Source organism: Acipenser ruthenus, chromosome 21 (genome assembly GCF_902713425.1).
Source record: "Acipenser ruthenus chromosome 21, fAciRut3.2 maternal haplotype, whole genome shotgun sequence".
Lineage (NCBI taxonomy): Eukaryota > Metazoa > Chordata > Actinopteri > Acipenseriformes > Acipenseridae > Acipenser > Acipenser ruthenus.
In genome coordinates this window covers 22469041-22541129 of record NC_081209.1, presented here as the reverse complement: position 1 = coordinate 22541129, position 72089 = coordinate 22469041, and the positions used below count along the sequence as shown (strand labels likewise).

General features: G+C 36.8%; 2 protein-coding genes across 3 annotated transcripts; both read right to left on the bottom strand.

The window, feature by feature from the left end:
* Positions 1–39556: 39556 nt before the first annotated feature.
* On the bottom strand, positions 39557–50400 carry LOC117427762 (annexin A2-A-like). Of its 2 annotated transcripts, none has more exons than XM_058995060.1 (13): positions 50348–50400; positions 46822–46882; positions 45995–46088; positions 45085–45179; positions 44291–44404; positions 43660–43750; positions 43322–43401; positions 43148–43207; positions 42845–42938; positions 42217–42312; positions 41074–41132; positions 39990–40112; positions 39557–39857 (listed from the first exon to the last, which is right to left on the bottom strand). In XM_058995060.1, the coding sequence occupies exons 2-13, from the start codon at positions 46870–46872 to the stop codon at positions 39798–39800; spliced, it is 1017 nt and encodes a 338-aa protein (XP_058851043.1). In that variant the 5' UTR covers positions 46873–46882; positions 50348–50400; the 3' UTR covers positions 39557–39797. The 2 variants fall into 2 exon arrangements, with proteins under 2 accessions (XP_058851043.1, XP_033901915.3); XM_034046024.3 differs by lacking the exon at positions 50348–50400 and adding an exon at positions 49088–49201.
* A 3322-nt stretch (positions 50401–53722) lies between these two features.
* On the bottom strand, positions 53723–69503 carry LOC117427739 (little elongation complex subunit 2-like). Its single transcript, XM_058995059.1, has 15 exons — positions 69293–69503; positions 68372–68476; positions 66993–67230; positions 66392–66511; positions 66142–66276; positions 65638–65754; positions 65263–65422; positions 64413–64597; positions 62816–63746; positions 62164–62333; positions 61211–61340; positions 58318–58402; positions 57739–57789; positions 56767–57028; positions 53723–54254 (listed from the first exon to the last, which is right to left on the bottom strand). Exons 1-15 carry the CDS (start codon positions 69304–69306, stop codon positions 54063–54065), a joined length of 2895 nt encoding a protein of 964 aa, XP_058851042.1. The 5' UTR covers positions 69307–69503; the 3' UTR covers positions 53723–54062.
* Positions 69504–72089: the final 2586 nt, after the last annotated feature.

The window sequence follows — 72089 nt, the reverse complement described above, 5'->3', positions numbered from 1 at the left end:
TAAGTATGTTTGCTTTCCATCACAAAGCTATTTAAAATAACTGCAGTTTTACATTTTGTGGTACAGGATTACACAAGTTGACTGCAAGACTAATGTTTTTTATACACATATTTTGTAAAACGCAAAAGCATTTACCATCAGTGTACATTTAACAGATAAACTTACAAAATCACATTTTATATCATTGTACATCTAGATATCTAGATACATATTTTTCTCATCAAGCTATACCCATACCAAAAAAAGTCATGAATATGTTATACAGGTATTAACTTTTGAAACATTTTAAAACAATATATTTACTGTAAATACTGTATTATAGAACATCACTTTCAAAGTTATAAATCACATACAATAAATCAATTAACCACAGTTGCCCAAACTGTCACAGACAAAATCTTTAATAACAGGCACACAACATATTAACTTTTATAATGTATTATAAATCACGAAGCCACTGTCGTCTCATGCAAGGCAGACTACAAACTGACAAAAATTCAAGACATGGATAATGGTATTAACTATGTCCTGTGTTCAAATTAAAATATATTTAGTTAATACATCATGTACAATGCACCTTGTCTATTTAATGTATTAGAGGATCCTCATGCTTCACATTTTGCATGACAGTGCTGACGTGAAGACACTATTATACATAAGAGGCAGGGACAAATGTACATTTTATCTTACACAAATGGTATTCTAATAAAGACTATGCATTTTTTAATCAAATATATTATCTGCATAATCAACACCATGTACATAATTTCCAGCAGTTGCTTGAACAAATCCTGTTCTAGTTCTTAGGAACAATGTAAAGAAGTTTGCTTTCTAATGTTTGTGCCTATTAGCCAAGAATTAATTACATTTTAAAATTAGGAAATGCATGTGCATACTACAATGGAAAGACAGCACCCACATACTAAGCTTGTATCAGCAGAACCAGATCCTTCTCTGGTACAAGAGCTGGCTACGTGACAGATTTACTTTTTAAATTCTGGCCTCCTACAACTTAAATAGGTGGAAAATTCTGATGAAACATTTGAGGAAATTAGGTAATCCCTTTACATGTAATAATTCCTAAAAGTTCAACTGTTAACATTCTTAAAAGGCCAAAGCACTCTGACCTTGACGTCTAACAAAGCATGAAAGGGCAATGATGTGTACAAGGCTAGTTCTCACCATACAAATTATGATAAAATACATCTCAGCATTGGAAAAAATAGCTGTACATCTTCTGTGACATATATAGTGCCATGGTTTCAATAAGACAGCAATTTATTTTACACTAAAATGTTTTATTGATAGCCATAAAACATATGCCATTGGAGAATGAAGGGTGGAGTAGTTTTCATATGAAGTCCTGTCTTGAAGTGCTTCATTCAACCCGTACAAGCTCACAATTCTATTACATTAGAATAATTCCACCCATTTCTTTTAAAAGAAGGAGCCATAAAATCTTGACATGAAAACTTATAAACCTTGTCTTTCATTATTATGATTTTCCTTGAGTGCAGAAGTCAAACTAAAACCATAACGTTGCAACTAGTGAAGGAGTATATTTTGTATGCAGTGTGTGGTTTATTTTCAAACAAAACTAGTATAAAAAAGATCTAAACTTCAAATTAAACCTGACTAGTCAGTGAGTAAATGAAGGCATGCTTAAATATGTAACATTTTTATTTCACAGCTGATATTTCCTACCGTACACGGCTCTGAGTCTCCTACATAAACACACTTAAATGAAATAAATCGTTTGTAAAAGCAATGCAACTGCTTAAAATCCAACCATCGCCCTGTAATAAAGATAGAGGTGGACGAACGGTAATATACACTGTGTTTAATTTCATTACCAAAGCCTTACCCCTCAATCTATTCCAATATTACTGCTAGGCAGGGGGTCCTCTGAAAATTGTGATAACTTCTCTATTCACACCAAAATAAATAACAATAAACTAACTGTAAAGGTATTCCTAAGATCTTTTTTATATGATTTTGAAGGGGTTGTTGAATGACGTTTCCATCTGACAGAGATGTTATTGTAGGTTTTGATCCACACCCTGTCTCTCAATTAGAAACATCAGTCAACATCCCCTCAAAAGTTCCTCAGTTTTTAATTATGGTCCCTATTCAATATCTCTTCAAACTATTAGAGAACCTCAGGCTTAAACTATGAGACTTTTTGAATTTACAGTTTACTATCTGTGTATTTATTTAAATATGAAATGTGTTTCATATGTGTGGTAATTAACAAAAAATAGATTTTGTTTAATCTATTCATTAAAGTTTTAAAATCAGTAGAGTTACAGTACAGTGCCTGGAGATCCCTCTCTCACCTGCAGTGGCGCCTACAAGTGGCCACTCTGGGTATTTCTTCAATGTTTCTGGGCTGTGGGAGACTAGAATCAGCACCACTCTTTGGAGATCCTTCAGTGTTGAATCTGCTGCACTTTAGGACTCCTGTAGTTATAAATGATCCAGTTATATATTAAAACATGAATACTGTTATCCAATTAAACTGAAATAAAAATAGGAAAAAAGTCAAATGCAACACAAATGTTGGTAATATTGGATATTGGGTGCAATCAGAACTCAAAAACAAAAAAAATGTCGACTAAAGCCTTCATATACAAATGAAAACGTGCATATTCTTCATTATAGTAATATAATATGTGCATTAAGAAAACTTCATTTTTAAAAAGCAAAAGGGGGGGGGGGGGGGGGGTAGGGGGTGTAGCAGTATGAGGCTCCAAATTTGGCACCAAGATGATTAATCAATCAATGAATGTTTAATTGAGGCATGCAAAATAAAAGTCAATAATTGATTCATCGATTTTGTGTTGATCTCCATTGAAAATCAACTGAAATCTGTCTGCATAGAAAAGGGTTTTCCACAGAAGAAAGTACAGTAGTTTACTCTAGTTTTCTTTTTTCTTCATTTTTAACAGTAGTACTTTATTTCTTTTGTGTTGCCACTATTTAATCTAAGAGCTAGGTTTTATCACCAAATTAAAGGCAAAACAAATATGACTGTGCAATGAAGCCCGAAGACCTCTCAATTGAAAAGAGACAGTGTTTTATTAATACCTTATTGCTACAAGCTAGATCCCTATTATCATATAGGGTCATTTAGAATCCCATAACGTATTCAGACATTGGGTGAATAATCCTGTGATAAATTCTTTGCCATGCCCTTCACAGTTGTCATAGCAGGATCATAAACAACATTTATAACAATCTAGCCTCGGGAAAGAGGCTTCCAACGGTCTGTTTAGCATGCAGAAAATATTCAGATTGGATAGGCCTGGTTAGGAGCCAGGTCCAGCCATTACACAGCCCAGTTAAATGTAGCATGGCTTTAACAAAGTTTATCTTCAATAGGGCAGCACCAAAAACTGGACACGAAAAGTTCACAAGAAAAACATTTAAAAACAATACTGCAAGACTTTTACATACTGGTTACTGGTATATTGAATACAAACCGAAAGACTAAATGGGAGACACAGCAACTGTTTATGCTTGCAAAGGCTGCTGGGATATCGGAGACACAGAAGATAATTACCAAGTGTGTGTAGGCTGCAGATCAGAAGCAGAAGAAAGACAGTCGTACCTTTTATATTTCTAAGTTTCTATGGGGCAGTCTCTACATCTGCATTTAGTAAAACTAAAAAAATCATAGTGTGTGTCAACACATAATGGCAATACAATGGACAATATATTATTTATCCCAGCTGGTGGTTAAGAAAAGTGTTGTGTAGATACTCCAATGCTTCACTTCACTAACACTTCACTATTTTAAATTAAAACATTTTATCTATTTACTTATGTTAATTTTCACCAAGACTAACAGTGAAGCAATTTAAGAAAAAACGTCATTAAGCACTTATTGTGAGGTCCCATCTATGTAAAGAAATTCACATCTATGGAGAAATCAGCTGGTTAGAATGTAGTTTTAGGACAAGAGGTTTCATAATAAGTGAAAGGGAGACAAATGCATTCAAGGGTGGTCTATCGTTGACATTCATCATTGACAAAAATAAATCCTTTTCTAACCTTAGTATTGGTTTAGATCTTACAATTGATTGCTTGAAGTGGATTATGCAAAAAAAAAAATTCTCTTAAAAGAACAAAGCAGACTAGCAATGGACAGCTGAGCTCCCAACCCAAGATTTCCAAGGCTTTTAGCTCATTAAACCATATTGAGCATCGGAATGGAAGTCCCAGTTTTAGATGAATCCCCACAGCAGATGCTGCTGTGATAATATTTAGCAAGCTCTTTTTTTTCTAGTAAACTCAGTGAAAGGAATCTTCACAGGTACTTTATTAATCATAATTAAGGCAGGTGTGACAGTAGCACAGCAACGGAGATTGTAAGAGTCCCTCTAACCTGACACTGAATCCTTTAGGAATAGCTTCCCTTCCAGATCCCAATGGATTGTGCTGTAACAGTGAAACAGAGCATTCACACTGAAACAGGGGCAAGAGCAACCAAAGAAAGAAAAAATCTCTATGTTGTAAAAGATATGGATCAATTATCTTTTACTGTCATGGGCCCCAGCCACTTGACCAGCAAAAGAGGGCTAAATGGCCACAATGTGAGACACAGCTTTTTGTTAACATTTCCATTCAGATACATTTACAGTGAATCTCACAGGGCTTAGCACCATAACATTTACAGACAATCAGGCAGATATGAAATTGAATGTATTAAAGTATATGTTCTGTTTATTAAGTTCTCCCCTGCTATGTTGCCAAACTAGAACTTAAACATAAATAATGAAAAACCAAGTGCTCTATAAATAAAACGGTATTTTGGTATATAAAGCTTTAAATATAGACACTCCTCACAGACAAGTTACAATTAAAAGAGCTGTATTATACAACAGTGTACACAACAGTGAACCTGCCAAAAGTATGAAATAATTAAGCTAAAACAACAAAACTAAATAAAAACTCCAAGATGGTGGCAAATGAATTTACAATCACCCTGTACTGCATACAATACATAAGCCAACTTTACACCTGAGAAATCGTTTATCTCCACGTTACATATAGTATATAATAGAGTAACTATCATCTTAATCAGACTTGCGATATCATTGCTTTGAAATACCAATAAATGAAAGATGGTTGCATCAAACTGATATCTCTATCAGCGGCCGCTATACTTCATGTGTGAATATCTATACAGACCATGCACCCCATGTACAGTATGCCCTTGTAATTTTATATATTGCTACATGTAACACTGTAAACACATTGCTTTCTGAGGTGTCAACGCCTTTTAATAAGCAATCTCTGCTGTTTAAAAAACAAAGGGCAAAAAAGCAATTAGGTAAGTAATAAATGCATAAGTACCATAACATGCAACATTAAATGCTTATCAGAGTTCATAAATTATGCCAAGCATATTAGATTACATTTAATTTAGATGTTTACCATACTTAACATTTAAAATGCACTGCCATCATTTGAAGACTTATCTGAGCTAATCAAAGTTTCACATTTTATCCAAAGATTTGGCTTGAGTTTTTGACAATCATGTGAAAGTACTGGCATGACCAGCTTTATGTATTTTTTTTTTTTTATCAAACTAACAGCCTGGTTAGTGAGATGAGTATCTGAGGAGAAGGTTACAGTATGCTGAGCACTGCACTCTGCCTAACAGTTTATTTTAGGTTACAGCACAGTTTAATACATAGATATCGACACCTATAATCCAGAATTTCACTGTTTCTGTTTTTTATTGATTAGAAAGGCAGTGCTGAACTTATGCATTTTTATGTCATATGTTAACTAAGGGATTTGCTTTGCACAACAATATACAGTACTCTACAACCCACCTTGATTTAGAAAAACTGTTTCACAATGTGCTTTAAACCGCAGGTGCAGGTTTATCTTCTAAACTCAACTGCTGTCATATTTACACCGTGACACTGGAAGTTGGAGCGGTACCATATTCTGAAACTAACCACATGACATACCGGTTACATATATAAAAAAAAAACCAATATGTACAGTATTAGGTTTTAAGGTATAAAATAATTGCAACAAGACAAAGAGTGTTGTATTTTGTAACTATGTAATTCAATGGAATCAGTTATATTTTCCTATTGGCTGAGTCACATAGCATTATACCTAGAGGCTAGACTTGTTGGTGGTACAAGTAACATCATCCTGTTTTGCACAGTGCTTTTGGGTTAATTCTTTCAGAGTGCTTGAAGGTCTATATTTTACACAAATATTTGTATTAAATCCTAATAGATTGGCATGAGTGTTTATATTCATGATATTTTTTTCAGAAAACTATGCAGTACCAGTATTGAGAAGACATTTTTTGTTTTACAAATAATTTTTAATCATCTGCAACATATGTGGATTATGTTTTGAAGTGAGGTGCATGTTTTATGGACTTGTGATTGTTCATTATCTCAATTTGTATGTCCTTTAAATCTAGGTCATTATATTTCATCAACTTGCTCCCTGGAGCTAAGGAAAAAGACATCATCGGAAAGGAAAAGGTAAATATAACAGATATTGCCTGTCTATGAATCCTTTTAATCTTGTTGTCAAAAACATCCCTTCTCCTTGTATATAGTATACACCCCAAGGTAAAGGTAAAACTTTAAATTTGAGAAAAAAAGAAAGGAAAATTCTAACTGCTGTTTTCATTTTCTGCCTGCCTCCAATGCCATTTCCTGTCGCTTCTGTCCCAGAGGGTTTCACAATTAGCACACAGAAAGCAGTGTGACAATAAGACAAAATGAATGGTTTAAAAACACAATCTCGCTGTTCCCCAAGGAATTGTACTGTGCAATAAGATACTAAAGCATTTTAATTGATTCTTATTAAGTGAATTATCTGTCATGAAAAGGATATTCACTAACACGATTTTTTTCGTCCTCAAAAACTCAACTTGCACACAATTAACTGCAAAAAAAAGACACTTGCAATGGACTTGCAAATAGGCAGCTCTGAGTGGTTGACAAGGTCCCTCCTTAGGGTTAAAAAACTTCTTTCCGGATTGCTTTGTCAGTCTATTTAATCACTGTCAGTAGGGTTTGATAAATCTAATAGTAGGTTAGTGAAAACATTAGGCTTTTTAACTTGTTCCATCTCAGGGTTAACTCAACAGTAAATACGTTCATGTTTCTTGTGTGCGTGTGATTTACTGTACTGCTAGCTGCATTGTATTCTTCAGTGAGTCTATACTGTACTGCTCTCAATAGTTATAGCTGCAGTGCAGCCACATTGTGCTGGGGGGTGTTGGTGAAGTGGTGTCCATTGTGGATTACCCTTAAAAATAAGTGGCTAATGAAATGAAGCTGTATTCCCTGATACTGTAAAGTGCTGTGGCAGGGTATACGTTAATCAAATCAACTCCTAGGACATATATTAAAGGCTTTTACGCATTCATAGTTATTTCTTACTTCTGTCATTTTGGAACATTTTAATGTGAAAGTTGTCATTAAAAGTGGGCCAAATTGTATAAAAATACCCCCCCCTCCCCCCCGCTGTTGTTTTGCATGCCCTCTCCATGGTGCCAGGTCTGCCCTGTTCAGTGAATTGATTGTTTGCATACAAGGAGGATGTGTGATTTCTTCATGGGTTGACTTTCCCCTAGGCTGGTTGCCATCCAAGGCTAATGAGGCCAGTCGGAACAGAAGATACGTTTTCTTGTAAAATGCATTCTTTCTGGTGACACTGGCGTTTCCCAATGGAGTGGGGAGCTGAAAGGCTTCTGCAGTCAGATGAAAAACAACTCTAATTGTATTGCTGCAATTTTTAGCCGTTCCAAGTTTTATTGTTGGCTAAGTTGTCTTCTGTCTGGAATGGGTTAGAACAACTATCATATGGGCAAGCCCATTTAACTGTCAGCTTTGTCAGATTTTGACTAAAATAATACTGGACATCTCACTGGATTATATTTACCAACAATATCAAAGCGAAACTCCACATGACCAGAAAAAGGCAGTATCCTTTCAGCAATATAATGCATTTTGAAGTCTCATGTCATGGTTTTCTATAAAATGAAGAGGGCTCTTGACATAGACACTGAAAAGGTTAATGGTCAAGTGTTGAACTGGTGTACTGAAGAAAGAGATCAGGACTGTGAGCAGCCCTTCAGTTGTGAAGAATAGTTCTTGCTTCCGCATGGAAAGTGTTAATTGAATTTTCTGTCTAAAAACTGAATAGACTCCATTGGAACTGTATGGAAGAATAAAGATGCCATCTGCATCAGGGATCGACCGGAGGCTAAGGCCCTCAGAACTTGAATTTCCCATTAGTTTTATTTTTTCTCTGCCATGTGTATAGTTTACATTAGGAATAATAATCCCACAGGTTAAATTATTTAGCCTTTTTTACTTTTTAATAGTCAGTGGCAGCCAGAAAACCCTAGTGTCCCGCCAGAGTAAATATCCAAGGAAGAGGAAATGCTGAAGCATGTCCTAATTACGAAAGTACTGCATGAAACAAAACGTATAACTTCCCAAACTGTTTCCTGACCCGTGGTGGTGATATTTAACCAGAATAAGAGAAGGTAAAACCTTGAAAAACAAGTAAAAAATGAATCATTTGTTTTAGGCTTAAATATGTTTTCTGCTTACACCACATGTTAAAGGAATAGGCTGTGCTGTTGAGTCACAATAGGGACCCTTTGTGTTTGCTGAAACTGTGAAAGTCAGCCTGGGCTCATGTGTTTGGCTTCAGAAGTATAGCAGCTTTTTCACATCATATGTGAAGTATTTTGCTGATCCAGAATGCCTCGGGGTGGATTTAGTTCCCATCTGAAAGCAAAACATCCTAAAAGTACAGATAAGCATAATGAGCTGCTATTCTTTAGAGGTAATTATAAAAGGGTGCAATAAGAAATGTATGCAAACATGGAACTATATATAGACACTGGTCCTTTAAGAGTTGTGACTGAACTTCTTTATTTTCAATACACATAAAATGTACATGATTCTGATATTACAAAGAGTCAGTCCACATACAGACTTCAAAGAAGACTCAGGAGCATTCAGAGCTATTCCGTTTTGCTGCATTTTTAGCCCCACTGGATAGCTGAAGAAATCTTCTGTGACAGGACTTGGCTTTTACATCACACAAGTGCTATTTTCTTCTCTGTCGGTAGTTACGAGAGGGATAATATGTAAATTCAAGGTTTTTTTTCCTGCTAAAATAGCATAACCTTAAGATATTTTGTACAGAGTCTTCCTCTATGTTGTGCCATGCCAATTGTATGTTAATTCAGCTTAGGCTGTCACAAGTAGTCTTTTTACCAACCAAGATCACATGAAAATGTAACTTGTGACATGCAATATAATTAAGAGGAGGCTGTGTGGTCCAGTGGTTAAAGAAAAGGGCTTGTAACCCGGTGGTCTCCGGTTCAAATCCCAACACAGGCACTGACTCATTGTGTGATCCTGAGCAAGGCACTTAAATCACGCGAGTCACAGTCCATCTTTCACTAGATTTTACCCAATGCCAAGTCCATATATACTGCCACAAACTGGGTGGGAATGGCAGATATAAAGCGACTTTTAATTGGATAACTTATTACACATGCTATTTTCTTTAAATTCATTGGTTCTCATTTCATTTTCAGTGATCTTATTGGCCAAATTAGTACACGTAATAATTAGAATTACAACACTTACTAAAGACAGATTAGAAAGTGTACTAAATATCTGAAACGTGTACTAAAGAACGCGTTTTTGACCCGGATGGCCTTCCATGTGTCAACAGTGTTGTGATGAGAGTGTTCTTCTAACTCCGTCTTGGGTATTTCTATCAAATAACTTGTTTTTAGGGCTGACTTGAAAGAATCAGGTCACCTGACTTTTGTACATCTTTCATTCACAAGTACTGTATATAAAACAAAAACCTGTACACTCGTTTAATATTATTATTATTTTGTATTTCAACATATTACACTAGAATGTAACAACAGTGTGTAGATGCAGTCTTACATGTGGTATATCTGTGTAACATATGAAAAAGTAGACACAAGTTCCCAAAACTTTTCAGGAGTGCTAATATTTTCTTTATAAGTAATAAAGAAAAATGAATCCCACAATGTTCTTGTGGTCCTAATGGGACAAAACTGCAGTGAGATTGCCATGGAAATAAGGTAAGATCGAACCGCTGCTAGCAGGTGTGACACCTACAATGCAGGATTGTTTAGCTGGTTTACAGACACCATTTTTCTTTCAGATAGCTTGGAAACTTTGTATTGTGCTTTGTTTCTTTAAATACTCCTTAGCTTTTTGAGCCAAAATCAAACCTGCTGTATTGAATCATTGTATACGATGTACAGTACAAAGTCCTGTGAATACATAACAGTGGACATATAGTTAAAACAGAACGTGTCGCTCAAATTCAATACAGCAGTACATCTAAATCCGTTCCTCAGAACCCAGCAGAACTGGGGTTCCTTGTGCTTAACTCTTAACACCTGAGCTCCACATTGTTGAAGTTTTGAGTTATATTTTCTTTCTGCTGTTCATGTCTTCCTGCTGCAATTCCCAAGTTCCTTCCTGATTAGTCTATTTTTGCAACAAAGTTTCAAGGTTAAGTCAAACTTCAGTCTCTCACAGCTGTAGTGGTGCTTGTGATGTGTGCATGCGGATGGCTTTTCTCACAAGACAAATTGCATGTTAAAAATGGCTCTTGGTGCCTCAAAATCCACACCAATTAACAGCTTATTCTTTACAGTAAACAGCAATACATCTACATCAAGAAAGCCTACCACACATCCACAGTTCGGTACTGTCCACAGTATACAGCATTTAATTGTGGTAAGGTTGCATCATTGTGTTTTTAAAAAAATGTATTCAGCATATACATGCTTATTAGAATACAAGAAAATGAATTACTCTGTGTTGAATAATTGTATGTGCCAAAAAAAGCATAGAGAGAGAGAGAGAGAGAGAGAGAGAGAGAGAGAGAGAGAGAGAATCTAGAATAGTTTATTGTGTATAATTATTATAATGTTATTTATTTATTTATTTCTAAATCACATTACTAGGTCATTTTAAAATGTACTTACCTGTTAATGATACTAAAAAGTAATACTCTTACACCTTCTGGTACTCATCACATAAAAGTGACATTTTAAATGTCCACTTTATGTAATCAGTGAAAATTAATTAACTGTTTCAAGCAAATACTGTTTATCTTATTATTCCCTGCAGAGATCAATATCTGCTCATGTCATTTCTGCTTTTCGCTCGCTCATCCAGTTGTAATGAGACTTGTTATAGGCTTAGCTCAAGCTCTTCAGGGTATCAGAATCTAGGTCACGGCATGGTTGATTTTTTAAAGACTATATCTCGTGGATATTGGACATTTATACTTTTTTCCACTTTTAGTGTGTAAATGGGTCATGGTATTATCATGGGCACCAGCACTGCTTACTTCAAATTCCTGGCATGCAATGTGTTTGTATTACAGGTACTGTAAAACTCATGTTTCAAGGAAAAAGAAATACACATTGGGTCATGTCTATTCAGTTTAGAAAGCTGTAGTACTTTGTTATTCCCCCTTCTCAACATTTTTATAACCACAGAGAGCAGTGAAACAGTATTTTGTAAATAAATATTTCTATTACTTTGTTAATAACATGATTATAATGTACTTGTTCCGCCTGCCTAATTTAATTGAGACCTGGTTAATGTATGATCTCTAAACACAGCTGTTCTATTAAATCCAAAAATTTGAATATTAGTTTGAACAATTTTAGATACTTTTTTTTTGTTTTGTTGACTTCATCTTAAGCCTGGCATATTAGCAATGGGATGGTCCCTCTAGTGGAATAAAATGTAAATGCAGAGATGTCTAAATAAATTTTACCCTTCATCAGTGATATATCTTTGTGTAGTCCTGAGTGCATGTAGGCTACCTTGAGGAAACAGCTTGAGTAAGTGCACGTCTTTTGATTTCATTTAATATATACTATGATAAAAATAATAATAATAATAATAAAAGGGTATATGTGCGCTGTGTTTTGTCTGTGTGTGGTTACTTTGTGCATGGGAGGGGTAATTCTGTCTTGAAGGAGTGCATTGCATGTACCCTTTCTATGCACTGTTTTGAATATAGTTTGATGTGCATTGTGAAGGGGTCATATTCATGTCTTCATGCTAATTTTTCTCTTTGTGGAGGGATGACAGACCTCTGAGAAATGCTGTGTTGCTAACCACTGGCCCTGATTGAAATATTATAAAACACTGTACTCTGTCCCACTCAATCCAGCAAAACACCACAGCTAAGAGCCAGCATGGTGCCAATTACCATGTTACAAGCAAACATATGCCCCTCCTGCAGTTTCTGATTAAAGGGCATATTGATGGTATAAATTACCTTAGAGTACAATACGTTTTTCAGCACATGTATGTAAATGTTTAATTAACCCAGGCCTAAATCACTGCACTGCTCTGGAACAGAGGTATTCATCTACTGCTATTACCAATAACGTGGATCTGCAACATAAAGCAATGGAACATTTGCTAGATTAATTGGAGATACTCATGCAGTTTACACTATTTCATTTGCATGGTAGTTAACCCAATATATTATGAGCTTTCACATCTTTCTAATCATTGGCGTGTTGCTTATTCTCTAGGTAGAACACGTGCCTCCTGGCTAGACAGGCACAGTTTTGAATATTTTCTACAGTACCTTAACATTCAGAATACAGTGCTCAGTTTGTGCCATTTCATTTTAGTCTATGTGACTGTGTAAAATACATTGCTGCCAAAAACCCTAAAAAAGATCAACCCATTATCTCTCGACTGGCTGTCAAAATAAATAAATAAAAACCCCACAAGCAATAAACAATACATACTGAACAAATATGACAATAAACAAATAATGGGACACATGTACTTGTTGTTTGAAAAACAAAATAATGATATATGTAAAAAAAGACAGCTCAGACTGGTTCAGATGATATTTTAATCCTGCTCTGAAATATAACAAGGTATCATAGTTTTCCCTTAAAATGGCCAAGTCTTAACTGATAACAACATGATAGAATCAGGGAGCAGTTAAGGTCAAATGCGCAAGTAAACATCTAGTATATCAATCAGGTGTGATATGCCACAGAAACAAGTAACTCTAATTAATTTGCATTGCTTTGGGAAGTATTTTAGAAAATGCAACCTTTCTTCTATACAGTGGTGGCTGTATATAATGCATCACATTAATTCTTAACATATTTAGAACTAAATATATTAAATATATGACCATCTAAATGCCATTGTAAAGATAGCCAGTATGAACTATGTTTTATTTGTGGCATCATGACCGTAGTGCTCCATACATTCATGGTTATTTGTTAAAAAGAAACCCATTGTAATGATTCAGACTGTAAGGAGATGCAGTACTGGTGGCCACCTCTATAGTGTGTTAGAATCAGTTGATTGATTGATTTGTACACTGTGAGATCCAACAACTTGTCGTGGTGTAGATCACAAAGCATAGGCCTAGTGTCTGGGAGTCCCACAAGACCGTGCTGTTTTGCCTCTAAGGTAACTGTGGGTGCATCAGATGTAAAATGAATCACTGCATATGTGTATTACAAGAGATTGCAATTATTGTACCTTAACTTGCCAGCTTTATGCAATGACACGCCGTATACAAGTGACAGGGAGAGGGCACATGGCTGAAAGCACTGCAATTAAGTTATGATGCCCTTATGAGCACATGCTTTTTTATGGAAGTCTGCAGGTTTCTGGGTGTTTTAGTTGTATTTGTGTGTGTTTAAAATCACTGTTTGTCTCTAATGTGCTCGTCCATGCTACCGTGGAATAGCTTTTTGGAAAGCTAAAAACAAATCGTGAGAATGCTTGTCAGTAATGCTGTCATTTCACTGTGTTTTTTTGTATTCACTCATATTCAGAATTGCTCTTGTGGTTGTCTAAATTCCAGGATGTTAAATTCTTCCCTGGGATATTACTCTGCAGCATAAGGCAAAACCAGACATGTTTCAGCTTCAAAACTGGGAGCCATCCAAAAGGAACTTGCTTATGTTTTGGACATTTCAATTGATGTGTTTCTAAAATACATAGAAAGCTCAATTCCATACAGTAGTCTCTTCATTACCCTACATTCATAAGCTTCCACCTGCACACTAACTGCAGTGAACTAAACCTTACTGTTTACAAACCAGACTCGATTCTCAAAGCGCTTTACTTGAATCATCATGAGCACATTTATTTATCTATTTATTTATTATTATTCATTTTTTTCAGATCGGAAGAACGGACACAATATTTATCAAAAGAACATTTTCCAAACTGAAATTTAAGAACTGAGATGTTTGGGGCTAAGAATTAGTTGTAAAAGTTTTTTTTTGTTTGGGTCAGAATTGTAATTGCCATTTTTGCTTTGTTACAAATTGTGCTAAGAAGAATTTTGAATAAAAAGCTTTGATAATCTGGCTCTTATACATGTATTGATTGTGCCAAATTCACAGTATGATAATCTAGGGACCAGCTCACACAATGAATAACAAAACCTGGACACTCCTATACAGATTGTGTTCGCATACACCCAAGCGATTTATACAGCTCTGGCCAAAAGCTTTGCACCACCCTGTAAAATTAACTAATTTTGCTTCATAAAGTCAAATGAAACCTGCTGAATAATGTTATGTTAACATATTGAATTGCATAGCGCTTTGTAGTTTTCCATATACTTAATACATGGCAAAAACTGAAAAATGTCATATGAAATCTAACATATGTTTCAATCCTAAAATTCGTGGCAATGCAAAACTTTTGGCCATAGCTATACTTTCATAAAAAAGTTAACTACAGTCCATGGTTCGAGCCCCTTTCTCAAATGTATGTCTTTATTGTATTATTTATTTCATGTATTTATTTTCTTAATAACACAGAAGACTTAGAAAGGGGAGGTGTTAAACCTTTGCCTATACTGGTAGCCTTATAGTGGACTGATCCCAGCCCTGACTTTGAGGCAATGAAGTATGGATCATTACATTGAAACCAGACATCTGTTTCGTTGCTTTAAATATTTGTACGTTCCTTGTTAATAGGCAAATATCCTGTTGACACTTCACACACAATGAAATGCACATTCATATTTAATGGCCTTTAATATAAAGACTCAAAAGGCTTGTGTATGCACAATGCCACAGCACTGCTGTGTGCTCCCTCAGGAGATACCAACATTAAAGCTAACATCTTTGCTGCTAAAAAAAGGACAACGTTTTTATTTTGATTTTTTTTGGAGCATACTCATTATAAAGAGGAGGAGAGGGACTGAGGAATGGGGAATAGCTGAACAGGACTGAGCAAATAATCACCATAGCAACAATTTTGTTTAAAAAAAAATTCAATAAAGGGAAATCTTGCAGTGTTTGTGTAATTAGTCATGGCACACTTTCTGATTTAGTGGTATGTATAAATTGTACAAATTATGCATACCTATAAACTGAATCCAGCTTTATGTTACCCCCCCCCCACACACACACACACACACATCATTTTAATTCATAATTAGACTTTTATATGTTAATAAAAGGTAAGTTTAAAAAAGTTTAATCAGTTTAATATTATACCGAATCCTAAACCATGGCATTAGTTTTCAGAGTGACAATAAAACCTGGTATATTCTCTCTAGTTTTTCTATAATGTATTTACTCTCTCCCACAGCATACATTTTAAAATACCATTTTTTTTGTAGTTTCATTTTAAAGGTGTCTAATGCATTGTTTCCATCTCATCTACCACAGGGCCTAAGTTTAAAGAGATTTAAAATCAGCCCTGTTCATTCCATCAGCAGCAAACCAATAAAAACAAGTTTTACAGGCTGTCATTTAAATAATTACAATGTTCTGCTTGGGAGTAGTTTTATAGTAGTAGTTTTTTTTATGAAACATTACATTTTTCTGAGTGCAAACTTCAGACTGGGGGAAAATCGTAACAAATTCTGCCCTAAAAGCATTATACCACTAAGGGGTTAATTTGATCAACATATAAGGTGATCATTTTTAAAGCAGTTTACAGTACTAGGTAATCACCTAAAATTGTAAAATGCTGTCATTTATCCCAGATGGCAAACCGCTTTCTATTTAGAAAAAGTGTTTTTTTTTTTTTTTAGTGTTTGGGGGTGAAGGTTACATTACTACAGAATTCAGACTGGATGCCCAGGAAACTGTTCCATCTCCTCCACATTGAGTTTAGCAGGATTGTTCTGCTCTGCATCCCCTAAAGTAAGTCATTTCTTCAGCAGTGCCACATCTTTTCTTAGCCTTTTATGTTGTCAAAATAATTCTTGTAGCCTACAGCGATCGCTTTTTTAACACACGTCCGATCCTGACGGAAGGTGATCGCGATGTGCTTGTCTTCCTTTTCACTCAATGGGAAAGTGACAGGCTTCCTAATTAGGCCTAATCAACTGGCAGCTTGAGTTGAGTGGCACTGCAGCGATCTAAAGAGAAATGGAATTGACCCACAGATACTGTATAGGTACCGCCTTGGGCCGTACTGGTATTGCTTCATCTTCTACCACATTACACACAGGCTCTAGCATATTCAAATTCAACCAGTTTGTTGTTTCATGATTCCCGGGTCAAGAACAAAAAAAGCACTAATCAAAAAAAAAAAAAAAAAAAAAAGCACTGCTTGACAATTTTTCTGCATTACATTAATAAGACGAGGCTTGTTGGGAACAGCGCGCTACATTATTCTTTTTTATTATTTCACTTACAGCTATTGCTTTGAATTACAGAAGAATCTTTGTTAAGAAAAAAAAGGGAGGAATCAAAAATTCATCTGAAAGAGTTCTGGAGAGGGTTAGATGAATGGGTTTTGTGCTGGAACCAACATTTGCAAAAGTTCCAACTCCTTAAGCAATTATTAGCGGTGATAGTTTGACATGCTCAAGAATAGTCAACAACTGTTTTTAAACAAAGTACAAAGCAGAAATAAACAGTGCTCCCGGCAAAATTAACTGGGGTATGTGCAGCTCTATACATTATACATGCAACCCATTATAGCCGTGTATAGTGATATAATGAGGGCTCTATTCCATGGAATATCATTGGATCAACACACACACACACACACACACACAAGCGCACACACACACACACACACACACACACACATACACACATATATATATATACTGTTTACGGAGAACATCATAAACTGAAAATTAAAGTAAATGAAATTTTTAAAAAAAACATGATATCTCTTAGATGACATGTAATGAACAGTATTCCCTCCTGCTGTGGCCCATTATCCTGTAATAAATTCTGATCCCAAAGTCCTTTTTTTAATCTAGCTAATTAACCAACTGCTTAAAACATTAAAGCAAAGTTGTATCACTTTGAAGTCTCTCTACATCACTTCCAAACAATAAGAGGTGCAAGCAAGACTGAGGTGTAGGGCGCTCATATTGACTGTAGATCTATTTGTATCCTATTTGCAAGGTGCAAGTATTCTTTGATATTTGTTTTTCTGTTTCCAGTCAATATATTTAATTGCTGCAATTTGAAATGTGTTGATGTGTTAAAAATAGCATCTGTGAGCCTAAGGGATACCTTCTCAAGGCAGCAGAAGGAAAGCGAAATAAGGCACGGCTTTTAAAACATGTAACAATCTATTCACTACAATACAACCAGGCAGCACAGATGCAGCACAGACACCAGGGTGGATGAACAGAAAATGTATTACTCAAAAGGTTTGAATGATCTAATTTGCACTAAATCAGAAGCATGTGTTTTGTAGCTTTTGCTGTTTGTGTGTCAAAGACAAAATAAAACATGGAATTGGAAACAATTCAACAATATGTTTGTTTTTTTTTTTTTTTACAAAGAATGCAACCACATTTAAAGAGATTCAGATTGATACTTTATCTTTCATTATTTAAGCAACAATAATTGTTTTTTTGTTTCTGTTTTTAAGTACAAACCACAAGAATAATATTAAGAAAAGCACATTTACGTTTTGTAATTCCTTGCCTTTGTAAAAGAAGACTGACTTCTCTTTGACAGTGCTAGGCAACAGTCTTGTGTTGCAAGTCTCAACTGCTTTACAAGCAGCCCACAATTACAGCTTCTGATGGATCTACGCAACACACAAAGATAGCTTCTGACAACGCATGCTGGTATGTACCTGTAAACAGAGGCTATGTATAACAGAAGTTGCTTTTTTTATTGTCAGTATGTTCTTGCATCTTATGACATTTTTATGTTACAAAATCTCTCAAATTTTGGAAGTTGGAATATGTGATTAATATTGCTAACAACGATATATTACTTTTATTTATTTGTTACCAACTTTGTCTACCAATATGTACAGTAATAGCAACCTACATGACTAACTGCATGTTTTCTCTTCGGTTCCAGGCTCATTTACATTTACTTTTATGTGGAGCTAAACCAGGGCTTTCAAGATAAGCTTTATTTGGTGCTATTTTTTGTTATTGTAGTTTTTATTTGTTTGGATCCGCAAAATTATCAAGTATTACTTTATGTCTAAATATTGTATGTAATCCATATGTTCTGTATTTAGTACAAAATTGTGAGTGATTCATAAGAAATTATTTGCATGAGTTTAAGCTTTGTGAATAGGGACCACACTTATATATTTGATTTATGACTACTTGCATATAGCTATAAAGAGAGAGTGTTTACTGAGGACTGGGAGTAAAAAGATCCTAAGTATGAATAATATCACTACTGACTGTAGTACTGGAAACTATCAAAACCTAATTGGAAACAAGACAGACAGATGGATATCGGGAGATACTCTCCATCAGTAAAATCACATTCAAAATATCACCAGAAAACAGAGGGTCATCATTTCTAAATGGGAATAGATGAAAAGAAAACAACTAGCATACCACTTGCACGACTCTCGGCTCTCCTGTGATGTCATGTATACATATTGAATCTGGGGCACAGGCTGCTTGTGTTGTACAATCCTGCAGGTGGCTTTGTTTGCCATTTCACTTCAATGTGTTCTCATTGTGTTTTCAACACTTCAGTAATGATATTGTTGTTACTTCCTAGCTGCTCTGACGCTAACCCGTTATCCTGAATAAGAATGCTGACCTAATCCTGTCCTAGGAAGCTCTCAGAAGAGAGAGGGCTTCCTTTCATCTGTTCTCTACCTCAAGACCATTTCTATATTTAAAACTTTACTGCTTTAAAATGCATTATTTAACCCGTCCTCTTACACATCGTCACAATTGATAAACTGGAAAACCAATTCTGCCTTTTTTGATTAACTGAAACCTGTGCATGTGCCCTATTATTATTATTATTATTATTATTATTATTATTATTATTATTATTATTATTATTTAGAAAACGCCTTTATCCAAGACGACTTACAGAGACTAGAGTGTGTGAACTATGCATCAGCTGCAGGGTCACTTACAATTACATCTCACCCGAAAGACAGAGCACAAGGAGGTTAAGTGACTTGCTCAGGGTCACACTGAGTCAGTGGCTAAGGTGGGATTTGAACCGGGGACCTCCTGGTTACAAGCCCTTTTCTTCAACCACTATGGACCACACAGCCTCCCCTAAACAGTTCATTGTGTTTAAAATAGTTAATTGTGTCTGTTAGACATACAGTACAGTGTATAGCACACAACTATATATAATTAGCATATTTTTGTTTTGTTTTTGTTTACTATGGTTGATCTAAAAAGAAGGTTTCCAGTTCTGTACTGGACATTATATAGTATATTAGCGCTTCCAACCATTGCACACATTCCTTGTGCATTAAAAAAAAAAGTGCTAGAATGTAGGCTCTTTTTGTTTTCAAATTCACCTCTAACTGGGAAAACAACATCAATAATCAAATTATCAGCGGCCCGTGAGTAAACAGTAAACCGCTGGCCTTGGCATATTTAGCAGGAGCATTTTAGCATGCAGCCATTAAGTTATCTCTTGGTTATTTATTTCCCTTCCTTGTTATTAACGCTGTGAAGAATATTATTCTAATTATATCAGCACAATCAGCAGGATTGCGTGTCCAAGCTCATTTACATTAGCAGGAGCTTTGTCTTTCACACTGTGATACTAATTCAATGAGACACCAAACATTTAAATCGACCCAGGATGCCGAGGTCAGGCAGTTTTGCCCTTCCACTCTATTAGCACTTGAGTGTAATTGTGTTTGTCACTCTCTGGATGACTAATAGTACTGGGGTGGCTATCTGAGCACAAATGAACAGCACGCTAATACATTAGTTTGCTCTATAATATCAATATGTGTTTAGTTCTGGGTGGGTGTGTCAGCCAAGTTTACTGTCCACAGTGGGAGGCATACGGTGAGCATATAATGAGTCAATTTCTATTGTAAAACGGTGAGATTCACAGATTATATTTTGGAACCGCAGGCTTTGCAGCAAGAACACTGGAGACAGCTGTGTGGAAAAGCAGCTTGTGGTTGAATCACTTGTGATTTGTAACGCAAGGGACTGAATGAGTAAAAAAAACAGCAGATATCTGAGGTATACAGGCTTTTGTAAGCGACAATTACTCGACAATTAGTCATGAATGAATAACAAGCATTGTAAAGGGGAAAGAACAATACACCTAATAAGCTGAGATCCCAGTCCAGTTCCCTTCATAAACCAGGTGATTGAACTTCTGTTAAAAATACTATCTTACTGACCTAGCCATATAGAAAGTAGAAACCAATATCTACTTTAACTTCCAAATCATAATAGCTTATTCCCATTACACAACCAACTGAGGCTCAGATTTCAGCAAAGCCCAAACCAACACCAGAGCTTTTGTGGTTGTTTGTGGCCTACGTTAGTAGACCATGAATGACATGATAACAGAGATTGATTAGTGCATTAGGAATATAAGCAATGGGTATTTTTTGGTGATTCAGTGTTGTTATAAGTTTTTATTTTGTTTGTTAATGCATTCAAATGGCTTCTATTCTAGTAAAATCTGCACAAAGAAATAAGTAAATAAGTGTTTTTAGGGAAAGTATGCAGAAGCTGAAAAGAGGCACTGCGTTTCAGGTTCAGTTGGTTAGTCGATTTCCAAAAAATGTAGCTCCATTGTTTGTGGGTGACAAGTGTAAAGAGACACTTTCACCACTGATAATAGTTTTTAATTTATCACTTACAACAGTGTCTGACCTCTGAGCGTCCCAGCCCCTTCATCACCTTCACAGCTGCTCCAGTTAATTGTTAGAGCCAAGAGTAAATGAAAATCAACTGTGCTAATAATGAATGGAGCCCATTACTCTGAGCAGTGCATTGCTTACAAAGGTTCATCAAGAAGGAATACACTCCACAGCTACCCCCCCCCCCCCCCCTTGCCTGGTTTAATACAGAAGTAAATCTGGCCCAGTTTGTGTTTCCAGTTACTTTTTAATCCATGGTGATTTATATATTTGTTTCCTACAAAAGTGTGGCTCGACTGACTGGGAGTAGGTTTAAGAAAATTCCTGAGTGTTAAGAAATCTGTTCAAATACTTTGAATTGGAGGGGATAACCACATATGATGCCCCATATATGTCTCCACACTCATATATAATCGGGGGGGGGGGGGGGGGGGGGGGCGTATTGAAAACCATTGGGATACAGGTTTATAGGCACTAACACATAATACCACATGCTTCTTATAGTTTTTTTTTTTTTTTTACTGTCTGGCAATATTTTGCTGCAACAATATAAATAAATATACTTTAAACAGAGGAAACTAAAATGAGGTTTATACTGCCACTAGCCGACAGTATGCATAATCACAGCTATAAAATAATTAAACCACAAAGAGCAATTAAACTACCATTTAACAGATGAGCAATCACAGAATAAATATTTAACTAACGGAAGCATTAAAACACTTGTACAGGCTACAAAAGGCATCTTGTATTTGATATATGAAAAAGCTGTAGATTGTATAATGTGCATTACAACCAAAGGATGTGTCATAAAGTTATTGATTGTCCTGGTGTTTTTTTATTATTGTATTTATTTATTTACTGATAAAAGGTTGGGATTCAGTTAAATGATAATCCCATGCTTGTGGTAATCTGAAATATGAAGGACTGTTTTTTAAACATTCTCTGAGGTAAAGGAACATTTCTGAAACATGAAACTAATATTTAATTGCTGTTGTCATAACCCCCTCTGTTTTGACTCAACCCATTTAGCTGTAGTCATTACAAAGTATGACCCTGGATCTCTGACCAGAGCAGATATGATGTTTAAATACTTCATCAAAAAATAATAAATACATAACGAAAGTGCCATTTTTGTGAGTACAGGTATTAATACCACTACAGTGCTATACTGCCATTAAATATGGAACCCAAAGCCTCTACAACACAACAGAAGCCAGATTTGTTTAGATAGACTTTTGCCCTTCAATGTTCTTTTTGCAAACAACCAATTGTTAATTTTAAGAAGGCAGCTGATTGAAAGATGGTCCAGTGTTGTTGAACAATTGCACACTGCCACAGCCAGGAGAAGTATAGCCCATCGGTGTCTACAATACTTGGCCTGTAGATAAAACAAGGAGCTTCATTATGCAATGGCACCAATCCTTCATGCTACTGAAGCATTGCATTCATCAGCAAAATTAAAAAAGTGCCATGTCTCCAGTGATTTGTATTCCTCCATCAAAACACACACACACACCTTCAGAGTATTTCAATTTGCATATTCTTAGGATGTAATAATAACTCATGGGGTGACCATGTCTATAAAGAGCATTGAGAAGATCAGTCCCATAACGTATTATTCAATGGAAGTATTAAAGAATGGGCTTGTCAAAACTGATCAAAATTTTCAGCCGTCATCTGAGGAAGGAGTATCTTCAGATTTGATAAACCATTTACACAGCCTGATTGGCCTTGGATAGAAAACTATGATGGTTTCATTTGCAGGGATAACTATTCTGCGGTAATTTACTCCAGGGGGTTTACTGGACTGCATGGGAGGCAAATTGATGTAATAGGGACGAATACTATAAATACCTAATACTTTTTTTCAGATAATATGTAACCATCAGGTCGACAATGCTTTTTTTAAATAGCTAACAATATTATACTGTCATTGTGAGAACAGGCTTAATAATGAAAGCTGAATTAAAGCACCTATCCCAGATAATAACATCAAAAGTAGTACAAAAGCAGTAAAGGGGGGATTTTTGTGTTTTGTTCTTGAAGTTATTGTTTAGAACATAAAAGGATTTCTTTTGATCATTTTTTTTTTAAGTAGTTAAAATATATTGGCTTTATGAAGTGACATTTATAAAGAAAAAGAAGAAAGTTATGTATATTTTGGACTGATGTTAGGTACAGTAGAATAACAGTCATTTTTGAGTAGCGGGTTATCTAATGATCTAAGAAATCGAAATTGAGCATGAGAACATGCACAAATCAAATAGTGACATGTATGAATTCTAAGCTCAACTGATCTTTGTGAAATCTTTTCATCCATGTTGTTCAATATTAAAATAAAAATTCCATTAACCATGATTTATACCAGTAGGTATTTATGACCTTCTGTATCTCTTTACTGACAGTGGAATTTGACAGTGGCCTGTATCATTTTTCTGTAGTGTTCACATTTGATGGCTGATTAACATGGGTTAAAAAAAAATACCAGGTAATTACTGTACTTTACACGTCAAGTTGGGGAAAAAAAACAGGATTTCCCAAGAGAATTCAGGATTATACATAATTAGTGCATAGATGCCAAGGTACTTCTGTTTGAAGGTCCATACACAGAAGCTTTGATGAAATCAACTACAGTAGTGTGGCAACCTTGACTGACACTGACATAACTTAACAACACCAAAGCTATATGTAACTGCATTACATATATTTGGATCACTGAATTAAAACAATGTTGTATCACCTTTTCTATTCCAGCTGTCACCTATACATTTATGCACTGCGGTTCTGTATATGAAATCTATTAATGGTTTTAAATAGAATGGGAAAAGAAACCAGCACAAGAACATGTTCAGAAATATATTCAGTGTTGTTCTGTTTTGTGTAACTAGTACAGTAAGTAGCCTGTACTAGTTATGTGTGTGTTAAACTGTCATGTTAATGCTACAAAACTTAGAAATAATTTGTGCTATATAAACATTTAATTGTTTAACTTTTTTTAGTTGTTTGATTATAGTTTTGTAAAAATAGTGCTTTTAAAAAAAATACAAACTGGAGGAAATGTGTTGAAAATGTGACTGATAGTTTTTCAAAATAAAATGACACATTGAGAAAATTACCAAAAATAAATAAAATACAAAATGACAGGTTCTTAGTACTGTAAATCAAAATTTCTATATGAGTATATTTGTTCGTGCCATCAATGACAACCAGAAACGGTTCCTACATTTACGATTAAAACCTTTTACTGTTCCAAGTTTTCCCATAAGTGAAGAATCGAATTTATCCCACACCTGCACTTACTAACCCAGTTTTACAACAGCTGACATTATCAATAGAACCTCTTGCTGTTAAGGAAATTGCAATATCAAATAAAAAATTGACTTGATAATAGGTGCTATATTAACTCTATAAAACCTTTTTTTTTAAATAGGACATATTTTTTGTATAATAAGATTCATATCATTAACAACAAAAGAACTCCCAGATGACAGTCTTAAGAACCAAAGATATAAGAGTTTACATGAGTCAGTGTCTGAAGTAATATAAGTTAGTGAAATACTGATGCTTGGTGTCCTGCTGCAGTAGTGAACAAGGCTTTGTTTTCAGTTGCCCACATTCTCTGCTTGGTGTGTATTGCATGCGGGAGTTGTGCACTTAAGGTATCTACATGATTAACAAATGTAAATGTACACTTTACAAAGACACGATACTTTCTGGTAATACTGACAGTTCAGAATCCTTACAGCATTAGCGGAATCGTGGTAACATGAACTCAGACGGAAAGATTAAATATTGATGTTAATTGTAGAGAAGTTTCCCACAGAAGACAATCAAATGAAAACGACCTGTCAATGTTGCTGCCATTATTAGAGGGATAACTACTGAGGAACAGATATCAAAGCCTCTCTTTTTGATATGCTCAGTTCTGTACAGGCCCACGGAGGTCTGCTCTCCTTTAACAATATTTATAATGAAGGGATGACATCAGGAGATTGTCAGCCTAGATTATCAGCAGAAGCTTCTCCTGCCTGGCTCCCCCCTCAGGCCTTTTCTAAATGTACCTGCTTCTCAGTTCTCCGACATAAAGCCAAGCTGAGCTTGAAAGCGCGAGGCGTCTAATAAAGTTTGCATATTCCCAAGAACCAGAGCTCACAATGTAGAAGAAAATGATTAAACAACGCAGCAGGCGGGAAGGGATACACATCCAAAATGCCAGACCTTGGTTTCCCAGTTTACATGCTCATTTGCATGACTTTATAAAAAAAAAAAAGAGAAATTGAGAAAACCCTTAAGCATTTCTTAATAACTTCTTTCCAGCTGAAAAAAAGACGCATTTTCAGTTGCTGTTCTTTCAGAAACAAGGGATCCTATTAGGGGATCCTAACAAGGGATCCTAGCAGTGCTAGTTTTTTTTTTTTTTTTAATGTATTATAATAGTGTATAGTACTATTTAGAGCAACTGCAGAGACGGACTGTCACATCTGACTATCCAGGGGGGGGGCATGTATATCATACGTAACAACACTTACACACAGCTTCCCCAGTTATGATGGTACATTCCTTAGCAGCTGAACATTCCTTATAAAATAACTTCAAAAAATGAAAAAAAAAATATTAAAACTATTTTCCAAAAATGGAAGCAGACCAAACAAAGTTTACAAGTGCAAACTGAATAAATTAAAAAGAAAGGACAAATAGTATTAATTGATTAAATAAAGGGAAAATATGTAACATCAGGAGCAGTGTTAAAACTCAGAAACAGATTCATTTCTCAGAATATCTGTAAAACTCTGGCCCTAAACTTATGATAAAAAGTCATTCAGTAGTAATTAAGTTACTAAATGTTAGAACCAAAAACAAATCAATAAAATAGAACACTGAACAGAATTCAGTGAAGCCAGGCAGTGGTAGAAATAAAATATAGTCCCAGTGTGACCCAATCTTTTGCTCTTCAATCTGACTGCCAACATACCAGAGAGCCGTCCTAATCTCTGAGCTGATCCACAGGTATCCTTGTCCACCACTTCTAACCCATTTACCTGCCTTGGTTTTAGTAAAGCAGGATGGCACAGTACAGCATGTGTTAACCAGAGCTCCTATTATGGGTAATCTTAATAGGTACAAATCAAGTGGAGGAGAGGGGTTTTCTATAGTTTATTAGAACTCATACATGAATTTAAACGGTGCTCCAAAGACATGAAAATGTAACTGTACAAAAGAAAGAGGTTCAAGAATTACCATAAACTTTCATTCAGAATAGTTGAAAAAAAAAGCACAGCATAACCAAGATAGGTTCCCAATTGTCACATACTTTTATTACATTTTGTTCCTATGGTTCTGGTGCCCCCATTCTGAAAAACTGAGCTTACACAGAGGGCTACAAACTTCTAACATCTACATAAGGAGAGCAAACTTTGAGACATTGTGCTGGTTTTACTACGAACAACAGACTTTATTTCTTTCTTCAGGCATAGCTTTGATCAAAGTGGTACCACAAGAACTTTCCTTGAGGTAGCAGTACATTCACATTCTACACTAATTATTATTGCAACTCCTTTAATGGTGTACTTGAGATGACACCAAGGTATGGAAAAAAATAAATAAAATACCTGACTGTATTAAAAATATAGATCTTGAAATCACCCAAAGGGTTTTAAGGGAAGTAAACATATATTTCTTAACCACTTAAAATTAATTGTATATTTTATGTTGTATAGTTAACAATGTAGGATAAATACCAGATTTCTCAAATGTTATGTTTTGTAAAATATTCTATTTTTGGATCCTTTAATAAAATAAAACTGCAAGTACAAGTATTGATTTCAATAGATGAATTAATGTCAGCTCACAATAATGTTTTCTCATGCATCCCCTTTGCAGCTGCAATTGTAGTAGGACATACTGTATACTATGAGTTAGCACTAGATATACTATTGTAGTAACCTCAGTGCAATAGGTTACACTGTCAGCCTTTGTTAAAAAAAAAAAAAAAAAACAAGGTTGTAAGCATTTTTTATACATATGTCTTTTTATAATCACATGCATCAAGAGACTACTTAGCTTGACTTCTTATACCTTGGTCACGCAATATTATCGGTTAAATAAAAAGGCTTAAAGAAGACTCTTTTAGACCTATTCTAAGCCACTTATTGATTGATTGATTTGGAAGGACATCCTTTAGCATTATTGAGATGATCAGAATCTGGGGATATGAGGAGATGCATGTTTACATTTTTATAGCTAGAGAACTGCTTCCCCAAACGTGGTTATGACTTTCCTATGACACGTTTGAAGAATCTGGGTACATATAGAGGAGCCTTTCAGTCTGTCCCTCAGTCTTTTTGTCAAACTTACTTTTTGACATGTACATACAAAGGATTTAGGTTATGGTATTCAACGTTTTCTTGATACCTGTAGCTCTAAATAAAATGAAATGACCCAGAAATGAGATAGAGGGCTGAACCCAGACTTGGATTGGTAGTGGAAGCATTGTTTAAACTGCCTCTGCCGCTCAGCACTACCGAACGAGAAGAGACAGAAGCAGTGAACTGGTTAACAAAATAATTGCATTGGAACATCTTATTTTTTGGGGTTTAGGCAACATAATTGTGTTTTCTGCCAGTGGCACTTTTTTAATTTGCTTTGTGTTGTCAAGCAAGAGTAGAAAAATACAATTTCCCCAGCAACCAAAGGTAAAAAAAAAAAAAGACAAATCTCTCCCCTTTCTGCATGGGAGCTGTAGGCTATGACCATCCTCTCATGTGCTATTCCCAGCCTGATTTACATATCCAAGGCCACCTGAGGGAGCCTGGACATTTCAAGCCAGGTTTGCTACAAGGGGAACAATCAGGGAGTCAGTGAAGGCAGAGAGACAAATCTCTGCCAAGATGCAAGTACCCCTCTCTTTTGAAGTATTCTTTGGCAACGGATTACAATTCAGACATAGTGGGATATGATAGGGGGTGAAAAGAGAGACAGAAAACAGAAACAAACCATTTTTTTTCCTGAGCTTTTCCCCTCATCAAAGCCTTGAACTTTTCTCAGCTGCCTTAGGGTTAATTAAGATGAACCAACAACAAAATGATCAGAGAGAATACAAAATCTCCAAAGGTTCGGTGTCATGGGGGGGCGGTCGTGTTGCCAGCAAGTGGAACAGAGATGTACTTCAAGAGAAAAATAATCTATTAATCTTCCATTTTCCAATTGTCTTCTTACATTTAGAATGCCTACAAATGCCTCTGTATATTTAATTCTAATATAGTGTTGTCCATGATTGGTTGCGATTTACAGTAAGTTGTGATTTTATATCACTATATCATTTGAACATTTATCAAATTATATGTGATATGATTATTATTATTTTTTAATTTACCAAGGATGAGTATAGCTGTTTTTATTTTTTTTAATAAAATAACGATATTGTAAAGCTGGGCTTATCCCTGGGGCTCCTAAAAGGCAGGACTGATTTATATTGCCGTGCAGTAAGACCTTTTACAACAAGCAAACTACCTTTCACTTTCCAAGCTCTTCTCCTGTTCTGCTCCAGTCTCTAGCAATAGATATAGTTTTGCATACAAAACCAACAGTCTGCCTTAGAAATGGATCTTTAAAAATATTTTATAAAATAAAAACATTTTAAACATGACAAAACAGCATTGTCAAGCCACTGCTGTGTTGTAATAAAGAACAATGGCATCCAGATTTGAAGTTGTATCCGAGGAAGACGGACTAACACGTGCACTTAACAAAAATGAAAACAAATTAAAACATTCATTTAGTAATTACCCATAATTCATGACAGTCTGTCAACCCACTTAACATATAGGATTTGAATTCCTCTGGTGTGTGTTTGGCAATTAAGACAGAAAAGAATAACTCAATTCTGACATTTATTTTAATGTTGTTCTTAACAATTATTTAATCTTACTTATTGTACAAGTTCTGTTCTTTAGATTATGTTGACATGTATTATAACAAATACAACACTTAACAACTGTACATAAGAGGTTGTCATTCCATCGGGGGTTTCTGGAAATGGAATTACAACCTTATTATGTTCAGTTTTATTTTTTATTATCATCATTATTTTGCATGTGTTATGTTTGAGTAGTTACTATGTAAAACACATATACCCAGAGAGTTTTTGCACACCCAAGATCTGCTCACTGTTGAGCTATTAAAAACCAGAACAGCCCTTAAACAAGGTACAGCAGAGCACAGCGTGATCACGAACACCATGTACCTATTACAAGGATGTTCGGATTGGATTCAGTTTTCATCTGAATAATAAATTCACCTTACTCAAGAAAGAATCTGTAGATATTTAAGATTTGGTTCACAGTCTCCTGCACAGTTTCAAGCTGACATTTAGATCATGCTTGAGTGTCTGTTTTGCTAATTTCTTCTCTCCTGCATGGAAGCAGAGGTCACCATCACGGAGTTTTGTTCTTGGAATCTGGTTTGTGCCGAGCTGTAGTCATAGCATGAAGAGGAAGAATACAAAGCACAGCTTAATGCAATCAGTGGTGCTCATCTGTGGTTAGGCTGAGGGTGCTTTGGCATTTCAGGACTGTTAATAGAACATCTGGGTCATTTTTTAAATAATCTAAACAGTATACTGTAATAACCACCAACTTTACATTCTATGAACCTTACATTCCATGAAGGCAGGGTGGTGGTAATATATTATTATTATTATTATTATTATTATTATTATTATTATTATTATTATTATTAATAATATTATTAACTGACATTTCTTAGGACAGTGTATATTTCTGTAAAGAACAGTACAGTCTTCTTGAAGTTTCAACAGTGTCCCTGGGGGTAAAGTTTAAGGCTATCTAGACTCCCTCACTGTATAGCAACCACAGCTGGCAAACCAGACCTCCAGTGCTAAAGGTTTGTTTATGACTGTAACATGCACATTAATATGCAGACTCTTGTAATGTTTGTCTTAACCTGTTCTCAGAAAATTATGATTACTAATTTCTTGTACACACCACGCGCTGAGCTACCAGCTTGTATAAACAACATAAGAGCTGGTAGAGCCTCACACAGATGATTAGAGCCACTTCAGAGGCAATCATGATTAGTACATTGGCTTGGAGCCACATGTCTCCTACCAGCCAACCATCCCCTTCTCTCTGTGTTTCCAGGCACTAGACCAGCAACGTTAGAGCAGCACTGCTGAGCCCTCAAGACGTGGCTCTAGGAGACGGATGACTAGATAAGTAACCTTTCAGAAAGTTAGCAGGGAGCTCTTATAAAGGTGACCCCTACCCTCTCACAAGCAGGTTGGCAGTTACTGCTGAAGGCCCATACTGTGCTTTAGTCAGGAGTAGAAATGGCTTGGTAGCTGATGTTTGTAGCTCATGATGAATATGTGTTGGATCCATCCAACAGATTTTTTTATTTTATTTGTAGCTATTTATTTTTTGTTATTAAATGAGCATCCTAAAATAAGGCTACATTTTCAGTAGGTGGATATTGAAAGATTTCCCTTAATAGTTTGATTTTTACTACGTAAGTTGTGCAATCTGAAACAATAGCTCCTTCGCAAATCAAATCACTGCCTGTGCTGTATATCAGAGCCACAAAAAATCCTGCCTTAAAAAAATATTTATAACAGCATTGGATGATGAAACATGGGTAAAGTTAGGCATGCGGGCAGGCTGGCTACCTTTCCACAGGACAGTAAGAAAATAGTTACCATAGACCAGGGTCCTTGTAAGACTCTCTAAAGCTGAAGAGGGTACATGCATTGCCAGCAGTATTAGGAACTAAGCACGAAGTTCAGCCCACAGCTGAAAATGCTGCTGAGCTGATAAACTGCCCAGCAGCATGTGTGTGAGGAGGAGAGGAGTAGAATCACAGATCCTTCCTAAACCAGGCCTATGTGCTGTGAAGCAGAGCCACAAGCTTAACATGGTGCTGTGATCAGTCTCTCTTACATAGGGTAGACCTCTACTGTACCACAAGCAAGCCCTGCATATCTTCTGATCATACTGATTTGTAGATTACAAAAAATCTTGCACAAGACATTGCAGTGAGACGGCGATTCTCTAAATACAGGGTACAAAGATCATAAATATTTATTATTAAAAATAATATCTAGGTTTAGAATTATAATAGAGGAATTAATTGTGTTTATCTACTGTTAATACATTAAAAGAAAGAGTATTGTAGTGCAGTATACTGTATCAAGATTGATACCCAGTGTAAAATTGTAAAAGACTAAAGAAGCGTTGCAAAATCACACAAGATCGCATACAATTACCAGTATTTTTCTTTGAATTTATGTTAAAATGTCCTTCAAAAGAACAGGGGTTTTACTTGGACATTAAGCTTGAAAACAGCATGCAAAAGTCAAATGAATGAATTGATTAATGATTAATCCTGAGTTTAAATAGAAGAAAAAGTAGTTTCCTGGCAAGGACAGTGAAGGAAGGAGGAGAGTACCTCAGCTGATCAGTCATCCCCTGTCTGCTAACAGATGGGAAAGATTATGTTTCCAGTATGCTTTTCTAGTGTCTTTAAAAGAAGAAGAAAGATGGAAATGGAATCAGCACCCAAACAATCTGTCTTTTATTTTTACAGTTTGATTCTCATGAAAGGAGAGGGAATGACAACACCAAAGACCCCAGCTCTCTAATTATCAAGAGAGATTCTGCAGTACAGTACAGTGCAGCATGACTAGCTTACAGCCAGGCTCCCTTCACTGCTCTGCCAACCTGCCCTAGGGGTAAAAGAGGTGGCAGTAGCAGGGGTGAGAGCTTAATTACCATACCCAGTATATTCAGGGGAGTTGGTGTGGATCTGTGATTTATTAAATATGTCTCTTGTAGTCCTTCATTGAAGGGACCGTTCACAAAGGGATCAGAAAGAATTGAAACTCACAAGCATGTCCCTGGGTGAGAGGATGGAGCAAGTCTTCTATTTTAGCCGGTAGGATTTACCATTAGATCAGATGTGTTCTTAAAGAGCCATACAATAATAATACAAAATGTTTAGCTTACAAAAACCCCAAATCTAAACAACAGCATAAATGTTTTTTTTTTTTTTTTAATGATAAGAGAAAGTTATAAGTATACAGACTAACCTAAGACTTCAGTGTTTTTGTGCTCATTAAACATGGTGCATGTTTAAATAGCTTGGTTGTATTTTGACTCAAAGTGTTTCCAGTGTAGCTGGCAGTCTTTTCATATCCATTAACACCCTTCAATGGGATACTTCACATCACATTCACAAGAGCCAGACTGCTCTGTTTTATTAGGTGCTGGTATAGCACAAAACTGAAAGAATTCTGGCTTTATACGATCACAACTATGAGCCAAGCCGTTTTGCAAAAAGAACCAAAACTACTGTGCACGTGGAGCAGCAGCCCACTGTCTACAGAATCACAGTTGTGCTTTGAAATTTTTATTTGGTAGCTGTTCTCTAGGATGTACCCAGCCTAAGGGCTATCCAGCATCCAGGCCCTGCACCAGCTCTACTGCTAACAGTGTGCTCTTGATTACTATGTACAGCATCATGTTGTTTTTTCAGATTTTGAATTCCCTTAATTCAGTCTTGTGTAGTTACCTGTGGTGGAAAAAGGCAAGCTAGTATAGCCGGGAGCCTGTCAGGTTTTAGGAATTGATTAGCTCAGTTGATTATATAACTATGCTCGTCAGTTTAAACATTAAAGACTTGCAGCACAGTCTCCCTCTTTGCCCAATTGCAGTTTGGAACAGGAATTTAAAATCACTCTACTTGTATCATTGCACTGGTTTCAGTGCACAATGCTTCACCTCTGGGTTTCAATTCACAGGGCAACGATAATATGCTTCCCCAGGAGTCAATTAAGAATCTATTTTTGCATACGTTTCATAATAGTAAGCATGACAAATACAGATTAATTGTAAGCAGAAAAAGCGATAGGGAATTGTACAGAACACACATATTGTTGTATTACAGAGATAAAAATAACAAATATTAGGAAATGATAGCTTGAAAATCTACACCATTGTAGAGACAAAGTGCTCTGTCCAGGATAGTTAATGGAGAGATCTACAGTGCCTTGCAAAAGTATTCAGACCCCTGACCAATTCTCTCATATTACTGAATTACAAATGGTACATTGAAATTTCGTTCTGTTTGATATTTTATTTTAAAACACTGAAACTCAAAATCAATTATTGCAAGGTGACATTGGTTTTATGTTGGGAAATATTTTTAAGAAAAATAAAAAACGGAAATATCTTGCTTACATAAGTATTCAACACCTGTGCTGTGGAAGCTCGCAGTTTACACCGATGAAAGAAATTGCCCTAACGAGGACATAATTACCTTACCATTGGCCTCCACCTGTGAACCATTAAAGTTTCTGTCACATTTTCTGGATAAAAACCCCACTGTTGAAGGATCATTGGTCAGGCTGTGAATCTGAAGGAAAATGAAGACCAAAGAGCATTCTACAGAAGTTAGAGATAAAGTAATACAAATGCATAGATTAGGGAAAGGGTACAAAATAATATCCAAGTGTTTGGATATCCCAGTGAGCACAGTTGGATCAATAATCAGGAAGTGGAAGCTGCATCACACCACCCAGGCACTGCCAAGAAAAGGCCGTCCATCAAAAGTCAGCGCTCAAACAAGAAGACGACTTGTGAGAGAAGCCACAGAGAGGCCAACAATCACTTTGACGGAGCTACAGAGTTCAGTGGCTGGGAGTGGAGTAATGGTGCACCAGTCAATAATATCAAGAGCTCTGCATAACACTGGCCTGTATGGGAGGGTGGCAAGAAAGAAGCCGTTACTCAAAAAGTACCATCTGAAAGCACGTCTGGAGTCTGCCAGAAAGCATGAGAGTGACCCAGCTGCGATGTGGGAAAAGGTTTTGTGGTCAGATGAGACCAAGATAGAGCTTTTTGGCCAAAACTCAAAGCGCTATGTGTGGCGCAAACCTAACACTGCCCATGCCTCAAGACACACCATCCCTACAGTGAAGTATGGTGGTGGCAGCATCGTGCTTCTCATCAGCAAGGACTGGGCATCTTGTTAAAATTGAAGGAAGAATGGATGGAGCAAAATACAGGGAAATACTGCAAGAGAACCTGCTTCAGTCCGCTAAAAAACTGAAGCTTGGGAGGAAATTCACCTTTCAGCAGGAGAATGATCCCAATCACAAGGCCAAAGCAACATTAGAGTGGCTCAAGAACAAAAAGGTGAATGTCCTACAGTGGCCCAGTCAAAGTCCTGATCTCAATCCCATTGAGAATCTGTTGCACTATTTGAAAATTGCGGTCCACAAGCGTCGTCTAACCAACCTTAACAACCTGGAGCAAATCTGCCAAGAAGAATGGGCCAAAATCACTCCGACACTGTGTGCAAAGCTGGTACATACTTACCCCAAAAGACTTAAAGCTGTTATTGCAACGAAAGGTGGCTCTACCAAATATTAATGTGTGGGGGTTGAATACTTATGCAAGCAAGATATTTCAGTTTTTTATTTTTCTTAAAAATATTTCCCAACGTCACCTTACAATAATTGATTTTGAGTTTCAGTGTTTTAAAATAAAATATCAAGCAGACCGAAATTTTAATGCACCATTTGTAATTCAGTAATATGAGAGAATTGGTCAGGGGTCTGAATACTTTTGCAAGGCACTGTATATCTGAATTTAAACAGTGGTAAATCTAAACACCACCACTCTTACCACCACCACACTCCATAGTAATCTGTTGGCGTTTTCCACTTGGATTCATTATTGACCCTGGTCTTCGGTACATACATAAAATACAGCTGAAAGAGTTTCAGGGCAGTGGCATTAAGATCTGTCATTGTACCAGTCATTAAAATAGACCCCAACTGTTTCAAGTAATCGAGCATAAAGGAATAGCAAAGTTTAAGTACAGCTAGTATCCGTCAATAGAAAAGCAAGCAGATCTCTCTGCCAGTTAATTCAAAGGGGAGATTAATAATGAATTTAGGAGATAGATTTCGATTTTAATGATATGATCTGACTAAGCTTTATTTCAGTTCACAGATTACATTTTGCGATAATTGCCTTGAACTTCATTTTCAGTTATAAGGGAGGTTTATAAGAAACACATGACTTAATTAATGGCATAGATTAAGAATTGTGTAATTCATTTAATTCAGTGGTCCATGAGATTAGGGCAGATTACAGTACTTTAGGGTGCTGGTCTTAAAAGCAGAATTAAACAGTTTCTTCCTGGCTTTTTCCATTTGTCATCACTTAGCAACCGATAATGATGGCTTTTGAAAATGTGTATCAACACACCAGTAATTATAACTTCCATTGGTTGTACAAGCCAATTGTAAACAGATGTTACTTTAATGAAAGATTGCTGACGTTTCTTAATGGAGAAACTGCTAATTCAGATGATGAGATACTGAAACATTCTTACCATGTATTTCAATTATTATTTTCACAGGTATTGCTGAATTGACTTGAACAGGGGTTCTGAAAGTGAGAAGGGGAAGAGGTTTAGGGAGGGGAGTATTTCATTCTAACTGATTATAACAGAAAGAATACAAGTTCATTTTTTTATTATAAATATTGTTGGGAGAGCTAAAACAAAACAAAACAGAAAACATGTATTACATCGTACATCTACACCAGAGACAGGGGAATGTGGTGCATCATCACATTGCTGTTTGGTTGTGGAAGGGGATACCCACATGTTTACACAAACAATCATTTTATTACTTAAAAATTACTAGATTTAATTATTGAACATCCCCTTTGTGTAACTAAACCATTTACATATTGTATACTGTATTATAATTTAAAATAGTCTGATTGATATTGTTAAATAAAGTATACAGTATAGTGTTAGATTCAGTCAGCTACTCGTATCACAAATACCTTTAACATTGTTATATCATAACATATATATATATATATATATATATATATATATATATATATATAGTAAAACTAGCCATGGTTTGATTGACTTCTTCTCGCAGTGTAAAACAATGGATATTTACAGTGAAAGGTTTGCTGAGCCCTAGCGTTGCCAGTGATCTGCAATTACAAAAACGACATTTTCTAAACATTTGTCTCATTTTATAACAAAGTTTCTACTGAATATAAAAAATATAGTTCCTTTACGAGGCTTGGGGATGCTTTTAACCTTTATTATGATTTGTTCATACAAATCTTCAGTCTCATGCTTGAATGCATTGTTTCAGAGATCCTGCCCCGCTTTACTTTTTGACATTTATTGTACAGTTTTAAATCTGATGCTAAATAACCAGGCACTTACTTTAAGAAAAGTGCAAAGCAATAAACCCATCCCATAGCCTTATTTCAATTGCCAAAAAAGTGCCCCAGTATTCAGTGAAGTCCCCACGGGCTGGCCTATAACAAAGAACAGCATGTTGTACATGCACATAAAATAAAAAATATGGAAGGTACTCCCATCTTTATGACCCAGAGATTAATCTGTCCATGGATCTAAGCATAAATCGAACCCCTGCTTTACAAAATAGTATTTTACCTCCCTTTACACTATATTTTATCTTTTATAGGCAATAAACATAAAACATCAGAAAGGGGTAATGTTCTCATCAATATTATTACTTAATGATAATAAATTTTAAGCCTTATAAAGTTCGGAAGGAATTACTCCTGGGGCAGACATTCGCTACATATAAGGTACTTCAGAGGATAGATTTGTAATTCTATATTTAATAATAGTCATTTCTATCTTAAAACACACTTCAAGGTTATGTATTAATGAACTGGGGAAGGGCAAATGTGGCAATATGAAAACAGTTTGATAAAGGTCCTGTATAGTGGACTTTTTTAAAGTTTAAGTAGGCGACCAAAGGCAATTGAAGGCACAGAACCGTTTATTATGAGCTCAGATGGTGTTTTGTCTGCTGTAGTTTTAAATGTTTTTTTTTTTTTTTTTTAATGTGTGTTTGCTTAAAGGTCAAAGCTTGACCTGACTGATGCACATCTATCAGGCTATGGGTTATTAGGCTATCTTAGCCCCATGACATTACAGAAGGTCATCATTGACCAGCTCAGCTGAATGTTATCATCTGAGCTGGTCCTCAACAACCACTCCTACTGGTTTAGAGTACCAAGTCTGGTGATCATAATATCCTGTATGACCCCGTGACAAATCTCAATTGCTCACTTCCATCCAGTTTAAAATTGGGATACAAGGAGATCGCTGTGCAAGCAAGGGCAATCATACATAAACAGTTGTCATACACAATGCTACATTACTAGCAATTTATTTTTAAGGAATAAAGTAATGTGCAAAATAACCGTGTAAGAAACATATGCATACGTTTAGATTACATAAAATTCTTAAAAACATAACTAGAACTATTTAATGGTAAATGCCATTTTAATTTATGTTTGTGAACATGTTACATGCCATTGGAAAATCTACTATAGGCAAAAGATTGCTAAACCACTTCAGCTTTACAAAAAGGTTCAAGTTTGTTTTGTTTTCCTTTGCCTTGTTAGGTGTAATATGTCCTGAGTTTGGTTGCTACAAGATGCAGTCTGGGTATTCCACTGGTGTATTCTTTTTATACTGCGTGGTTCAGCATATTCAATACAATGGCAAAACCACCCTCCTGAGAGACCATAAACTAAATATTGAGTTATATATAGAAGCTGTTTGGTACTATGCAAATGAATGTAGCTGGAGGTTAAATTAACATTTTTAATTAAAAAATTAGTGCCAAACAAACAAAGCAAAACACACTAACGATTACAAAATCTAAATAAAGCCTCTTCAGTTAAAAAGAGAAGGGAAAAAAATATTTAGCTTCCTCAAATTGTTTTTTCTAGACAAAAAATCCCTGGACTTTGAAAATGTATTTCAGTGCAAATTATAAAATTCAGCTTGCCTTCATTTTTAATTTTGTTTTAATAATTTAACAGGCCAGACAGCATTGGTGCATTTTACTTTTGGCTTCACATTTTACTGTGATTGAATTTCACTGCACTGGCACAGTAGCCTTCTTTGCAATCGAGCGTACAAGCATGCTTTACACAGCTAACTCTAAAGTGTCAGTAAATCAACTTCTTTTTTTTACCATAGAGGGAGGCAAAATCTACAGTATTTGTTCAAGACAAAATAAATGACTTTTCAAGGATTATAAAAAAAGAAGAAACCAGATCATTCTATTGCTGTAATTATGACATCTTTAATTCAGAAAGCAATAGTTATATTTTAATTGTGTATGTCCTTTAGACTGGGAATTAAATCAAGGGGAATTTTCAGCTTAATCCCTGACTATTGCTTCCCCATGTTTCAAACAATAAAGAAAACATCAGACATTTTGAGGTAATGCTATAAGAAAGAAACACTGTTATAATAGCAATTGAAACACTGTCATAATAGCAATTGACACAGGGATAGTAGTCATCGATTCAAAACACCTCAAGGCCTCTCAAGCACTCAAGTTGTTGGTTTCTCATTTTGAAAATATTGTGTAGATAGATAGATAGATAGATAGATAGATAGATAGATAGATAGATAGATAGATAGATAGATAGATAGACAGACAGACAGACAGACAGACAGACAGACAGAGACAGACAGACACACAGAAATCAGAATGTTTTTGAGTCACATCTGCTTAGGGTTTGAGAGAGGCACTGTTCTGACTTGATTTCACATTTCCACATCAATCCTGGGTTCAAAACTTCATTTTTTTTTTGCAAGAAAGATTAGTTAACCAAAATACATTTTATTACTAGTTATTACCAGTTTATTACTGTAGGATAGTCTGTTTGCAAAAATACTTATTTTCTATTATAAATGCATTGTTTGTATCAGTAAAAAAAAAAAAAAATACTTTGGAATACCAAACAAAGAATAATTTTGGTGTCCTTAGGGAGTTAAACAAAAGGAATACCAATTAAATTATTTTGGATGTAAAAGGATGTCCATTGTACAGCTTTTAAATACAATTATAATACATTCTTTATACACAGATTTAAAAAAACAGTGTAAAATGCCATTTCGTAATATATCCTGCATTTCTATATTAATCTATACAATATTGCCTGTAATACTTAAAACGCTTAACTGGATGGTTTAACCATATTCCCCAGATAAAGCTTTATTTTAAACATTTTATTATCTTTATATATTAACAAAAAATCTTGAAATACAAAGAAATCACAGCAAGCAGTCTATGATTTTAGGATTCAGCTGCCTCATGGTATTGTACTGCATTGTTTTAACACACTCTAGTGGTGAGAATTAAAAGCACATTGTGTATTTTAAAACTGCTTGCTGGCCAAGCAGACAGACAATACATCGTCAATTATGCTCTGTTGTGAGATCAATAGGTGGTGGTAGCAGTATTTTTTTGGGTGGATGCATTGGTTGGTGTGCAATATATATATATGACAATAAAAAGGCAGTTTTTTCAAAGTATTTATTTTTATTTCCAAAGAATCAGCTTACAAAAAGGACTTTACAAGTTAGTTTTTTTTCTCTTTGTGATGTCAGTTTTTTTTCAAAACAGAAAAAAAGAGAATGCGGTATAACTGAAGGCACATGCTAATACAATGGCAAAGACTGTGAAAAAGTGTTTATTTTTTCATTTTGAAAAGGCGTCAGAAGAGCTTGAGGCATTAATACAGATTCATGACCGCTTCTGTTTCAGTCATCCCCGCCACACAGGCACAGCATAACCCTCTGGTAATCTCCCTTGGTATGCTCCTGGAAGAAAAAATAAACAAATACAAGAAATTAGCAACTTCTAGGGTCAAATCATATTCCATTGTGGGCCTGTTGAGAACGGAGAAGTACATTTGCCATGTTTGAATTGTATGAACTGCTGTAGTTACTCACAGAGATTGTCTGGTAGAGTGATTTGCTATACTGCTTCTTGAATTCTGTTCTGATCTTCAGCAAGTCGACCTCACATCTGGAAACCATGACCCTGGTTAGCAGCTTGTCCTTCGCTCCCTTACTCTGGAATGAAGAGTCTTGGTTAATATGAAATACAGACTGTTTTTTCATTATAGGCTGCTAAAAACAAAACTTGAAATTCTAAGTAGTAAAACTTTTAGAAATTATATTTTATATAATTGTGTGTGTGTGTGAAAGGTAACCAGACAAAGTAGCTAATGCGCGACGTAATTCAGAATGTGTGCGACAACACGTGGATTAATTTCTCTTGTTAAATGTTTTTATCTTCATGGCAACGCATGAAGCTCTCCTCACAATATTATTATTAAGTCGTTCTTTTCCTACTTAGTAAGCAGACACGGACATTTAAATATCCCCTCCCATAAATTACTATGAAATCGAGTAATCTGCATTTTGGTACAGCTGATGTTCATAAATCAGAACTGCATAGCAACGCATTTCCTGAAAAGTACGGCAAACAGGTTGTGAGGAAAACTGTCATGACTTGTGCTTGTAAACGCCGCCATTGACTGCATAATGTTTTTTCTTGTTTCAGCTTTCAAGAATGACACATTAAAGAATAAAAGAAAAATTACATATAAAAAAAAAAAAAAAAAAACAGCAACCTCTGCCTATTTGTAGAATGCTACCGAGTGAAAGTTGAGATGTATGATTTCACAAAACCAAAGTTGGGGTTACGCTAATACTTACAAGACTATAACCAATTCACCTAAAACCGATATGTACAACGCTGTCTCAAGAAAATCTGTTTGAATGCCGTATGCAACAGGGAAATACACAGGATTTCTTTTTTGACTGGATCTCCCCCTTGTGTTAAAAGGGGTTCAGTACAGACTCGGTTTGGTACACATTTCCTATTGATGCACATGGATGCCGCACTCATTGTTTTACTTTTGTATACGGATGGTCGTTTTCAAAAGGGAGTCTCTTTCTTGCAGCAGGAAAAAAGTTGATATGCAGGGTCACAAGTCATGCTAATACTTGGCATATTTACATTACTTACCTGCATTGAGTCATTCAGTCTGCTAGCAAAATACAGGGGTTTGTTCTCTATGCACTGAACTGTAAAAGGAAAAGAAACAAAAACAAAAAAGATTAAGTTTAAAGATCCCACGTTTTGCATGTGGATTTTCTTTGGCAGCTACCTTTGTACTCCATAAAATGTTCCCGATTAGGAGGGATGCCTCTGGTTTTTAGGCACTGATCCACCATTTCGTAGGGGCATCCCTTGAAATCAAAATGTTGTTTTTCTCCAAAACAGCTTGCAATTATGTTTAAGAAATGAATCAACGGCTAGCAGAGTACAAATGGGATCTCAAGAAGGCAAAAACACCCCGGGCCTTGCAATCAAGTAAGTGTGTGAGTTTGAATGTTTCTAACTTGCACTCAACAACTCTGAGCTCCTAATGTTTTGGGCATTTATTCTTAATGAAGGTAATGGATCCACATCAACACTGGCTGACAGGTTTTCAAAATATACTATATTGAAACAGTTGTGTGACCAGAAAGAACTACACATATGGAGCATTGCTTTTTTTATATGTTGTGGGCCTGGTTCTGTTTGGTGAGGCAGTAATTAAAAAAAAAACACACACACATCTCACCATTCTATTCTGCTAAATAATCAAACTTCCAGATATGGAAGGCCTGTTTGCAAAATGTATACTGCATGTGATGAAGAAGGCAGTCAAAGCCAAAAGATAGACGGCACATTCTAGCGTACATCAGGTTAGGATCATTCAGCACAATTATACACTGCATAACACACCAATCAAACCCACCCTGGCACCCAGTTCATTCCTATTCTCTTTCTGGGCACAGTAACAGGAGTATTATAGATATAATATATGTTCATGGATTCACATGCAATACAGTATGTAAAATGTCAAAGTCTGTTGCAACTGCTTTAATATTCTGGAAGCATTTTAATCATTACAAAAACAGGTCAGTGGACAATCAGTGTCCTTTAAAAAAAAATGCAAACGGTCTGTGGACAATCTGTTTTCCTTTAAAAAAAATATACAAACAGTCTGTGGACAATGGGTCCTTTAGTAGTTTGACTTTTACTCCGCCTGAAATGACTTTGAGGCACTGGAGTCTAGCGTTCACTTAGTGTTAAAAGGACAACAACTGCCAAGCCACCTACCCAGAGTGAGGAAAGCGTTCTCCATGTCTCCTTTCACCTCCTTCTTGATGCTCTCCTTCATGTCGTAAGGGCTGTAGCTCTTGTACCTCTCAAACACTGCAGGGGAAGAATACAAAACTATTTACCACCATCGATGGCATCAATTCAGAACTTTAAAACACTCAATCAGAAGCTGTATTGAAGGAATAAGAAGCCGAGTAAAACAGACAAACGTTTTGACGAGAGGTTTTATCAATGGATTTATGAAGACATCAAGTTAGTCACAAAACCTTAAAGACTGTTTATTTATTTACTCTCCCCCCCCCCCCCCCCCCCCGTCTTAGATTAAACAATGCTTCAAAACGTGAAAATTAACCATCATTAGAAAGTTTTAGTCTTTAAAGCTTTTGTCTAGGGCCCAGAGATGTGACATTTTAGTAGTTCTGCAGTATCATAGCCATTCATAAATTCACAAACAAAGCAGGCATGTGATATCCATATTATACTACAAATAATGGGTCCGGACCCTCTCCATTAGGCCAATTTTTTTTGAGTTCGGTCTCATTCTGTACTATGAGACCTTGTAAAAGTTTTAGGCTAGCACTGAACGCTCGTGAAACCCTCCAGTGACTCCTGTTAGTTTACATACCTTTCTGAAGATGCGGCACGCTCCTTTCAGTCATAATAGTGATCCATGTGGCTACATCAGTTCCCTTTCTCTTCACTCCAGCATCATACAGATCCTGGGTAGCAGAAAGGAAATCAGTCAGACATCTGAACTGGTTGCTGCTATTTGTTAAGGAAAGAACGGAATGTGCAGATAGAGAAATACTCATTTGCTGAGACAGATACAGCACTGCGTAGAGATTGAAGTAACCTTAACCGGATAGATTATTGTATGTCAGTGTTGGGTTGATATGTTTTCAGCATGCAGTACATTGTTTTTACTTACTCTGGCATCCTGGTCAATTTTCTCATAGTCAACAATACCGCTTGGTTCAGCCCGGTTTCCCTACAAAGACAAATTATTTTACTGAGAGAAGGTTCTACATGTTAATTTGGAATGGAGGGAAAATGGGCACCTGTCTAAAAATTGTGACTATTTGTTTTCTTTAACAGGATTTACCTTCACCAGGGCTACCAGCAGCTTGCGAAAGTCTCCTGAAGTGTCTGAGCTGACATCACTCTCCAACTCTTTCTTGTGCACTAAGAGGTGAAAGCAAATTTCATTTAAATATCTTGGGCGGTATATATATGTAAAAAAAAAAGCCCATGTTTTCCTGCTTGCTGTTCTACTCCCATTTCCTCCACTAGATGTCACTGTGGTTAACACATTATTCATTTGTCTTGGATATTTAAAGAACATTCCTGTATTAGGACTAGTATGAGTGAGAAGTTGGTTTGAAAGGTTTTATTTTAATCCGAGATTTAACCAATACCAATTTCTCAGTGTTTGTCACTTACTTTCCTTGTAGACTTTCTTGATTTCCTGCATCTCGCTGTTGCTGCGAGAGCAGACCAGTTCAATGAGAGTGACTTCATCTGTTCCCAGTCCCTGCAAAAAGAAATATCTGGTTAACCATTAGCAGACAGCTCAAGGTGCTGAGTTGCTTTAGAGGGTCAACATACTCACCCTCCCAAAAGAAATGTGTCTACTTTATTATTTTTGATTCGTTTTGAGTTGTGAACGCCTGCACTGCCACAGATGTTTCTACTTATAAAACATCATTTAATATATTATGGATTCCAGTATTTTCAATACAAACTATGAATAAAAAAAGGATTGGGTATGTTTGTAGTAAGTCTGGACTCTGCTTTCAGATCTTCAATACATTCATGTGTTTAGGTTTTCCTTTGTATTCTACACTAAATGAAAGTGTTTCGAGCTGCATGCGAAACTTCCATGAAATAAAAGGCTTTAAAGCAATCAATGATGAATGGTCTCTCCCTAACTAGATCAACACCTTACAGGCATTGCATTCATGTGATGTTTAGAGCTATTCTTTGGCAATACAATGGATGCTATACAGTAGATTGCAGTTTGTTTTGCTGGAGGCGCTTTAGTTTTCTAGACAGAGCTCTGCAAGATCTTTACCTTCATGGAGTTCTTCAGTTCTGAGGCATCGAACTGAGCCGTGCTCTTCATGAGACCCAGTATCACTGACTCCAGGGGGCCTTTCAGGGCTCCTTTCAAAGCAGAGATCATATCCTGGAGACACACAAGGCATTCATTAGGACCTTACAGAATGCACAGCACTTTCAAAGGGTGTGCCGGTGTCGATTTAACGACAGCACCTTTTTCATGAATTTAAATATCATTGTATACTGTACGGGTAAAAATGTATAATACACACACACCTACCTACTCTACAGCAAAAAAGCTTTGGGGAAACTCAGCTGCCCACTAATATCTACACAGCCATTAAAAATAGCTCTGATTCTGGATTCACACACAGAACAATATTAAAGGGCTTTGGAGCACTGCAAATGTGAAGTACAGCACTCCTGGGTCACTGAAATCCAGGAAAGGCTAAAAACGTACTGTTTAAACATTAACTTATCTAGCTCGACAGTCTCCTTGAAACTAAGTTGAAAAAGCACTGGTATATTTTTTGTTTTGTTTCTTTGTTTACTGTACCTGCAAAAACGTTTCATCCGACATTAGTCAGGCTGGGTTCATTTTGCATATTGCATAGCCTTAAGCCTCAGCACATAATATATGCAGTCAGGTAATTACGTCTCCAGTGTAATCATAACCTTTCAAATCCAATAGTCCCTTGACCACTTTACACAGCACACAGTGAATAATCTTATTAACAAGATATCCGCAGGTCCCTCAATGATCTTGTTCTTCATAGAGAAGTTAACGAAATGCTGCCAACTGCCTACCTTCTTAGTTCTTCTTTCATAGGCAAAGGCAATATCCCGCCTTTGAGAGTAGCTGCGTCTTGTCAGAATGTCGATGATGGTTTGCTCATCCACACCTGCATGGGGTCGAGGAAATGCAAAACAATTGTTGAGCACATTAGATTAAACAAGGGGTTCTTTATTATCTAAATCACTTTCATGTGACTTTCACTGCCCCTATTAAAAGTAAACAAATGCTTCAGCTGCAAGAACCAGAAACTGTTCAATGGAAGGCTGACCAGAGACAAGCAATTTCAACAAACAGCATCTGAATGGATTTTCATACCATTACTGTCATTTAGGACATCCCTTGTGTTTTTCAGGATTCTTTTTTAAACAGATTTAGATCTACACTGATTAGCTTGGTCTGGGTCCTTTTCATATACATGTGGTTTTGCCAAATAGTAATGGCTGTTCCTCTAAAGCTGTATTGCAAGGCGTGTCCCTGGAACATTTCCTTCTCTTTGTGGTTTCAGTCTGTGAAGCTCCAGGATGCTGACTCAGATCTTCCAGCAGCACAAGGCTTGGCTGGGATCCACTACATCCCACAACAGAGACGGCTTTTCATTAAGAAACATACTGTTATAAAATCTCCTGACTATCACCTATTGGGGTTTTTAAGCGATAGGGGGCTTGCTGTATTCTATAGCACAAGTACACATCATAGCTTTACAAAGATGCTGTAGATTAGCTGTTGTGCCGGGGCAAAATGGCTGCACAAAGGTGGGCCCAGGTTTGTGGCTGCTCAGCGATTCAGTTTGAGAATCTCTTTGAGATGAAAGGTGTGATAATGCTTCTTATTGTTATAAAGTATGATGTTCATGGATTTTTTAGTGAGCGATAATGAATTATTGGACAGTGGTAAAAAGACAGAGCCTGCTTGAATGTGTACCCTTTGTCTTGATAGCTGTCTCTATTCTGGCAGCATCCTTGTCAGCTTCAAAGTCTTCAGCAGGCCTCACTGTAGGAGATTTCTCTTCTTCAGACTGTAAATAAAATCCAGTACAGAATGAGCTGCATTGCTAGACTGACAAACTCAACTGAGTTTCACACAGTGTTTTGCCTACAGTACTGTGGGAGATCTCAATACAAAACCTGTTTAATTCTATATTAATCCCACGTGTGTTCTTACAGGGTTGTTCCTTTGAGCCCCTTACTAACATTACTTAATTAAAAAACAACAACAATAGGAACAGGTCTGTGATATTGCACATGTAAGAGTTTCAGGGAAGCAAGTGTTGAAATCATTACAATTAGAGATCTTGGTAGTTGATATGCTTGTCAGTCACACAGTGCATCTGTCGAGAAGCTGAGACTACAAAATATTTTAGCTGTAAGTCATGTGCATTCATCATGGGACAACAATATGCCCTTAACCTAGAAGCAGGCAATTCCACTCCACTCCAGCAACAGTAGAGTGCCAAAATTAGCCTTGAGCCGAAGATTGTACGGCACATTACATTTTAAACCACAGTGTTAGGCATTGTTAATATTGTGTTTTAATGTATAGACACTGTAAAACTTGACTGGGTAACTTTTAGCCACACCCTTTGATCATATGTGTAACCACATACTATGGACAGTTATAAGAGGAAGGATTCAGCGATAGTGTTACAAAACCGGCATGCCTTCAGACCAGCCAGCATGGTTACGAGAATGGAAGTTTCTGAAAACATCTTGTCCAATCAGGGTTAATCAATAGCAGACATTGATACCTACCCCACCAAAATTCAGGGTGAGTTGACCCAGGAACTCCGATACCAGAGACATGTTGGATTTCCTGCAAAACAAAACCAAATAATTAGCAGTGTTCCCTCTTACAAGACCGCCTTTTATTCTGAAGACTCAGATACAAGGTGGTCAAGGCTCCATTCTATGTATCCACTAGCAGTTACATTTTCTTTAGAATGCAGATTGCAAATAGCATTGTGTCTAAACTATGCCTGGATAAATTCCCCAGGATAAAAAAAAAAAAAAAGTTAACTTAAGTCTTTAACGTGAACTTAAATGATTTCTGAAGAAACAATGTTTTTCTGTTGGACAATGGTGTTGAGTGGTGGTGGGGAGGGAAGGGGAGGGGGTACTGAAACCGCCTTTCCTGTCTGGTGGAATGAACACACCCAACATTTCTTTAGGAAGCTGAACAAACTAGACTTTGTTGTGAAGTGAGGTGATAATCGCAAAAATAAAATGCCATTGACACAACTGTAATACATCCTATCCAACAATATATGTACAGTATAATACCTTTTTTTTTGACAGCCACGTCAGCAATTATTCTCTCCCCCCCCCCCCCCCAAAAAAAACAAATCAAAGCCAATTCAACAGCTGAACTATATTAGTTATGTTTAGACAGAGTTCTTTAATTGTATAAACATATTATAAACAATTCAGAAACACACTGTATTGTACAGTACACACATGCATGATTACTAGGTTATTGCATTTATCCAATAAATAAAATGTATATAATTGGATAAGGGAGAGATTGAGATACAGACTAACACACATTTCAGTTGTATTCAGATGTGTTGTGTTCAGATGTAATAACCCCTTAGTTAAACCTCAATAGTTATTACAGCAAATCAGGGAGTTCAAACTGTTCTTGCAGGTAATTTAATAAACACTTTCCTACATCCAGGATAAACCCTAATCTAAAACTGTGGTGAATTTAGTTAGGACAAGCTCAAGCAAGCTCTTTTATATGATCCCTCTCTATTGAGCTCCTCTTGCACACACCCACACACAGCTCACAAATGGAATGTTGCCACCACACACCTAGCAACACACAGTTCAAACCAACAGGTTTACTCTATACAGAACACGTCATTGCCATGGCTATGGAGTTTTAGTCATCCATGAACCCTTGAAATGCCATTCGGATCTGTCCATCTAGTTAGCAGATTACTACCACTAGAGAATAATACATAAATGTAATGGAGCTTTATTGCTTGTCAAATCACATCCCTCTCCTTTTGTGATGTTGACTATCATCCAGGGTAGTTTTAAGTGCCATTTTTAATTCACTAGTTTTGGCCTTCCAAAGTGGAAATGAAGGGGAAAGGTTAAAGGAAATCAGACATGATTGTCCTGTCAAAATAGCCAGCATATATGAAACAGAATCAGTGTTTCATTTTAATAACAAAATGCAGGGCCCCAATAATGATCTAGCAGTGAGATTACACCAGGTTTTAGAGGCCTTGATGCCAGACAGGTAAGGCTGGTTTAAAGGACTCCAATTAATACTAATCTTGTACTGCTCTAGACTGTTACCTTAGGTCTAGTGTTCATCTCTGAGAGCAGTAAACCATTCAGTCTGGCAATACCAAATGTGCAGTTTTGGTTTTTTTTGTGCAAAGTAGAGTTTGAGAAGCAACACACCACTTTGGTATAATTTAGGAAAGGCTCACATATACACTTTTCAGACATCATAAGTCATTAAACTGTCCAATTACTATTTAATACAGTCTTCACATCTGGGCTTGCCAAAGTTTTAAACACCAGCACATTCCTTTCAGTAGGGCTGCAAACCCTTTTGAGGTAGGAAGGTCTGGCAACAATCTGTGGCTGAATAACTTTTACAGCAGACAAAGACTTCAATATTAGTGCAGCAATCCTTTACATTCTGAAGCATTTACATTACAGTGCAGCTACGTTCTGTGCATCTGTGGACTTGTAGCAAAATAATACAAAGTAAAATGTGTATACAGGAATGCTTGCCAAAATACCAGAGAAAAAAGGTTAGCACTGTTCTGCAAAAAAATCGTTGTCCTCTCACAGTATAAAATTAAATTAAACGCAGAACTGAAGCATAAATAAAATGGCTGACGCATAACTTTCTTGAAAAGCAGCCTTTGTAGCAAAAGAAAGTCTTTCCTTTTTAAAACGACAAAATAATTTGGCTTCTAAAGTAAAACATTTTCAGTTCCATTGCACACGCAAACTTCAAAAGGGAAGAAGCTTAGAAGCAGTGAATAGTACTTACCTCGGGGGATGTTGTGCTGTTCACTGTAGAATAGCTTCAAATATGAAATCACTTCTTGGGTGTGGTATTTAAATACCAGCTTGGTCTGAATGTGTCATACTCCCCACCCCTAGCCAAGCCTACTAACACATAGCAACTCCTCCACCCAGTGAACTGTTTTAAAATAATCCTAAATCATAAAAAACAGGGATATGACTTCAACCAAGATAAAGGGGTTTCTACTGCTGAATCAGAGACACAGACATATAGTGCCTAGATGTAAAATTGGAAAAAACTAGCCATATGCAGCACACACTTTTTCTGTGGAATACATAAAGGTTGCATCTTCAAGTTGCAAGTCAATTTAAGTTACAATGAGCAACAGGTCTGACAGATTGATAGTTGGAACAGTATCAAAAGGAAAAGCAGAGATTGGAATGGCATGATTACAGAGTATTACAATGGAAAAAACAGAAGAGAACAAAAAAATAGAAGACAACAGAAGCAACCAAAGCATGTGTGCAGAGATCCTCATACTGCAGGATTTTGGCATCCAGTTTTGGTAAAAACCATGCAAAGGAGATACCAAAGGATACCACATCTAAACGTTCCTAGACATGTAGTAGATTTTCACCCTCAAATTCCCTGAAGGATTAAAGGAGTGGTCAATTATCCCTTTAGAACAAACAAAAAGCTTGCTGATGCTCCTCTATGCGAGTTTGTGCTTTCCTGGCTGCCCATGGTAACTCTAGTTTCTACTTTTCCCCTGCCATGTCCAGTAAGAGTCCTTTGTGGAAAGAGCTGATATTTAGCATGGTAGTTCTGCATTATATACAATGTAACTTTTAATGGTTATGGAGTACACCATGGACCTGCCGTTAATTAAATATTTTTATAAAGTAATGGATAAAATATAAAATAAACCACTTGGTTATCTGCATCTATTTACCATTACTTATATTGCAATTAAAGTGACATAGTGGGTATTTGTGTCAGGATGGCAACCCACTACTCACAAACAACACCAAGGAAACACTTCAGGTTCAGGGACTGTCAGTCGTATATAGTCAATTAAACGACAAATTATATATATAAAAAGCCTAGCTCTTCTTTTGATCATTGACTAAACAGGTTATTTTCGTATCTAACATAAAGAGAAAGGCTATGCCTCATGCCTTTGATAAGTGTCCAAATCAATCTATATTCACAATCTCAGTTCATTAAACAAAAGCCCAAACACATAGTATTCTTTTTTTAAATATAGTATTTAATCTGCAATACCTTCCACAACTTCTTCACACTGCTGTGTCTCTCCACCACAAACATGTTTTTGTTCTTTTTAAATAGTTTGGAGATTGGTCAGCCAACCAGGATCTGCATGCCTAGCATTCTCAGGCTGATCAATCAGATAATCAACCTGCTCAAAAAGAGACCTCACCAAACCAATTACCTCCTTTAAAACCATGTAGCTGTGCAAAAGGTGGCCATCTTGGCTCCAAGCTGTTCCCCTACTCTTGAACCAAGATGGCTGCCAGCCACAGAAATATTTTATTGAGCAGTGACTCTGCCCTGTCACACCACTTAGTATTTGTTTGACTGTTGCTGCTTTTGAAATATTTGGGTCGCATTCACAAAGCTTTAGTTTTCTAAAATGTACTTTTAAGATTTTTGGTTTTGATGGATTTTAAACTTACATAATAATGTAACCATGAATAGAAACCCTTATTTTAATATATTTAATTATTGAAGATAGTGCACAATTCAAAATACAATGAATAGATCATATATATTCACATTGTTGCAATTTAAACATATTGAATGCACTGTAAGTCCTAATTATTTCTGTTAACTGCAAGTTAATTTTCCCATGACCTTTCTACTAGAAAGTCAATTGTGACGCAATGTGTTTGGAACAAACTAATTACTTACCTTTTTCTTTTCTTCTCATGCCACAACATACCTGAGGCAGCCATATATTATACTACAAATACACCGCCTGGGTACAGATGTGAGCAGTGCTTAATTGCTGTCTCCTGGGCCTTGTGTAACCCCCTTCAGTCTATTTTGCATATTCATTATTCCTTTACACTAGGAGAGTTATCAGCTGTGGAGGCAAACATCACATCCTGGTGTATGGAAATAAAAACCCCTCTGCATCCAAGCCGAGCTTGTCTAGACAGTAAAAAACATTACTTAATTGGGTGAACCACCAAAGAAGTTAAATTTAGTTACAAAAATGTCTCTTTAGTTCTGATAACAGATTCTTGGTACTGCAGTCCTTGGTAATCCTCCCACAGTGCTGTTTCGATTTGGGCTGTTACTTCCAGAGCAGGACATTGTTGCTTTATAAACGTATGTCTGGGGACATTGCAGGCAGTGGAATGCAACCTGATACGTTTTTAAACAAGGTTGCATTTAAACATTTATGACCCTGCAGCTAACTCAGAAGTAATATTGCATGGCCACAGGCATTGCGATGTAAGGTTTATGAGTGTGTCTATTAGTCAGGACAACAAAGCGTTTTTTTAAGGTTACTCCCTGTTCTAAAATATCCCTTCAGGTTTTGTATGTAAAGTTAATCTCTTGGGAACTCCCTGTAAACATAATATTTAGTCATTTAGCAGACGTTTTTATCCAAAGCCACTTACAGAGACTTGGGGGTTAACTATGCATCACAACTGCTGCAGAGTCACTTACAATAGGACCTCGGTTTTACGTCTCATCCAAAGGAACACAAGGAGGTTAAGCTCAGGGTCAAACGCAATGAGTCAGTGGCTGAGCTGGGATTGAACCTGGAACCTCCTAGTAACAAGCCCCTTTCTTTAACCACTGGACCTACAAGCCTCCTTGCACAGCTGAGCTGCCCCACCTTGTTTAAGATCTAGGGAATGTACACAGCTCTTCACACCTGTGAGGATGTGTTTTTCACATGCCATTGCCTTGCCAGTTAATTCACTGTTGCCAGAATTGCACTATCGTTCCTCAACTGCACTGTATCATCCCTGAACATTACAGGAATAATGTGGTCACTGAGGACAGATTTCTTAGTGTCAAACCTGATCAAGTCTATATCATACTTTGGGGCTCTTTAGATCTAATCAGTCACCACAGGTGTTTGGGTTATACAGCCTGCCCCCTGGAGATGAGTTTCCTTTGTGTCTAAAGACAACACGAACACATTTAATTTGAGATGCATATCACCATAACTACTACTTACTCAACAGCCATAGCTCATTACTATTCCCCAAGTAGCGAATCATTTATTGAGGAGCATACTGATGTTGATAAACATGAATGCAATCATATGTACACTGGCAATATATAGCTCATGAGCTCCTACCCTACTTAACTGGCTTGTCCAGTGAGGTAGGCATAAGAGCATAGTCCCCAGTAAGTGAGAAGACGACACCATGGGAATGATGCCAAGTTGAGGGTTTGACACAATCAAGATGGTACTCCCTTGCAATCAGGAGTTCTGGAACATGACACACAGATAACCTTAAGGGTTGCACAAATGGTTTACGATTGTAGATTACCAGACTAATGCATTTAAAACTCTGGTATTATTTAACAGTGTCTGTGGTCCTGTTTTTATCATTTTAAAAGTGCCAGTATTTAGATTCACCACCATTAAGATAAATTAGTTCTTCCCAGTATCTGTTCAACAAGTTTTTCCACCACTAAATAGAATCGGAAATGGAAATGTGTCTGTAATAGAAGATCTTGTAAGAAGCAATAATGGGGGACAAGACATCGCCTCTTTCTGTGCAGTATGCAATCAGGCAGTTCTGATTGTCTTTGTTGTGTCTGGTGACCACACTATTTATAATACATCTTCACTGGTAGACTGGACTGATGAACAATATAATGGACAGATACTTGCAGACCTGGCAATGAATGCTTAACCAACACAGTACCCACACAATGTTATACAGTAGTCGTTCTGTACAAGACTAGCTCTGCGACTAGGAAAACTACCTGTTTTACCCCATTTACAACAATACCAACAGAAAGCTGCTTTTTTTGTTTTGTTTTTTTAATAATTAGTCTGTAAAACCTCTATTCATTACAATACTTGAACACAGCCTGTAGTTATTTCTGTGATATACTTGAAAGTCACACATCTGCCAAGTGATAGAGGTTTCTTGGTAACTCCTGATCCACTGAGGCAGAACAGGAGTAAAGCATGTCAGAATGAAATCCCTTCTTTTTTTTTTTAGATGCAGAATTTTATTCAAGAAAGAACTTTTATTTAGAAACTAGATTCCTGCCAGAAACTGCCAGGAAAGCACAAGCTGCTGAACACACATTCCACAAACCACTCCCCCCCCCCCCAAAAGAAAAAAAATCTCTCTGAAGAGAGGAATTCCTCTCAGGTCACTTACAAATAATCTTCAGCAAATAAGATACTCAGAAAAAAAGGGTAAGTGCTGTAACTTGCATAAAATTCAGTTTATACTTAAATCTGTTGTCCTTTACAAAAGTGCCTTTTCCCCATTAAGACTTACCCTTACCAAAAAAGATAATTTGTAGTCAAACTGCCGATGCTCAGACTGCTCAGACATAGTAGACTGGTACAGGGTTTTACCAGGAATGTTGCTGCAAACGGTGTTCTTTTAACTGTGTTTGAAAGTGTCAGGTCCTTTAATAGATAGCTAGAGTCAAGTCTTTTTTATTTAATCATAGGTTAACTGTTTTACAGAACAACTTTTAAAATGTTTACTTTGCATTTATAATTAGTGGCAGTTTTATTTTTAAATCATTCCGTACCAGTGATACAATTATTTATTGTTTACAAATGAAATCATACTGATGGTACTCCTTGTTAAGCCAAAAGAACGTAAGCATTATCCAGCAACAAACAGTACTAAAAAGTCTCTATATACATTTAAACAAAGGGAAATCATAAATATGTTACCCAAGTGGACCTGTTGGAAAAATAAATGTATAAAAATAAATCAGCTTCAGGTTTAGTTTTTGCAGGACAAGATTTGCTCTAGTTGTTCTGCTGCCTCCTTTGTGTCTTCCACTTTACATATCGTTTAATTCTCTTTCCCTTGTTCTTTTTCTTCTTCCCAGCCCCACCTTTGTTCACACCAAGTTGAGCTGGCAACTGACTACTCTTTGTTTCCATGGCAACTGCCTTGCCTTCACAGGAAGTGTACATGTTGCCTCTTGCCACACCTGCCTGGAGGACAAGAACACAGAAAAATTAAATTAAGCAATTAAGACAATTCTCTAAAATATCTGAGCAGTTCAAAAACATTTCAAGTTTTATTCTGCAGTGTCTGCTTAAGGTTTATGAGATCTGCTGTCCTAACATGAAAAGCAGAAGAAGTGAAAGCATCTGCTGCTATAGAATACAGAACTGCTTCTTTAAGACTCGGTTTAACAGGCCAGAAAGGAAAAGCACAAGCTCTGCTCTTGCTTCATCAACTGCAGATTTTTCCCCATTAGTGCCAAACTAAAAAAACAGCCCAGAGCTGCTTTAAAGGCGGGGCTGTTTAGCCATGGAATGGCTGAATGGTGATTCCAAAAAGAGGAGCACTCGCTACAAGAAAAGGAGAAGTCAAGTTATACAAACCAAGTGTATTTTTCTATAGTACGAAGCTTGCAGTTGTGATAGCACAGTTAGGAGTTAAACGGTTAGTTGGCTTTGTTTGAGGAATGTATCATAGTTTCCAGACTGAAGCAGTGTGACTCACTCAAACATAAACTTTATTGTGCATTGGGACCCAGGGAGCTACAGTGCCTGAGCAATCTGATTTTGCAACAAAAAACCCTTACCCGCTTTTCTACTGCTTTAAGCACAGTGAAACAAAATGAGAACTCTTTATTTATTTATTAAGAGGAATAAACTATTTTAACAGTTCACAGCTAATAAGAAACTGCACTAAAAACAAGAACTACAATAGGATTTGTATTGCCCTTGTTTAAAAAAAGGGCCAACAGTGTTATATAAATGACCAACTCTTAACTTGAAATAAACTAGTACTTGAAAAACCTTTAGTAAGTTTTCTTTTTACAAAATACACACATCATCTTCCATAAGTGCGGAATTGCATTTAACCAGCCTTTATTTTACAGACTTTTAAAATGCCCATACTATCAGCATAATAGTGATTTTTTCCCATTGGGAGCTGGGCCGGCACCCTAAAAAAACAATTAAACAATAATAATCGTCACTTGGGAAATTACTTGAGATTATGGAACATATAATTTATGATGGGGAGGGGTATTAAGATAAGAAGGTTTTTTTTTTGTTCCCCTTTGTTCTTCTTGTGGAACGTAGGGATAATATTATTAAGAACTAAACAGCGTTTTTTTTTACACAATCAAAAATTTCAAGCCTTGGCATATCATTTTACTCGGATCTGGTGGTAATAAAAAACAAACATTTTAGAGGTGAAAGGGGATATGATTATATGATTTTTATATCCTGTGCTGTTCCACACCACATTTGCTTGGAACGTAATGGCAAGCAGCTTGTAAAGTGGGTGCACAAAAGGCATAAGTATAGTAATCTACATTCAATAAAAAATTATAGCAGTTAAAGATCGTCTTTTGTTGTGATTTACCACTTTTTGGTTGTAAGACAAGACACAATAGGTCTATTCATGAAACATTTCATCATAGTCTCAGTATGCACATTTCAAGCAATGACTTTATCATGTTTCATGACTTAAATGCCACACCTTGCTAAATTGACACTCAAGTGTGCAACATCAAATCAGATCTTTTTACTGAATGGCTGGAAGTTGACTTTAGCTCTTTCTGCCTTGTAGACTATTTATATGAATGTAGTTTGGATTTCAAGATTGTCAACTGTTGGGTTTTAAAAAACTGGTTTCCAAGACTTGGTTCCACATTAATCATTTAACTCAATTTCTAAAGCCACTGTAATGTATTCTAATCTGAAACATATTTTTAGGGCAAAGCAGTATAATGTGTTATTTATGAAGGAGATGTAGTTAAAAGGGGTGTAGCTGGTTCCTGCACAAATGTGTGCAGCTGGGACGCAGAACAGGAGATGCATTGCTGGACAACCAATTGAGCAGTTAGGTTCACCAGGCGCGGAGCTGATCAGAAGGTCCGGATTGGCTGGGGGGCGTGCCTGGGGAGGCTGAGCAGAGCTCAAAAAGCATATGCGCCACAGTTCAAGGCTGCTGCATGACCACTGCTACACAGACGGGCTTTGAGCGAAAGCTTGCATTTGTTTACATCGAAGAGGACAGCGTCCGCTCCATGGAGAGAACTACTACACTAACCCTTCCACTCCAAGCTGGTGCTCATGAAGGCATTGCCCAGCCGAGACCTTTGAAGAGGCCGCAGTCGCCGTGAGGATGTCGGCACTCAACGAGCTACAGCAGTAGGTTAGTTTAGGGGAGGTTGGTACCCTAGTGTCAGCACTTGTGTTGATTAAATCTGTGCGGCTGTGTGGCGGGTCAACACCTAATGCTCTGTGTCTGCCTCAGTACTGTTCAGTGATGACCCACATATGTAACAAACCCCCGTTACAAGGGGTTATAGTTATTTTTTGTGTACCAGTGCCTAGAAATATAATACTTCTGTTGAAGGATTTTTGCCTTAAAAACTGCATTAGACCATGCATTATAATATGGATCTTTTTCTGTCACATACACACAAAAATAGATATTATAGATATATTTTTACCACACACATAACAAAACATCCCCCACCTCTTGTCCTTGCATGTTGGCTGTGGCTCTGGGAGGGAAGGTGCATGGGACTATCCCGTGTTTCAGGTGATAAGGCAGCGTCAGGGTAGGATCCAGGGGTACCCATGGGACCGAGAGAGGCGACGGTGCTTGAGGCAAGCTGCTGTGAGCTCTATGCAGGTTGTAGGTTGTTCGAGTGGCAGTTTTCCCGTCACAATCTTTAAAGATGGTAACCAAAGGATCTCCAGCTTTGTGGCTCAGCAGGTACTTTCCTTCCTGTAAACTGCAAACACGTGAATCATCAACACCCCAAAATAAATAAATTACACAGCTTATTTTATCATATATGGCTATATGGCGATCTTGAAACAGTTGCAATGTTTAATCTCAAAACTACCGGTAGTGAATGACTTTTATTAATATATATCATTTAGAATTATATGTCCCAACCTGTTTTCCAAGTATTGGATAAAGTGTCTAAGAATGTAAAAAAAAATCTAATCTACCCCCCCCCCAAAAAGGGAAACACTTATTGTATGACATGTTGCAATGGTCTGCCCCTCATATTCAATTGTTATACATGGTATCACTGACATGCACAGTATTCTGTTATTTATGAAAGCTACAACTCTATTGCGTGTTTCAGTAATGATGGGCAAGACGGTAGACAAATCAGTCTTCTCTAAGGATTGCACACCTAATTGATGTTCCATGAGGAGCAGTGTCAACAGTGATAACTAGAGTGTCTTTTCAAAAACAAGTATAAAACAACATGTAGAATCCAGGAGCAAGGTAAAACTTGCCCTTTTCTTTCATGCAATACTACTGAGCATTAAAAACAATTATTTGGAGGAATCAAGGATATTCTGCCATTGTAACTAGATCTAGACATGAACGAACATGCAACTTGATGATAAAACTGTCAAACCAGAAAAAGAGACAACAAAAGATGTGTGTGAAGTTCAAACACTTGTTTAGGATATATTAACTTACCCAATGACCTTTTTTAACAGGTGGTGAAGTATATTAAGTGAATTTACTGGTCTGTGAAGACACAAACATAAAAATAGCACAGTTTAGCCATGAAACACGACAAGAGGTTAATGAAACCATATGCATTCTTGTATAAACCAACACTGCTTCTCTATGCTGTTCCTTATTATGTGGTTGCAACATTATTCTAAATGCTAAAAATGCAAAGGGATTATTATTATTATTATTATTATTATTATTATTATTATTATTATTAAATGCAGTTTAAATCCAGAATGTGTCTAACTTTCAAAATCTACCGTTAAAAAAATATGTATTACTGATTTTTCTACGTGCTAATGACAGAGCCATTGTGTGGACTTTAGTAAAAACTAAAATGGTTACAATTCAAAACAGGTGAGGTCAACACTCCCCAGGCTAAATGCATTGTGCTCCCAAGCACAAAAGCCTGAATGAGTAAAAAGGAGACTAGTGTAATTATAGAAAGTATGATTATGGCATCGTTTTTTAACCTTAATAAATTAAATAAACCATGCCTAACTGTTACAGCCTAGTGGAAACAGGGCCCAGTATACTCACTTGAAGTCAACAAATTTATCAGCTATTCGGTCTGGTGTGAACTCTTCCAGCATAAATAGCTTTGATGTAAAAGCATCTATGTGACCTAAATGAAAAACCAAAAAAAAACAGCAAACGTGACTTCAATAAAAAATTAACTAACAAAGATCAAAGTCTTGAAGACATGTCCATATATACCCTGCATTATTCCATGTCTTTCAGCCTTACACAGTCTTCTGTCCTGGGGCGTGTACATTGCTTGCAATGCAACTTCAACGCCAAAAAGCTTTATTTGGACGGCTGCCTAATGATAGTCAACTACTCCATTATTGAAAAGGAAATGCCACAGCCTAAAGAACTGACTACTATTTGCATAAAAGAAAAAAACGTGTGGTTGTGCAAACAGCACAAACGTGAATTATCGGTTACATGTGACAATTTTAATAATAAACTGGGGCAGATCTTAATATTACAGATCTTGGTAGTACATAGTACAGCCATCCAGGCTTCTTTTTAATAGTAGTATTGGACAGATGTGTAGTCATTTTATCTTCTGAGAAACAACAAATTAAACCGCAATTGGGAAAAAGTTGCCCACAAATCTGACCTATAAGCCTGCTAACGAGGACAAGGTAAGGCAATCTGGTCATGTAAATTGTGCCTATATGTGTGCAGTGTCACTAGTCAGGCTGTGTGGTAGACTTCCATGAGAAAATACAGTTATATCTGTTGTTATAACAGGCTTAAATGTGTTAAACATATTCTGAGTATTCCGTCAATGTTGGCATTCTGCAGCGCCACACCCTCAGGCTCTCGCTGATTAAACATGAATAGCTTTTATTCTATCATTTATCTTTAGACACACACTGTATATTTATTGCTATGCCGCTGCTATGTGCCCAAACATTTCAGTTTTGGAGAATGTGTCGTGGAAAGGGGTTCTAGAAACCCAAAGCTTTATTTATGTTGCAGATGACAAAGCTGGTTGCACAGGTGTGTTGGTTTCTACTTAAACAATCCAAGCTCCACGTTTTCTAAAAAAAGAAGATTTTAAATGGTGACCTCCTCCCATGAAGATAAAGTCCAACATTGAGTAACAATCTTACCTTTCTTTTTGCTTCTTGCATTTTCTCAAAAGACTAAACATTTGACCTTTTGACTTTAACAACAGACACAAGTTAAATATCTGCTTTTAAAGGGACAAGCCTTAACACATCAGCTCTAAGGATTCTGTATCTCCAGTGCTTAGTAGAACACCACCATGTAACATTCTCAGTGTTTACTGGTCATTCTTTCATTGTACTGGGCTATTGTTACAAATTTTGTTTTACATTTTTGTTATTCACATGACCATTAATCAGCTGAGGCATTGGCAGTGCAGGTATTTCATTATCCCACCGTTGGAACTGTCTTTGGAGAAAATAATTCATTTCCCATGTGAACGTTGTATTACTGAATGCTTTTTGTAACCAATGTCATTCCATGGGAAATCAACACGTACACTTTGCTGAAAGCTGCCATGCAGACAGAATTCACCAAGCTATTGAAACATACAAAATATTCCACTCTTAGTACAAACTTGTAAAAACTGGAAACAGATAAGCGTATGGATAATGTGTTTGTTAGGGGAAAAAAAAAGAGAAATGCAACCCTCTTTTTCTTCTACAAATTAAACCATATAGCAGAAGTAAAAAGTCAGATTTACTATGATGATAAATCAGCAAAAAAGTCTCTCCTTGATATTTGATCTGAGATTTAAGTATTTGGATGCCTTTTAAAATAAAATACCTCAAACTCTCTTAGATACAGCGACAGGCAGGTGTGCAAGGAAAACAAATAAAAAATGCAGTAAATCACTATGCAAGCATTAAGTACCTTGGAATGAATGGTGCATTATGTACCTTAGGATTCGCACAGTAGCATATTTTAGCATTTAAAACAAATGGCAGGCGAGTCGGCCAGAAGTTGTCCCACCCCAACCTTTTTCAAGCTTTGAATGCATTTCACACATTAAGCAATAAAATTACTAGAATAAAAGATTCCAAACACATCAAGGAACTCTGCCAAACTGACACAGGCAGAATCTCACAATTTGCTTTTCATTCCTATCAGTAGAAATATGTGGTATATGTGAGATCATGACACTATATCAAAGTGTGGTCTATCATTTATATGGACTGGGATCAAAGCAAGGTTTACTCGACCACACTGAATGGAATTTAAGAATACAACCGTGTAACAAACATTAGACAACAACTCAAACTGCACTTATTGTCTCCATGTTCACAAGTGCCAGCCAGTCAGCAACACAGTTTTTTTTCCAACATCCTGAAAGGGCTAATTTCACGCAGCATTGTTCAAACTAATGGTAGTCATGGCAACATCTAAAACAAGCTAAAAATGTTTCACAGGACCTAGTGGATGAGTCATCTGAGGAAAACGTAATGGTGCATGTTTCTGTACAAATTTAAATGCTTTACTTAATTGCCAATTACACAACTCTCTTGTTTCCTAAAGTAAATGAACATTCCAGGAGAAAGCAAACTTCATGCTTGTTGCAATTCCTGACCTTTTGGTATGTATCAAAGACTGAGGCATATTCAGGACAAGATGTGGTAAGATTTCAGATCTTCCTACTGCTTGGGGGTTGTACACTTTGTTGCCTGAGAGTAATAGTCTGTCTGTCTGGTTGATGGGAGGGCCCCATAATTGGAGACACCCACACCATACAAGGAGAACGGAAATAAGGAAACAGATGGAGGCACAGATAGGCAGAATCTGCTTCATCAAATATTATAAAGCAGTTCTGCTTGCCAAGCCTTTAAACTACCCTGTAACATCAGTGCTATGAAGAGTGTGCAATCAACTTGGGTAGAAGAAAAAAAAGGAATTAACCATAAAGAACATGACGTACCTACAAAGAATACGGTGTTTGATTGTAAAAGTCTTTGAGTCCACATGTGGCAGATCTCACTTTTAGTGAGAGCTTCCACTCCATAGCAGGCCTGATATTCCACCTTGGGTAATACACAAACTGGGATAAACTGAAAAGAAAGCAATTGAAAACAACAATTTGAAAACAATCTGTACTGGGATTAATATAACCCCACCCCTGCCACATTGTTCTGAGTAGTTGGCTACTTTAACTACTAGTATTTATCTTTCTGGAAACCATCTTGCATCCATCAACTTTAATTCCATGATGAATACTTAGTTAAGAACTGCAAGCAATATATTCAGTTTACTGTAAGGAATGGGTATATCTAATACATACCGACGTTAACACATTATGAAAATGGATCAAAAGGAATGAGTTCACCTTAACAAGACCACTGCACTGGCAACAATGGTTACCAACAATGGTGTGGTTACCTGGTAAAACACTATTTAACTGGTTTGAGAAATAAATATTTCTGGGCATGTCAAACTATTCAATAAAGGGGTTACTTTCAATACCTGGTGAGTGAATTATGAGTGAATGTACTCACTTTTACAGTTTTCAAAAGAATACATCTCCTTATTTTGTACTTCAATGCATGTTGTTTTGCTCAATTAAGTGGTGTTGTTTAAGTACTGATGTCCAAAATGTGATTTACTTTTAGTTCCAGGGCTGTATTTGCAGATTTACTCAATGTAAGTTATCAATCTTTGAATAACTCCCAGTTATTAAATGTATCTCCAATTTGATTTTGTATTTATGCATTACAATTGCTCATTGACATTCCATCCCTTTATTAAAACCACAGAAATATTTTGTTATTACAACACATACTGTACACATGAAGTAGAATTAAGGAGAGTAAATGGCACGTGTTAGTTTACCTAAGCTTATTTTGACAGCTTTATCTGGAAAAAACAAACACACACCTTTCTAGCTGAGTGCCTTCTGTATCTGTTCAGTGCTTTATGCACACTGCTCCGGACCATCAGCAGCACATCTGCAAGGCTGAAGAGTTTGTACACAAGGTTCCCCTCATGGGGGGTTTCATAATCTCCTTCTTTATCTTCACTGAGCAGAAGGTCGTCAGGAAGCAACACTATTAAATGATAAAACAACTTTTGAGAGAGTGAACGTCAGAGGTGGCAAAATAAGCAAAGAGAAAGCCTCATCAGGTCTAATTTACAAAATACAATAAAAGAAGGGAGGAAAAAAAAGAATGCAACGGCCACCTAAGAATCAGATTACATGTCCCTCTTAATCTATTTCATTTCATTTTACTCAGTTGTATTTCTTTCCTGCATTCTGTGTACTATGCTTTGCAAGAATGAACTTTTTGACAGTCTATCTTTTCCTGTTTACAGTGCCTGAAGGTCATTTTAGCAGCAGGGAGCCAAGCTGACTGACATTACCAACATAGGTGGCTTTTACTTAAACTCAAGCAAGGACTTCAATGAAAGTTATTGGTAAACCAGTTTCTATGTTAATTTGTTAAAAACCCTCGATTTTGACCCCATTCCCCGTTTTGTAACAAGCCACCATGCCTAACCTTAAAACTTAATTTAAATCAATGACCCCTACCCTTCTTTTGCCATACAGGCTGAAAGCTTCCGGCAGGAGGGTCTGCTGCACCCCCTTGACTGAAGGGCTTCACAATGGGCTCGGGATGGCACTGACGGGCCGTTGCTGATAGATTACCAGGTGTGGCTTTTGCGGAGGCTTGTTCATGTGATGTTTTGGCGTGTGGCTTCAACAGTTTGCGCTGCATTTCAAGGATCTCCCCAAGCTGGTCACATGTATTTAACTTTTTAACCATATGTCTTTTGGCTCTTCTTTTTCCCCCCCTTGTGTTTGGGGAGGTAATCTCCTGACTGCTCTGATGATTTGGTTCAGGGGAAGGAGACCTGGGTGTATCTGGTATTGGATCTGAAACTGATGTCTCCATCTTGGAGGGGGATTTAGAAGAGTTTTTGTCATTTTTTACTGAACTACCGCCATCATCAATTATCAATCGTTCTTCATCGGAATCAATGGAAGAAAGGCTTCCCTCAGGTTCTTGATTTTCTTGCCTTGCAGACATTAACCCTGAGCATGTAGACACCATTTCTGGGCCAGTGTCACTTACATTTTCATCACTGGAAGTCTTAATTGCATTCTCTTCTTCCACTTCATTCATTGAAGAATCTTCCAATTGTGAAACGTCTTCTGAATCAGTCCCGGAGACATCTCCAGAGGTTAACTTCTTTTGGTTGAAGACCTTGCCTGTTACCTTGTGATCTTCTGAAAAGGCATCATTTGAAGTCACGTTAGATGTGCTATCAGGTTGAGAAGGTAAAGACTTGGGTCTTTTGAATTCCGTAGATAAAGCTGCTTTGATTTGACTGCTTTGAGATTTTGGCTTCTTACATAACGATGATGATGATGTTGTTCCAAAAGTCTCCAGATCTGTGACGTCAGTCTCAAAGTCAACATCCACATTATCAAAGGATATAGTTGCTCTTGGGCCACTTTCCTGGAAAATATCAGATTACTTTTTTTTTTAATAAGTAAATGCTTACAATAAATTGAAGGTATAAGGCTTATTGTTTGCAATAGTGCAATCAACAGGTTAATGACCGGAAAGAAAGCACTTTGAAGGGTGAAGACAAATTTCACTCTGCAGGTGAAATGACCAAGGAAGTGTAGGACCTCCTAGAAGCAAGGCTTGCAAACAGGGATTTCTTCAACCAGGCAGAAGCAGATATCCTTTTATAAAGTTAAATGATAAGTTTGCTATGGAAGTGCATGACTGGTAGGATATTTTGCAATTAGCATGGAACTTGGATTTATTACTGATTTTGATAAATCAGTGCAAATAGACTAGTCTTTAAAATGGTATAATTAAGTATATGGTTCAGCCCTAATGGTGTTGGGGACACCAACAGCCTATTATAATCGCCAAACAGGAGGTCAATTTTAATAACAGAGTGAGTGTGCAGACTGCAAGACCTTACCAGTTGAATAGATTACTCTGGGAGATCATTTGCAGTTTGCTACCTACTTATTAAAAGTAGCTAACCCCCAAAAAAGGGAGAGACATGATGATGATGATGATGATGGTGGTATTATTTATATTTAACTTTTCTCACCGTACCCTACCTGACACTGCCCAGTAAAATCCATGCACATGCACACTTACCTTCCAGGGGGCCACATTCTCTTCAGCTTGTTTGTCTAGCATCAAGCCAGAGACAGGCATAAAGGAAATTTTATTCATTAGAAGGTTAAAGGTTTCCTTGTGAAAAATGTGATTCTTCTCCCGCGTTGTCATTTCTTTCTTTGGAAGAGGAGAGTCAATAAAGGCTAGCTTCTTTATGCTGGTACCTGGAGAAAAATACAGAAATGACTACGGGCATTGTGACTCTCATGTTTTCAACATTCAGGTTACAGAAATGATCTAAGAGTCTATTACACATTACTTTCACAGACAGAGAATTAAACCAATATGACAGAGAAATTACATTGCTACAACTGTGCTACAGTCGGTTATCTAGCAGGTAATGTCTGCTGTGTTAGTGCTCAATAGACAAAAGCTAAATACAGATCTTAAGCAATAAAAAATACATAGGTTTGCTGTAACTTGACATGCATTGCATTATACACCTGCCCCAAGCATATGGCCTTTAAAGAAATTAGTTCAGTGGCAAGGTACTTCTCATATTATATCAGAAATAAAAATATTTGCTGGTATCTGTGCACCACCTTGTGGCCAAAAGATACAAATACACCATACTAACTTGCAAAACTTACCTTTGATCAAAACAATCTCCTGCAGTATGTCAATAAAACCGTATGTGATGCATTCTTAAATCAGTTAGAAAACCACTCCCTACCTCCTCTAAACTAGTTTCAATCAGTACTATGATGTCCTTGCCTTTCCGATTGGATATACGCATCTACTGCATTCCAGTCGTCTCAAGAAATCTTTAGTTGTCAAGTCTAAACTGCACTCATTTCACTCTTGCCACTCTGCCTGTGTAGCTTCTTACCTTCTCCAGGGACTGTTTTAATGCAAACTGGAATCTCCCATGAATCTTTGTAGTCTGGTCCATGGTTGTTCAGAAGCGTAAACAATGCTTCACTGGTGATAGACACTTGAGGATTGTACTTCAGTGAAAGCTTTTCAGCATTGGAATCACAACTGATGTCCTTAAAACAAACCAGGAGGGTACATTTTATATTCTGTTGTTCAAATATTGGTCTTACTGTACTAACTAATTATATATATATATTATATATGACACACACACACACGCGCCTTTATGAGGTGAAGTACCGTACTGTACTGTCGGTATGGCCTATCAGTGAATTACACTTTTTTCTCAAACTGTGAAATTAAATAAAGAGGGTCACTGTATACTTACTACATGTACATTACATGCTGCCTTTTCTGGTGGGGCAAGAGACGCAACAACGCTGTAGTCTGTAATCAACTGTACCTGCCCCTCAGAAAACTTTGCCTTGGTCATTCTAACCTCCCCCTGGAAAGAAAAATATAACATTCCCAAACATTAGCGTCCAGATTGCTACACCTCTGTAAGACAACACAAAGGGGCCTACTTAGCATTGTTGTTGTGTACAATGTACCTTGGCAGGTGGAGGCACCAAATAATGGACAACAAGATTCCAGGACTACCATGAAAAGTCACACAAGTCTCTACAGCCCTTTGTTATTGGATTCAACTGTATTACCTTCTTGATATGTGCATCACTTAGAGTACTAAGAACAGAAGACCATTTTAATTTAACTTCAGCTAGTACGAATCTGGTTGCTGTGTGCCAACTTTTTAATGTTGTTGGTGGTCATTAGGTTATTCGTTAATCAGATTCATTTTACCCATTCTGCAAAGAATCAGATAGAAATTTACCAGTGTGAGTAAGGGTTTCTCAAGCTTCAAGGTCAGCTCCGGGTTAAACTTGCCTCCTGTTATGCATGTCATTTCATACATTAGGTAAACTGCAGGGTAAACCATCACCTTCTTAATGCAAGCTCTCAGGTATTCCTGTGAAAGGAATGACAGAACGGTCATGACATGTTTACTTCAATGCTAACTGCCACAAGCACGCTTCACTGCCATTAATGCTAAACACTCTTAACACATAGCATGCAAGCATTACCTCAGTGTAGCGGGCTGCGTCTTCAGAAATGATCTCGTAATCACTTGCACAGAATTTTGCAGCATTTTGCAGAAATTTTTGGAACTCAACAACTTCTTCATTCACAGCTGTTTGTAAATCCTGGAAGAAGATATGGGGGGTGGGGGGTCACTCTGGTCACTAATCATATGAATACAGAAATCATTGTCAGACCTTTGTGAATAGCTCATGAATGTATGGCAGCTCATTAGTTGTGTTTAACATGCTGCTTTGCATACATAAACTTCATTAATTCAATGCAATTGAGGAGGTGGTAAAATTCCACACCTTCCATTTTGCATCCACAAAATCCTTGTTTTCCTCACGGAAATGGGAATAGTAAATAGGACGAGGGCAGAACTGCACACGGTAATCATGTTTTGCATACAGTAAACACTTCGTAAATGAGGCCCTAGGTATCTACACCAGCTACAAATTAAAAAAAAAACATAAAGCTGCGGCCATACAGGCACTTTAGATGCAGGCGATGGCATATTAAATTACATTTCTAGAGTTTTTTTTATGGATATGCAACAATTCAAGGCACATTTACAAAAAAAAAAAGAATGCAGTAAAAAGTTACCTGATGGTTTCTCAACTCGTAGCACTTTTTGTATTTGCAGTTTATAGTCATCAGGCGCAGGTAGGTTTTCTGCTCTCTCTCAGTCAGCCTGGAGAGGCAGGGGAATGGTACTCTAGGCTTCGGGATTGGGTCTGCTGTGGATTTCTCATCTTGCTCCAGTGATGGGGGACATTCAGGTTTCACATTTGTATTTTCTACATTCAGTTGAGCTGGTGTTTCTTCAGATTTTAATGTTGAGCTAAAAAAAAAAAAAAATCACAACGACTCACACCTTGCGCTTTTAAAACAGAGTGCAAGGGGGCTCCCGAGTGGCGCCTCCGAGTGGCGCATCCGGTAAAGGCACTCCACGTGGAGTGCAGGATGCGCCCTATAGCCTGGAGGTCGTCGGTTCGAGTCCAGGATATTCCACTGCCGCCCGTGGACGGGAGCTCCCAGGGCGTGGCACACAATTGGCCGCGCGCCGCCCGGGGGGAGAGGCCTTAGGTCGGCCACCACGCACCAGTGCAAAAAAATATTTAATGTATTCCTCCATTTCACCAAAACATTATAGTTTGATCAACCGTACAGACTAGAAGCAACAGCCATACTGGGTCACTGGATGCTCAAGGATCTTCATACTGATTAACTCAACCCAGTCAATCTTTTAACTATGGAACTGTCAATTTTTCATTCCTCCTACAGTATAAGGGGGGTACCTATAGCGATTGTATTGCTTCCATAAAATATGTACTGAATACCTAGTGTACAAGAGAAATGCTATGGTAGTATAAGTTGACAAGCGTAAATTCATATTCCTATCATTATTATTTAGTTGTATTAGTTGTAGTATTAAAGTATTAAAACGTGACTCTAAACCTGCTTTGAACAGCGACTGTTAAATAAAGCACTGTTTTGCTTAAGTCAGCTGCAGTTCTTTTAATTGGCAGCAATAAGATACCGCAATGCAAGCTTACTTACTGTATATATATATCGCATGCAGCGTCAATTACGTGTACATAAAAGAACGTGGACTTTTATTCACATTATAAAAAACATTACTGTTCTATATTACATTTTTAAAATACACGTGAATGTTTTATTCCATATGGATTACCTGTAAAATAATAGGATTTTCAATCAAATATAAACTAGTAGTTATAGTGACGTCACAAGTATATTATGCAAATTAGTACCATCAAAGGTTCGAGCCTTCCTCGGTAATGTGTTCAGAACCTTCGAAGGTCAACGTTACAGTACAAGAAATGTGTAATCCAGTAACCAGTTGGTATCATTTAAGAGTGTACGCACTGACACACTCTTATCAGCTGCTAGGATGAAAAGAAGAACCAAATAGGATGCACATAAAAATAAAATACAATAAACAGTCATAATTGAAATACCTGTGTGCCATCAGCCAGAGATCTTTAAGAGATGGAGCCAGCGAGTACTTTTCATACATGTCTCGCGAGAAAAATACTGTGCTGCCATTCTTAGGGGCAGTATCCCTGTTGAAAACAAAATAAAAATACTTGAACGTTAATAAAATTCAATAAAATAAAAATAAAACAATATATAGACAATATTGTGTACAGTATACACACATATGTAGAGTTAACCCAGGACTGGGGGATGGACCATGAGGTCTCAGACTTAGTGCTATATACCTGAACAGTCCAGGAAGACACTGCTCATGCAACGAATAACAAACTATTGGGGTTTTAATGTGGACGTTTCCTTTAAATGGATTTATGTGAGCACGTAGACTGCTGAGAATATACAGTGAAGGCGCAATACCTGAGAGCTTGCAATCTTGAATGTACTAAAAACGTACGCCCAGAAATGCAGTAATAATAACATTAAAACTGCTTGAAAGTACAGTGGGCTACTTTATTAAATGTAATTTAATTATTATTATTATTATTATTTTTTTTTACGCCCTGCCCAGTTTATTTCGATTTCCACAATTGGGACAGAAGCAACTTAATATACACTTATCTTTTAACTATTTTTGTTGGTCGATATTACGGTTAGAAGTTTAAAACTTTATATATACACACAACTATATATATATATATACACACACACACATATACATACACATATTATTATTATGCTTCACATATTTATGTTGTTCATCAAAAACGTTTTATTATGTACTACTATAAGGAAATGATAAACCATTTCCATATTTTTGTATTTAGCAACTGTAATCATTACATTAGTTTATTCACCAGATGAAGCACATGTTGTTAAACTTTAAGCAACTGTACAATTTAAATTAAATATCGTATGGTACCGGTACATAAAATATGAATCCTTACCACGTTAATGCCATTTCAAAAATATCAAATCAACAAACAGTTACGTTTTAAGTGACGTAAGAAAAAATAGCAATCGAATAGCTTGAATTCAAGTCCATACTGTCGTTGGCTGCACTGTTTACAATTGCATTGCCCTGAGGTGGATTCTGCGTGTCACAGAAAAAATTCTTCCCCTGGAAACGCGAATCTAAAAGTATGTGGCCCACGAGGAAAGGATTTCCACCTGATTCATATGACAGTGACAGAGCACTGTAAAAGCAAAACTTTTTTTTTTTTTTTTTTTTTTTTAAACAAATACTATTTACAATAATATAGTTTCAGAGCCTAAACAGGAGTAACGAGAACCATATATTGCATGCGAATTGAGGATCAGACTCAATTTCTGCAATGGTTCTGGCTCATTCTTGAATTTTCCAAAAATAAAAAAACAAGACCATAAATGTGATTTATGGTTCAGTAATCTCAAAATGCATGTTATCATTTTCTTTGTCAACTCAAATAGATCATTTTTAATTCTCAAAGTTTAGCTGTCTCAGATTTCAGGTTTTTTCATCAATAATTCAAACCCCTAGGTCTTATTGACACCCACTGATGCAGCTGGCTCTTTATATATATATATATATATATAAGAGCCAGCAGATAGAAATGTTAATGTTCTTCCTTGGCTGCAGAGGAAGTCCTGTGCCACTGCATCAATTATGCTAATATTGATATATATATATATATATATATATATATATATATATATATATATATATATATAGTGGCAGATTATAGGGGAGGAAAGCTGTAGTTCTGGAGAATAATGGGACTACATCCCCCAGAATGCCATGGGGTTGCTGTTAATGAGGGACTGCCTGTGTTCAAGCAGGCAGGTGTATATATATATACAGACATGCTCAAATTTGTTGGTACCCTTACAGCTCATTGAAATAATGCTTCATTCCTCCTGAAAAGTGATGAAATTAAAAGCTATTTTATCATGTATACTTGCATGCCTTTGGTATGTCATAGAATAAAGCAAAGAAGCTGTGAAAAGAGATGAATTATTGCTTTTTCTACAAAGATATTCTAAAATGGCCTGGACACATTTGTTGGTACCCCTTAGAAAAGATAATAAATAATTGGATTATAGTGATATTTCAAACTAATTAGTTTCTTTAATTAGTATCACACATGTCTCCAATCTTGTAATCAGTCATTCAGCCTATTTAAAGGTAGTCACTGTGCTGTTTGGTATCATTGCGTGCACCACACTGAACATGGACCAGAGAAAGCAAAGGAGAGAGTTGTCTGAGGAGATCAGAAAGAAAATAATAGACAAGCATGGTAAAGGTAAAGGCTACAAGACCATCTCCAAGCAGCTTGATGTTCCTGTGACAACAGATGCAAATATTATTAAGAAGTTTAAGGTCCATGGAACTGTAGCCAACCTCCCTAGGTGCGGCCGCAAGAGAAAAATCGACCCCAGATTGAACAGACGGATAGTGCGAATGGTAGAAAAAGAACCAAGGATAACTGCCAAAGAGAAACAAGCTGAACTCCAAGGTGAAGGTACGTCAGTTTCTGATTGCACCATCCGACGCTTTTTGAGCGAAAGTGGGCTCCATGGAAGAAGACCCAGGAGGACTCCACTTTTGAAAGAAAAACATAAAAAAGCCAGACTGGAATTTGCTAAAATGCATATTGACAAGCCACAATCCTTCTGGGAGAATGTCCTTTGGACAGATGAGTCAAAACTGGAGCTTTTTGGCAAGTCACATCAGCTCTATGTTCACAGACGAAAAAATGAAGCTTTCAAAGAAAAGAACACCATACCTACAGTGAAACATGGAGGAGGCTCGGTTATGTTTTGGGGCTGCTTTGCTGCACCTGGCACAGGGTGCCTTGAATCTGTGCAGGGCACAATGAAATCTCAAGACTATCAAAGCATTCTGAAGCGAAACATACTGCCCAGTGTCAGAAATCTCTGTCTCAGTTGCAGGTCATGGGTCCTCCAACAGGATAATGACCCAAAACACACAGCTAAAAGCACCCAAGAATGGATAAGAACAAAACATTGGACTATTCTAAAGTGGCCTTCTATGAGTCCTGATCTGAATCCTATCGAACAGCTATGGAAAGAGCTGAAACTTGCAATCTGGAGAAGGCACCCATCAAACCTGAGACAGCTGGAGCAGTTTGCTCAGGAAGAGTGGGCCAAACTACCTGTTAACAGGTGCAGAAGTCTCATTGAGAGCTACAGAAAACGTTTGATTGCAGTGATTGCCTCTAAAGGTTGTGCAACAAAATATTAGGTTAGCGGTCCCATCATTTTTGTCCATGCCATTTTCATTTGTTTTATTATTTACAATATTATGTTGAATAAAAAATCAAAAGCAAAGTCTGATTTCTATTAAATATGGAATAAACAATGGTGGATGCCAATTACTTTTGTCAGTTTCAAGTTATTTCAGAGAAAATTGTGCATTCTTCGTTTTTTGTGGAGGGGTACCAACAAATTTGAGCACGTCTGTATATAGCAGGTCAGAACAGCTTGATGGCCGTCTGTGTTGAGGTGGAGGCCTGGGAAGAGACCTGTCAGGAACCTTAGAAAAAGTACTGTGTTTATACTTATATGCGTGTAAGTGTTTGAGTGACTGGCAATCAGCTTACCAGTTTACCATTAAGGACTTGCAAAGTTTAATTTAGCAAAGACAGTGAAATGGTCCTGAAGCGTGGCAAGGCATGCCCCACTTTGCCACAAATTTTATATATATATATATATATATATATATATATATATATATATATATAT

Excerpts from the sequence above, each read along its gene's own strand:
- LOC117427762 (XM_058995060.1), bottom strand. The coding sequence starts at position 46,872 with ATGTCTCTGGTATCGGAGTTCCTGGGTCAACTCACCCTGAATTTTGGT. Across the intron at positions 44,405-45,084 it reads ATGAAAGAAGAACTAAGAAG|GATATGATCTCTGCTTTGAA; the intron begins GTAGGCAGTTGG and ends GTGTGTCTCCAG. Across the intron at positions 43,751-44,290 it reads AACTGAAGAACTCCATGAAG|GGACTGGGAACAGATGAAGT; the intron begins GTAAAGATCTTG and ends TTCTTTTTGCAG.
- LOC117427739 (XM_058995059.1), bottom strand. Across the intron at positions 63,747-64,412 it reads AGAATGTGGCCCCCTGGAAG|GAAAGTGGCCCAAGAGCAAC; the intron begins GTAAGTGTGCAT and ends GATATTTTCCAG. Across the intron at positions 58,403-61,210 it reads AAACACCGTATTCTTTGTAG|GTCACATAGATGCTTTTACA; the intron begins GTACGTCATGTT and ends TTTTTCATTTAG.